This window comes from Lemur catta, chromosome 6 (assembly GCF_020740605.2).
Source record: "Lemur catta isolate mLemCat1 chromosome 6, mLemCat1.pri, whole genome shotgun sequence".
NCBI lineage: Eukaryota > Metazoa > Chordata > Mammalia > Primates > Lemuridae > Lemur > Lemur catta.
In genome coordinates, this window is record NC_059133.1 from 45,183,386 (window position 1) to 45,255,474 (window position 72,089).

General features: G+C 41.9%; 1 long non-coding RNA gene across 1 annotated transcript; it reads right to left on the reverse strand.

The window, feature by feature from the left end:
• Nucleotides 1–34,318: 34,318 nt before the first annotated feature.
• Nucleotides 34,319–46,631, reverse strand: LOC123640662. Its single transcript, XR_006736015.1, has 3 exons — nucleotides 46,613–46,631; nucleotides 36,367–36,481; nucleotides 34,319–34,435 (listed from the first exon to the last, which is right to left on the reverse strand). It is a non-coding gene; the product is annotated as an uncharacterized LOC123640662 (long non-coding RNA).
• Between the last annotated feature and the right edge of the window lie 25,458 nt (nucleotides 46,632–72,089).

Genomic DNA, 72,089 nt, shown 5'->3' on the forward strand with positions numbered 1-72,089 from the left:
GGTGTGAAACCCCAAGGGAGAGGGGGGAAAAGGAAGGTTGAGAGCCCTGCAGGCATTCTTTGACTATTTCTCAATTTTGTCTAAGACAAAGCAGGGTTTGCAGTGCCTAGGGAGGGAAACAGAGAGAGACTGAAGTCCAAAGCCCTGTGATAAAATTGAAAGACTGTCATCGATTCTGGCTGAGAAGGCAGCTGGGCAGATACAGGGACTGGGAGTTCTTAGGAGGTACAACAACACTCGTTGTTCTCAGTGAACTTTGTTTTTCACTTATCAGTGGCTACATGCCAAAATTACGCTGGTTTTTGCCCCAAACTGGGAAAGGAGGGGGAAAGAAACCACATCTCAAGCTGACTTGCCTTTCCCAAGGGCTAAGTCCTGAGAAGTCACAGCTGAAGGAGCCTCTCAGGAGTGTGGGCCAGTGAGCAAACGTAGACTTTTCTGATATATTAAGCATTATCTCCTCGAGTTCCTGACCCTAATCAACCAAGGTCATGAACAAACTAGTCCTTTTAAAATTTTTATGAAAGAAACTGCTGTGTGTTCTTCTCTCTGGGCTCTCTCACTTGGAATACAAATGTGGCTGGCTCCTCAAGGCTTCCCTCCCAGAGCCTCGAGGCTGAAGCAATGAGCTGAATTTTTGGTGGTTTGCTGCCTCCATCAGGATCAGTGAAGAATAATCTTAAAATAATTTCAATTCATGTAATCCTGAGAGGATGCAATGACTTTTAGCTCAATGTGGGGCAGAGAGGCCTATTAGAGATGGAGACGTTATTTTTGGGGGGAGGGGTACAAATTTTAATTCATTAAACTTTTTCCAAATTAAAAAAACACAGAGGAGTAAAGTAGAAATAGTTGCATCTTTGTGGTGAGGCAGATTTTAGATACAATCCCAGGTCTGCCACCAGCACTATGTGACTCAGGGCAAGTCACCTAACCCCTGAGCTCATTGGCCTTAGCTATAAAATGATTACAGTGCTACCTACTTCACAGGCTGGTGTAAAACCCATCATGATCTGGCCCTGACTTGATTTCTCCAGCCTCAGTTCTGGCCACTTCCTCTATAGTCATATCAGGCCACTCAGCGCTCCCTCTTGCCTCTGGGATCTCACCCAAATTGGGACGCCTCTGCCTGAAATAATCCTCTTACTCCATCTTCATTTTCCAGGCTTAGGACAATTCATCCTACAGGCTTCTTTTTAGATACCACTACCTCCAGGAAGTCTTCCTGGACACCACCTCCCCTGGTTAAAGTCCAGGTTGTGTGCCTTCCTCTGGGCCTAGAGCACCTGTGCATATCTGTGTGGTGACCTTGAGATCACTCCCCAGACTATGAATTGTTGGAGCAGAGATTATGCCCTTCTAACTGCGCAGTGTCTCCGGGGCTTAGTGCAAGGCCAGGCATGCACGAAGCATTCAATATACTCTTGTAAAATGAATGGAGACTGGTCAGTGTTACTGCCCTGTTGCTATTTATATGGTCCTCAGATGAAAGTTACTGCTTGAGAAGTCAGATATATTAAAGTGCTCTCTAGTCTGCTTTTCTCGGTTGTTCTGCCTGATTCTTGCAGTTGTCCTCACTGCCAGATTACCCTCTTGATTCCAGATTTCATTTTCCCTTGGAAGCTGAGACTGTTTGCTCTTCTTGCTGCCTACCTATGACACCCCTGCCAGGGCTCAAACAAAGCTTGTTGCCTGACTTTCTCCTGCCCTTGCCGACCCAGCAGGCCCCTCAATCCTGTTTATGCCAAATCCCATTCAACAGGGTACACAAAGTCCGTCTGACTTGCTGTCTTTGAAATCATGCAGGAGGTAACAGTCTATTTTTTTTTTTTTTTTTTTTTTGAGATAGAGTCTCACTCTGTTGCCCATGCTAGAGTGCCATGGCATCAGCCTAGCGCATAGCAACCTCAAACTCCTGGGCTCAAGCAATCCTTCTGCCTTAGCCTCCTGAGTAGCTGGGACTACAGGCATGTGCCACCATGCCCAGCTAATTTTTTCTACATATTTTTAGTTGGCCAGCTAATTTCTTTCTATTTTTAGTAGAGACAGGGTCTCGCTCTTACTCAGGCTGGTCTCGAACTCCTGAGCTCAAACGATCCTCCCGCCTCGGCCTCCCAGAGTGCTAGGATTACAGGCGTGAGCCACCACGCCCGGCCGAGGAAGTAACAATCTTATTGGTCTTTGGTGAAGAAAGACATAACCCAAGCATTCTCCTTTCTTCCTCCTCCCCAGATATTGGTCAGATTCGTTAAGAATATATTGGGAAGGGGAAGATCTATTTCTTATCACTTCTCTGAATTGAACTTGTTTCTGAGCACCCCATTCTCCTTTGTACTCTGCCACAGGCCTACCTGTTGCCCACTGCTGCCCATCCAGAGCTGCCAGGCAATCTCCCAGATGGCTGCTTCTCCCATCTCAGGGGCCCAGCAAGAGTAGATGTGGGGCTGACCACACTTCAATCAAGTGCCCAGGCCCTTCATTCTACAATAGCATCACCACAAAGGAGTAGAAGTGCATTAGTCTTGTCTGAACAACTGGGGTAATTCAAGGAACTAACAACACATAGTCCCTTCATGAAACTTAAATCTGTGCACATGGCCCAGGGGGAAATACCGGGAAAGGAAGACCTTCCTTGTGGGCATCATGGGCACAAACCTATTCCTAAACAGGCTTACGCTTCTCCAAAACAACGTGTTCTTCCCCCTCTGCAGAATAGTGTCAACAGGCTTTGGTCCCCAACCCACTACCCACGAGACTTGATCTTGACCCAGAAGCCGTCCCTCCCCAGGGGTGGAGGGATGGCTGCATCTGAATTATTCAGCTAAGGAAACTCAGAGGAGCCTCACCAGGAAGTCAGCAATGGGGGAACACCCTATTCCTCAATGCAGCCCTGCCCCCACGGTGGAAGAGTGCAGGGGTCACGAGCAGGGACTCTGAAGCCGGGCTCCTCCCACCTGTGTGACCTCGGTCATGTTTCTCAACCTCCCGGCACTTCAGCCTCCTTATTTGTGATGTATGATAAAACAGTGAAACTGTAAAGAGTTAAAACATGTATAGAGCAGAGCCTAGCGAAGAAGTGCTCAATAAATTTTAGCTACAGCTATATATGGTTTCCCACCCATGTAGACATGTCTATTCTTTTTCTATTTTTCTAGCAAGTAATTGTTGAAGCAGGCATATACACATGCACAGATATCTTCTGAGAGCAAAGTCTAATTTCCAGAGATAGTACAATGTGGAAATATTTTTCTAAATGACTCATGAGGAAGTCTCAAAGTGGAGTCGCCACAGAAAGTTCACTCCTTATGAACTTCCAACCTACAAATTTCCATTAGCTGCAATAGGACTTTTCCTGCTGTTTCTGAATGTTGGCTGGAGTCCCTAACGTGAAAACAGTAAGGAGTAAGCACCTTCCTCCCCAGTCCTACAGAGAACTGCTGGATACCAACCTTACCAAAAGGTACCCCAACTGGTCTTTCACCTCTGGAGTATATCAAAGACTTGAAAGTCCCTAAAAGAGCTCGTTGAAGGGAATTCCTAAGAACAGAGCTCATTTGGCTACTCTCCTCTCCCCATGGGAGAACCTGACATGTGTCTTTGAAGACTTGAGGACATAGTTGAGCGGAGACCACAGCCTGCCTCATGCTGAGACTATTTCGGAGGGCAGGAGCCTGCCTGGAGCTGCCCAAGACGACAGGCGAGGATAGAGGCAGCAGGTGAAGCAGCCTACATTTTCTTGGTGTGATGGAGCAGGAATGTAGGAGTTCCCAGGAGCCTGGTGAACACCTTGGAATCTACCTTCTATCGTCTTGGCAGGATCCCACTCCAGCGAGTGGCCTACCAAAGCAAAGGGCTATCAGCAGTAAGAGGCTGGAGATAAACCACCCAGCCAGGAGCTGGAGTAGAAGGAGGAAATTGGATCTCATGGGGTCAGCTGAAGATCCTATACCCATATCAGTAACCAGTACATCAGAAAAGGCCCGATGCACAGCGTGGAAAAGTGTACTGAAGGGCCCAGCACCTGGGCAATACCAGCCAAAGAGAGAGCCACAAAGAGTCCCAGCCACATAAAAAGACTGTTTGCCCCTCTTCTGTTTCCCTTCCTCCCCCACTCCCCAACCCTGGAGAAGCCAAAAGCGGCAAGGCAAACTGAGGAGGAGGAGTTGGGAAACTCCTGAACAAACAGACCATAAGGCAGACCCTCCTTCCCCATCTTGGGAACCCCAGCAAGGGTCAGGCCTGGGCTGTGGAAATGAGAGAAGATTTGAATTGGATTGGAGAGTGAATCCTTGACTTAGACTCTACTGGGTCTTTTAATACTCATAGAAGAGTCATAATCCTTAACATAAGAAAGACTCATTTTTGCTACTTGAACATGATCAGACTACAGAAACAGACAGAGAGGTGGGGTTGGGCAGAGTACATCTTCAAGCTGGTCGTGGCAGAGAAAATGAATGAGTTTTCTGTTTATAGCTATTGATTGGACTCCATATAGTCATGATACATTGGTTTTGCAAAAGCATATGCCAAAGCAGAATCTCATTAGCCCTATCCTCTACCAACAGAGAGCTCTGGGCTGTTGTTTGCATGAGCCTGGCATAAACTAACCTAATCCTCAGCAGAAGGTCTTTGTCCTTGAGATTGTTCTGAGGAACTCTGATAATTCCTTTCTTTTACCCCTTTTCCTCCAGCCTGCCAGGCAGAGGAGAAAATGCCCATCCATCAACCCGCAGGTCCACAAAGACCTACCCTAAGGATTGAGATCATTGCTCTTAATAGCATCATTAGATTGGGAGCAATGTCGTCTGTCTGCTCCGGTTTCCTTCTAGAGAGAGAGAGAGAGAGAGGCATTTTAATCCTTCTGGTCACAGAGACATTGGATATTTAATGTCGGGTAGAGAAGGAGAGGCCCAATTCAGTTGGGGAAGGAAGTAATTTAAGACCTTTCCCTAGAAATACAAAACTGTCTCTAGAAGCAAATTTAAACATTTGAGGGATCCCAAAGAGGACTCAGAAATGGAAAGGAATGATCTTCCCTTTCGAAAAAACAACAAAAATAGTAACTGTCATGGCCATGCCATGCCAGTAAGTTTCAAGAACTCAGCAAGAGGGTTGGGCATGCCCCTCTTCCTCCCTCCTTCCTCTTTTCCAGTCTCTTCTCTTAGTGCTGGGGCAAACTCAAGCCGTTTCTCGTCATTTATTCCACCTTATTGTCTGTTCCACCACCCTCTGTAAGCAAGCCGTGGGTCAGCCACGTGTTCTTTCACACAGACTCAGGGAAGCAAATGCAAATTCCACATGGAAACCACAGGACCAAGTGCAAAGTGCTGGCCATTTTCTTCTCATTTTCCACTCTCCTGAAACCTTATGGTTTGGTAGAAATTCTGAAATCCTCTTGAAGTAACTAGAAAAAAGCACAGCTGGAAGAGCAATATCTAAATAAAAACGCAGCTGACCTGCTAATATTAACTAGCCTAAAAATACCATGGAGCATGTGGTTTTCATTACAGCAACAAAGCCACTACAGTATGACAAGCAGAGCGCCTTCCAAGACTACCCTCATTTACATGATATTATATTACACGTGGAGTTGGACTCTCGGGTTCAAAGAAAAACAAGAGCTCCACAGCAAGAGGTGAAATGAAGATTCGGGCTGCCAGCCAATGGTTTGAGACTAGCCAGCAATGATGTCTGCTCACAGCCACGTGACTCTGCTGGGCTCAGCACTCCAGCTGCACGTCATTGAGTTCACGCCTTTGGAACTTCGCACACGTGGCTCTTAGCACAGGTAATTGTGTAGAAGATCAGGGCATTTCTTAATCAAAGCCACATCTGACACGGCACCTTCCTCACGGCCTTCAGCATCCATGGGGCTCATGGTCAGCAAGATGGTGTAGCAGGAGTACAGAGACAAGTTGCAAGCCCAGCCTCTGTCTTTATAAAGCTATTTAATCTTGGGCAAATGTTTCACTCCTCCGAGCCTTAGTTTGCTAATCTGTAAAAATTATTAGGAGGATTAGTACTGCTATCATATTCAGAGCTGATATTTAGGGCATGCTTACAGCATGCCAGGAACTGCATTTCATGTTATTGCATGCATTATTCTATTTCATGCCCAAAACAATCTGATGAAGAAAGTACTAATATTTTTTCCATTTATAGATGAGGATACTGAGGGTCAAAGAAGCTAAGTAACTTGCCAAAGGTACATGAGTAAGTGGCTGAGCTTGGATTGGAACCCGTTCTGACTCATGTCAGGGCCTGTGTTCTCACCCTTTAGAGTTTCAAGTCAACACCACAACATGACTATAACATGCAAATAGCAAAATGGCTGAAGGCAAGGACTCTGGTTCTACCATGTCCTCACTGGCTTCTCTCCGGACTTTAGTTTCCTCATCTGTAAAATGGGGATAATAACAGTTCCTACCTTGTCGTATAGCTGTAAGAATTAAATGACTTAATATCTATATGGCCTATAGAATACTCCCAGCACATAATATATTTATTACCAGAAAACAGCTAGTATACATAGACGATGAGAAAAGTCAGAGCTAGAATAAGAGGTAGAAAGAGCATGGCAAACCACAAAATGAGCAACTGCTCTGTGGACATTTATAAAACCCTTGTAGGAAACTTGTAGAGATGACCAGGGACAGTTTAGTGGTGCTGAGTTCCTGCTGATACAGATGGAGGGATCTCAGAGACATTAAGATTTTAGTAAATTTACTTGACTCTATTTTATATCCATAGCTGGTAAAACCAGGAAACATTTGGATAAGAATTATAATGCTTAGCAATGGCCCTGCTATTGAGGTCTGAAGAGTCAGGCTAGTACAGTTGCCCGGGGCTGTCCAGGCCATGCACCCCAGGAGGCACCCCTTTTGTCTTATGATGTCACTACATGAAGTCACATGGTGACCTTGAGGTAGACAAGCCAGTCGGTGCATAGTAATGGAGTTAACACGCTTTATTTTTCAATCCCATAAGATCATTTTCAGGTCATACTCATTTCAGAAGTCTGGAAGTGTACTTAGTAGTAGGCTTCCATGATCATCAGCCGGTGTATCAAAACTGACCTGTCTGAGAACTTCTCAGCAAACTTTGAAAAGGACATTCTCTTAGACATAGGATGTGAGGGAGGATTAAATGATCTAGTAGAAAATGCAAGCCACTTTCGAATAATTTATGGAATTGCTGTCAACATTAAAACCGCAGGGATTTACCCACTCTCATTTCCTAAGAGTTATAGTTTGTATGTGTGTCCCCTCCAAACCTCATGCTGGGATTTGATCCCCAATGTTGGCGGTTGGGCCTCTGGGAGGTGCTTAGGTCACTGGGGCAGATCCTTCATGAATGGCTTGTTGCCACGCTCTTGGCAGTGAGCGGGTTCTCTATTAGTTCCCACAAGAGTTCTTTGTTAAAAAAAAAAAAAAAAAAAGACTGGCACCCTCCACTATCCCCCAGGGACCCCCTGCCCTCTCTAACCATGCTATCTCTGCACACGCCAGCTCCCCTTCACCTTCCACTATGAGTGGAAGCTTCCTGAGGCTCTCATCGGAACCTGAGCTGATGCTGCTGTCATGTTTCTTGTACAGCCCACAGAGCTGTGAGCCAAATATACCTCTTTTCTTTATAAATTACCCAGCTTCAGGCATTCCTTTATAGCAACACAAAAATGAACTAAGACATCGAGTAAGAGCCAAAGGAAGAGTTTGGTAGTCTTGAGATGTGACAAGGGGACCAAAAATGAACATTTATGAAGCAAAGCCAGAAACAACTTTGTCTCAGACAGTGTTCCTGGGTTTTGTGTCCACGTGTGAATTTCTGGCTGCAGCAAAGATGATAAGCTAGTCAGCCGTCACTTCACCTCTTCCCAAATGCCCTACTTGTTTGCACATGTTACGTGCAACCTCAGGTTTATTATCTTAATTTTAATATCCATCTCCAGCTAACTTAACACTTCCTGGAAATGAAGGCCTCCTCTACCCACCCCCAAAAAAAAATTTTAATGAGGAGTATGATGAAGCTGCTTGTGGGAAAGGATCTCTTCCTTGGGAGGCAATATACAGAAGTTACCAAAAAAAGATGGAAAGAACGTGAATTTAAAATCTGGCCACGTTGAGTCTTATGTCTCCTTACTCAGTGATTTTCAAAATATAGCCTTATTTTGGCAATACTATAAAAGTAATGCTGATTAGTTACTAAAATCTGGATATGACATAGACTTTAACGTAGCAAGGAGGTGACAAAATTTTATTTTTAGAGCTATTGATGAACTTTCTCCTAAGAGGGAAGTGTCTCTTCCTTAGCAAAATGCCTCGAAGAGCCACTTGGTTGTAGAAAAAGTAAAATAAAATAGGTTCTGAGATATTGTTCAGAAGGAAGATTAGTAAAGCAAGGGAAAAAAATAAGTTTCCAAGGGAAGACTGGGAGGGTGGGGACAGGATAAGTTGGTGAAGGAAATAGGAAGGTAGAGAGAGGAGGCAGGAGGCTGGGGACCCAGGAGGTGAGAGCTCATCAAGAATAAGGGGACTTCTCATTAGTGGAAAGGAAAGGGACTCTGCACTTGGAAATTAATAGGGGTTTCCCACATTTAGGTTTAAAGAATTTTCTATGCTCTGCAGCAATGTAATCCCCCCTTTTTCTCAAACCCTTTGTAAAAATTGACTACACTCAAATGCTTTCTATAAGTGGTGCTTAGGGAAGATGAAGGAAAAAAAAGCAATTGTGTTTGAGTGTCAGAAAAGAAAACCACCTGGGCTAGATAGAAGTGAGATTAAGCATTTACTAAAAGCAGAAAGCTTAGGAGAAAATTAACATACTTCACCTTACCCCTACACCTGAGAATTTCCCCAGAAAATAGCAAAGTATTCTGAGTTTCTTTTTACATGTGCAACAGGATCTCATGCCTTTTTTTGGGGGGGTGGGGGGAGACAGGGTCTTGCTCTGTCACCCTGGCTAGAGTGCAGTGGCATCATCATAGCTCACTGCAGCCTCAAACTCCTGAGCTCAAGCTATCCTCCTGCCTCAGCCTCCTGAGTAGCTGGAACTACAGGCACATGCCACCATGCCCAGCGAATTTTTCTATTTTTTGTAGAGATGGGGGTCTCGCTCTTGGTCAGGCTGGTCTTGAACTCCTGACTTCAAATGATCCTCCAACCTCAGCCTCCCAAAGTGCTAGTTTAAGCACTGTATTACAGGCTTTAAAGTGCTGGATTACAGGCATGAGCCACGGCGCCTGGCCTCAAGCCATTTTTATTTGAATACTAAGGGTAGGGGAGATCAATAAGGCTGGCAGAATTGGGGAACACCCAGAGAGAAGACATCTGGATTATGTTAAATAAGTGTCATCTCCTCTGATGCAAAACTCTCCCCTCATTAAAGATTAGGTAGCATCACTACCTTTCCTGAAGCCATGCCATTATCAACATATTCTAATAATCATTAGGAAAACAGCTGGTGAAATTCAAATATAGCCTTTACAGCTAGAAAAACTAGTTCTATCTCAAAAGTGATTACTCAGGAATTCAGCTGCCAAAGCGTGATTTCCTCTTTTACACACGGAGAAAATTTTCCTATGAGCTTTTGTGGTGGCGATGGAAAGAGAAATGAATCTCCAAGTCCTGGAAGTCTGCGTGATTTTGACAATGACATGATTTCAAGGGAACGGCTGAGTTGCTCTTCATACCCACCTCGGTACTCTGGAAGTGATGCCCTTTGACATCAGTGGGTTGTGAAGATTCAGGAAACACTACTCAAGGCACCCGGCTGCAGGGCTGAGATTGCTGAGAATGTTGTTTCCTTAGGATTTCTGCACATGTGGTGGAGAAATTGTTACCCAAAGTCCTGACAGTAACTGTGTGTCCAACTGTTCAGCCACAGTCTCTTGTAGACAGTTGTAAAGAATTGCTTTTCAATATGCACCTGGGCCAAGTTCTGAGCCAGTCCTCCAGGAAGCCTTCCTTAACCCTCCCCAATAGGAAGTAGGGTCCCTCCTGTGCTTAAAATAATCCTGCAGATGACTGGATAAGAGGCTTGGTGAAACAAACCTCTCACACACACATCTCAGAAATTAGGATAGAACATGATAACCATAGGCGCTACAGTCTCAGCAGGGCCAATCTGGAAATTGGGAGAGGTTCCGTGGGCATGACTCTTAGGGTCCCCAATATCTCATGAGAGACCTACTCAGGTTGGTGCTGTTGGTGTTTGCCTGTCCAGGATGAGGTCTGTTAAAAGATAAACTTAGGCACATTAAAATTTAAAGAATTTACTTAACAGACAGCAATTCCTGAATCAGGCAGCTCCAAACCAGACGTGGTTCAGGGTTCACCCAAAGTGAGAGGGAAAAGGTTTTATAGGGTGAATGAAAAAGGGAGGCAAAGAAAATATTTGATTGGTGAAGATCAGATAGTTGCCTTATTTGGACTATCTCAGCGGAAAGCCCTGCTAGTATAACTAATGCCCAGTTGGCTTGTGATTGGCTGAGCTTAAGTTTCAATTTGTTTACACAGGAACCCAGGGCAACGGCACCATCTCAGCCTGACGGCCTCTCGTTAAGTAGTTTTACTGGTTCCCACAGGTGACGGTGAGATATGGGTGTGGCCCCACCAGCCTCTTCTAACCCCAACCACATCACCCTGAAAATCTGGCGTAGTTAATTTATGTTGTTCACAAAACAGCCTCCTGCATGTAACACCCTTGTTCCTGCAGCACGCCAGCGCCATCTTGGTGTGGCCTTGGTGTTGCAACCGGGGAATGGTGACCACTCTGGATATGCTGGGTCAGCTTTCTCTCCACTGTCATGGGAGCCGCGCTGCAGGCTGGCCAGGGGCGACGGCAGTGTTCCCACGGAATCCTAATTATTCTAAAGCGTGAGATACACACTAATCTATTATAGCATTTAGTCATAATGGCATGAGAGTTGCATTACTTTCATTTCTCGTCTACCACGCTGTAAGTTCCTTGAAAGCAGAAGCCGTGTTTCAGTCAACTTTGTATCTTAATGAATTTTGCTTGATAAGCAGCCAATAAACTTTCGGCGAAGGCATGAATGAAACTTAAAGGGGATCAGAATATGCCACCCCCAAATATGCCACTTTGGCATAGAGATTACTTTGAGCTGAAGATGTTTGAGATTCTACAGATGCAGAAAGAAGCCTTGCCAGAGCTTCCCTTATCTGACTAAAAACAGAAACTCCTGAGAAATGAGGACGGCTATAAATTCCCTCTCCCAGCCAAGTTTTAAGGCCATGAAGAAGACTGAAAGTCAACACCAAGATGGACCTAAACAAGCAAACCTTGCCAAGACAGCTTTTGTCTCCTACTAGTTTTCCCATTGCTACCCTTGGAAGCCCAAAACTCTCTTGTCTGGTAATATCTCCACAATTTATTGTTCTTTGTTGCAAACAGTATACAAGCTCTTGGACCTGTCTGCTTCTTTGGGGCTTCACTTCTTTTCTAGGAAAACTCCCAAGTCGTGTAAAAATTAAACTTGTATGCGTCTTCTCCTATGAATCTGTCTTTTGTCAGTCTAATTTGTAGGGCCCTAGTCAATGAACCTCAAAGGGTAGAGGCGATTTGCCAACAGAAGGATGCTAGGCAGACAGAAGAGTTGTTTATGCACTAAGAGCAGGATCTCTTCCACCACCCAGTCCATAAAGTCCCCATATATGGCCTAATCATATCTTTTTTCTGAAAGGCCCAAAAAATTTCCTCCTGGGACCAATTCAAAAATGAAACAAAATAAAGCCCAAAAGACAAAACCATTCATGGTTGGAGAAGCCATGAGGTTCCTGACGCTGTATTAAGCTAAAAGGCTTCTGAATGTCCAACTTCTAATGAATAACTCACTTAACCTCTATGCTTTGTTTCAGGAAAAAGCACCAGTCCTTAAAAACATATTTACCTCTTCAGCTGAGGTGGAAATTCTAACACAGTATAATTTAAGAGCAGGAAAGAGCCAAATAATGGTTTTCATCAAGAGAATGAAGTAGCATCAATTCTCTGGATTGGACACCACCCAAGAAAAGCCATTACCCATCGGTGACATATGAAATATCTGCTTTGATTTCATGTGGGAGACTATTTAGCAATGTTAAGACAAAACATGTCAATTCCCATTGGTTGTCAAAATGTCATTATAAGTATAACCCTGACAAAAACAAATCCACTCCCTTGCAAATGTCACCAAGCTCCTGATGGAAAATGGATACATTTGCTAGTTTAGGAGAATAAAGAAAAGGCTGGAAGAAAAGAAAATAAAGGAAGAAAAGAGAAGGAAAGGGAGGGAGAGAGAAAGAGAGAAGAGAAGGGAAAATGAGAGGGAAGGAAGGGAGAGTGATCTTTCAGCATCCCCGCCCCCCCCCCCCCGTGCCCCTTCAGAGTTACACTGAAAAGTGTACCAGTTGAGAATACAGGCTTTGGAATCAGGGAGATGTGAGACCAAGTCAGGCCCTGACACTTAGCAGTTGCCTACCCTTGGTTACTTAACCTGAGTCTCAGATTCTTCATCTGAAAAACAAGGCAAAAAATAATAGCACCACTAACACTGATTACAAGAAGCAGCACATGTACAGTGCTGGGCCTGGTGCTGGTGCCAGCCGGTAGTAAGTCCCCAGTAAATGAGATCTGGCATCACTATAGCCTTATGGAAAGTGTACCCTGGTGCTCCTTAAGAAACATTTCCTGCTTTTAAATTCATCAACTTAAATATACCTAGACAGAAATCATAAATAGGCTATGCCTCTTTATTTCACAGATGAATGGCAAACTTTGACTGCAAGTACACTCTTGTTTGACAAATGGAAAACAGGAAAAGGCACCTTAAGAATGTCAGCATTACTGAGTCTGAAATGTTGCGGAACACTAGAGGTCCCTCTTGGCACTGAATCTGCAGCCCTGATTCAGCAGCGCTCAGAGTGACAATTTTCTGCCTCAGCCCCACTAGATGTCTCCTGGATAAAGTTCTGAGATAATCAGCGCCCTGGCATTGATTCAGTGTCTGGGAATCATCACACGGAGAGGACACAGTTTTAAATAACCAAACGGTTTTCCTGAGAGTGCATACATTCCAGAAGCACCTTCCCCTGCCACACACGCAATGCTAACAGAAGATGTCTTTTGTTTTACGAAACAAATGCCTGGGATTAAGATAATATGGGGGGAGGAGGGAAAGGTGACAATGAAGCTATTTCAACTCATTATGAGCCAGAGATGGTACTTGGAAGCCATGGGGGTGTCAACGGAAAAGAAGCCAAACTCTGCAAAATAATTTTAAAGAGATTTATCCTGAGCCAAATTTGAGGACCATGACCTAGAGCTATGCCCAAGAAGCCTTGAGCAAGTGGACTCGGTGTGGTTGGTTTACACTTTGGTTTTATGCATTTCAGGGAGACAGGGGTTACAGGTAAAGTCATAAATCAATACATGGAGGGCATACATTGGTTTGGTCCAAAAAAAGTGGGCTATCTCGAAGGAGGGGGCAGGGCTTACAGGTTACAGGAGGGTTTAAAGAATCTTTGACATATAATTGGTTAAAGACAGCAAGATTTGTCTAAAGGCTCGGAATATTTTAAGATAAGGAGCTGTTTATCAGAGACAAGCCACCAGACATATATTTGTTGTGTAAATTGAGGACCTGCAGTTTGTCTTGCATACTCCTAGGCTTGTTAATGGGTTACAAAGGATAACTCCAAAAAGGGACAGGGGCATGATGAGGCATGTGTGACCTCCTTCCTCCTCCTCATGGCAGGCAATTTAGTTTTAGGATATCCCCTTGGCCAACAGTGGGTCCATTCAGTCAGCTGGTGGGGGGAAACTTAAGATTTTGTTTTAGTTCACAGGGGAGATGCTCTCTAAGAAATTAAAGATAAGGTTGCTTGCTCAGAGTTAAATCACCAAATCAACCGAGGCGTTAGAGATGTATGGTTATCCTAATGAAATAAAGCAGCTCGCAGGCTGGAGCAAGACTTGGCTCTGTGTTGTTGGGAGGAATTGATCCATCAACAGAAAAACACTGTTGCTGCTGGCAGCTGTCACTAGGGAGAGTGGGAGAAGGCAGAGTGACAAAGGCACACATGGGCGGTGCTCAGCCAGCAGAAAAAGGGCTTCCCCGCCCTGGTGCTGTGACAAATAGACCCGGAGCCAGGGGATCACACGAAGGGAACCTGAAGTGCCTGAGTGGTCACATCACCAGATTCCACCCTCACCAACAAGGCTTCTGAATGTCATTTGAGTTCCCAATGTCCATCTGCCAATAGAGAAGATGCTGCTTGAGGCACATGGGACAGAGTCCCAGGCCCTGTGACGGGTCCATTTCTCATTCTGTACTTTACAGCTCATGTTCTGGCATGTTCTTTAATCTCTTCTGAATTTTGTGGTGTGCGTCAGCCTCCCCCAGACTCATAACTCCAAGGCATTGTCAAGGTAGAGGTTCGCATCCTGGGTTGAAGCGTATTCACCAAAGCAATTCTATCTGCAAAATGTTTCTGTAGGCTGTGAGCTAGCCCTTGGGAATCCCTCTGGCAAATGCATGGCTTCTGTATTTTGGTTTCCAATTTACATAGAGTCATGTATCATGTTTTGCTGTTAAAGCGAATAGTTTCTCAGTGTAAGTAAACCTTGTACATTGTTGGGTGCTCAGCACTGCCCATGCATACCGTCCAGGACAGTGTTGACCAAGGAGATTTCCTAGAAAAAAGGCTAAAGAATTGTGTAAGATATGCATCCTTGGGGCCTTTCTTATTGACAGAGGATAATAACTCTAATAAACTCTTGGCTAGCACTAAGAGTTAAATAACAATGACCGGAAATGTATTCATTCATTCAGCAAACATTGAGCAAGCCCTTGCTCCCTGACAGATGTTGTTCCTGAGCTAGGCATGCAGTAGTGAATTAGAGAGGCCAAAATGTCTGTCTTCAGGGAGCCCACAGGAAGTAAACAAACACATAACTGAAGTGTAGAACGGGTCCCATGGTGGCAGGTGCAGTGGAGAAAAGCCATGCAGGGAAGGAGCCCCAGAATTGCAGGGCATTGGTGGGAGTGACCACTGGGAAGCTGCACTGCAGAGGTGACAGTTGGGTTAGCAGTGGCAAGAGGTGAGGGAGTCAGCCACATGGTTACCTTGGAGAAGACTGTTCCAGGCAGAGGGAACAGCAATGCCAGAGCCCTGAGGTGAAAGTATGTTTGGAGAGTTGGAAGAATACCAAGGAGTCCAGTGAGGCCAGAGTGGAACGAACAAGAGGGAGAAGTTAGTGTTACAGACATAAGGTTGGGAATTTGATCAAGATGGCATTTTGGAAATCTAAACTTAATTCTAAATAAAGAAGATACTAATCCTTTTTCTTACTTCACAATCAAGCCTAGGTTTGTCACATGTACACACACACACATTGAGCAAGTGTGTGGTTACCATGTTTCAATGGAATAGTCAAGACTGTCATCAGCCCACTGAGCAATGCCAGCGTGCACATGTCCGTGGTGACAGTCTCTTCTCTGTGGCTCCTCCCCCCTCAGCCCAGGCTGCTTCGCATCCATGGTGTGGCTCTCTTCACATGATCATTCAATGACTTGCCTGCTGGTCTGTCTCGCCCTTCACCTGAAAGCGCCTTTAGGGCAAGGACTTCACTCATTTTTGCAACTCCAGCTCAAGCACAGTGTAAGGCACAAAACAGAAACTCAGTAAACGTCTTCTCACTTTAAACTGAACTCAGTGGTTTTTTATATTTGGTCCAATATCTACACACTTCTTTCGGAGCACTTAGTATACCAAAAATTTCTTTTAGAAATTCTTTTTAATCTGTAACTACTCCTAGAAACAAAAGTATGCATAACACAATGAATCACTTAAACAAGCTCAAAACATGTTATTTTAAGGTGGTGATAATATATCACAAGGGGAGCAAACTTTGGATCAATGAACTGACCAAAATGTTGAAAACTGAAGTAGGAACACAGAGATACTATGACTGTATTTTAGGAGAGTCGATTACATTTGAAGACATTAGTTGATTTCCTTAGATTAACTACACATGCAAACATAATCAACAAAAAGCACTGCCCGCCAATTTTGCATGGACACTGTGGCCTTGTGACTAAGGACTTAAGGCTCACTGGAGTCAGACAGACCTGGGTTCCACTGCCAGCTCTATTATTTATTATCCAGGTGACCCTGGGCAAGTTACTTACCTTCTTTGAGCCTCAGTTTCCTCAACTATAAAAAGGGATAATAACAGAACCACCCTCATAGGCTCCTTGAGTGTGATAAATTACATAATTGATGGAAAGCGCCCTGCACGATTCCTCACAAAGCTCACCGCCAAGATGTCATCTGTTGTAATAGACAGAATAAGTCAGTATTACATATTTTATTACACTCTCCTCACTGTGCAACTTTGATACCCAACTTTCCCTTGGCTTTTTCAATTTTTGTAACTGTAACTGTTTTTTGAAAAGCTGTGTTACAGAGCACTACAGACTAAAAGCCACAGTAAAAGATACTTGAACAGATCCATAATGCCTTCTCTGCAGTTCCAAAAATACAGAAAGCCTTAAAAATGTCCAAGTTTTTTCACAACTCCTTTGCAAGTAAAACCCGACATGACCTAAATCTTGTGGCTGTCAACCCTAACCAGAACTCATGAGAAAATGTGTTTATTCTTTATTTATCCTATTTGATTATGACTATTCATAGTTTTGCTGCAGAAATATTAATGTATTTGATTAGGAGGCATAGCCCCACACTCGCCTGGGGTGTTGCATAGTACACAGTGTATGGTCTATATTGCTTTTCTAAAATCCAGGAACATGTGAGTCCTGAAACACATCTGGCCACAGAGTGTCAATAAGAACCCACAGGCCCGCAGTCTAGAAGCTCTGAGACGCAGGTACTGTGCACTGTGTGTGTATTAAGACTGACAAGAGCCTTCATTTATGCTGACAGTGGCTTCGATGGCCCAGATTCCAGTTTAGCAGGAGTCAGACATCTAACCTCTGAGCAACCAATTTCCTCAAAACATGAGGAGAGAGAATGCCTTTCTGACTGAAGGCAGTTTCTTTCAGTTGCATCGAACCAAAACTACATCGTCTTGCCACAGGCTGCTGCTTTCCGGGGGCACATTGAGTTCTGGGATGTCACTTGATTCTCACCAGCTACGGGAGCCACCTCCTTTGTTTTCTTGGAGTATTTCTTGACACAAACCAATTCAACAGCGTTGCTGCAGGTAGTTTAAAAGGTGATATTTTGTCCCATGTTTAACAAGCTTAAAAGCTCACAAGCCCACGTGGCATTTCTCAACAGCATTTATCCATTTGGCTGAATGGATGATGTATTGCCTCATGAGCACAATAACTAACTGTGGCTGTGTTGCTGGCATGGCAGTGTATTCTGCTGGGAAAATGAGGGAGCTGTGGACAGGAAAATTGCACAGCTTGGGAGGTCTCAACCTGCAAGGACATAGTAGCAGGTATGGGCGAGGCAGAGAGGAGCCGAGGGTGGCCACGTGTGTGTGACTACAACACAGGCTGGTACTGTGGGTTTACGACATTTCAGTTTAAATGTCTGCAGGCAGGACACTCACCCCAGGGAGCCACAACTCCCACCATAGCCCATTGTTTCCTATTGTCTTAGGCCCGGGCTCATTTGATAAACATCTGGCCCCTTCGGCCTGAGCCAGAACTTTTTTCAGGGAGCGCCTGCCCTAACGGAAAAGATTGGGACAATTAGAGATTTGAACAAGATCTGAAGATTAGATAACGTGATCGTCACAAGGTTAATGTGCTGACTTTAATAACTGTACTGTGATTAGGTAAGAGAATAGTCTTACTTTTAGGAAACAAACCCTGAAGTGTATAGGGGTAAAGGAGTAAAGATAAAAATAAATCCAGATGACTATGTCACATTCCAGATCTGCTAAATAAGAATCTCTAGAAGTGAGGCCCAGAATTGTGCATGTACCACGATCCCCCAGTGATTCCTGTGAGCCTGACCCTAACACCTGCTGAGGAATGACACCCAAATAAGACAAACGCTTCTCTTTGCTGCTCTCCGTGGTTGCCCTCAAGGCCAGGAAGAAGGGAGGATGGAGAGGGCAGCCTTGGCAGACGCAGCATCATTCATAGCCACCGCTGCTCCCCAGTCAGCTAAAGAGGCAAATTTACTGCTCTTATACTAGTGTCATGCAAACCCATCAGGGCAGTACTCCACGTTCTTCCCTCCCGATTTATGGTGTGGGTGAAACCTATTGCCCCCAGACCGACACACAGGATGCTGCCCCCAGACAGACCCCCAGAGCTGGCGCGACAGTTCCCACCACTGAGCTAGAACTGCGCGTTCAGTCAGCACAGGCGTGCCACTGCTGATTCCAAAAACCCACTTGGCCTTACAGTAAAAGCACGTTATGAAACAGAACTAGATTGTCCTATGGCCAGAAAACAAAACAACAACAACAACAACAACAAAAAACCCAAAAATCTATCCCTTCTTGCCTCAAAATATGTAAATAAGACACTAACTTTCAGTGCTGAGGACCTGGCTGCTGTGGTCAAGATGCTGCATCCTTTCCCGAAGAATGTGTCGTAGAACACTAGCCTACTGCGTGCTCCTGGCAAAAAGGACCCCAGGACTAAATAACTTTAGAAAATGCCGTATTTTTAATCTCCCCTCTTGGAAACTGAAGATGCACATTAACATATTAAATGCTCTGAGAAGTCCTGCATTGAAGAAGGAACAAGTGTCACTCTTATCTAGCCCAGTGTTTCCCTAATACATTCTCCGATGAGACTCCTTTCTCATCTAGTATTTATGAATATTTTCTAGAATAAGTTTTAAGGAAAAAAACTGAGGAATCACTATAGAGGAGAATTTATACCCAAAGGGAGAACTCATTTAGTTCCATAAATGGAAAGTTAACTGGAGAAAGAATGGAGGTGTGAAGTGCATCTAAAAATATTGGCAGAACCTTTGAAGGACTTGGAAAGTGGACTTCCATTCCCTACCAGGAAAATTCCTTAGGAATAAAGATTCCTTTGGTACTAAACTGAAAAGAAGCAATATTCTTTGTCTGCATGAGAATGGAATATTGGGATGATTAATAAGCTACCAAAAGAGTCATCTTTAATTTTTTCCATTTGGGAAAAAAATTGAACAATCCCCTGTCCACCCCACCAGAAACTCTACTCTCTCAATCTCCCCTTCTTACACGTCCACAGCCCCCACTCTGGGCTACTGTAATAGTCTATCTACTTGTTTCCCTACTTTGACTTTCGTTCTCCTACTATGCTCTGAATGTTTGTATCCCCATAAAATTCATATGTTGAAATCCTAACCCCCAAGGTGACAGCATTAGGAGGCGGGGCTTTGAGGTGATTAGATCATGAGGGTGGTACCCTCATGATTGGGATTAATGCCTTTATAAAAAAGGTCCCAAAGAGATCCCTTGAGGACTCAGCAAGAAGACGGCCATCGTATGAACCATGAAACGGGCTTTCACCAGACCTGGAATCTGCCCGTACCTTGATCTTGGACTTCATAACCTCCAGAACTGTGGGAAATATGCCCAGTATTTTGTCGTAGCAGCCCAGACAGACTGAGACACCCCCAATGCATTGTCCACAATGCAGCAAGGTAATCTTAACGCCTTCAATCTCATCAAACCACACTGTTCAAAGTGTCCCAAAAGCTGTCCCTTGTCATGGAGAAAATATGAAGATAACATACATAGGTCTGGCACTGCATTTCCCATCTAACTCATCTTGATTCATCTCCCACTCATTTGCACGCTCCAGCCGCACTGTCTTCTCCTGTATTCATTCATTCCTTCTGCCTGGAATTCTCCTTCCCATCTCGATTTTGCCTATTCATCCTTCAGGTCACTATGCAAAAATCATTTCCTCCAGGAAGGCTTTCTTGATTTGACAGTCTAGGCCAGAGCTACTCAAAGTGTCATCCGGAGCTCGGTGCCAAGCCACAAATTGCTCTCAATGTGGTAAGTGCTAAGATTGAGAAATAAGCATTTAGAAACATTTACAGTATTTTAATATTACCATGACACCCAAGCGCACGATCAGTAGACTCCTCTCATTGAACACGGTAAAGAGCAGTTCAGGTGTTGTCAGACTCACGTGGTTAGTCACACATAGCATGATCTGTATGCTAGTCCTGGTCCTCGGCAGGCGGACTGGGGGAGGGAAGCGGTCCTTCAAATTTGAGAAGCACTGGTCTAGGTCACATTGTCACCTTACACACACTCGCAGCACCATGTACCTTCTTTTCAAAGCATTTACCACAGTTGGTAATTTTATGTGTATTTTTGTGATTTTTTTTTCCTTACTGTCTGTCTCCCCCACAAGACTGCTCACTTTCTGACAGCAGGGCCAGGCTTGTGCTACTCACTGTCATATCCTCCTACTCCAGCACAGTACCTGGGACGCAGCTGGTACTCAATAAATGTGTCTAATTAATAAGTGAAAGAGCATATGCAGTGAGCCTTGTGTCAATTTCAGTACTGTGTCACCTCAACAGCATTCTTAGTGCGTAGCCACTCACCTGTGGCTTGTATGTGAGGATGGGGTGCATGCTGAGAGGGAGATGGGAGAATAATCGCTCTAGTTCATTAACTCAGCCAGACCCGTTCAGATCATGTTTCCATGGCATAATGGGTGTAAAATGAAAAGTGGACAATGTTTTTCTAAGGGTACAAAGGAACACTGTGTCTTTGGTAACACATATCTCTAACCTTCTATTGTCACACATCACTGGTGTTTTGTTTTGCTTGATGTTTATATTTGACTCTAATTAAGCAACATCATAAAACGTTATTGCCCTCACAGGCACAGAGCTCAGCACACGCCAGCTTTCCGCGGTGTTGTGTTTCCTCACCCAGCTCTACCCTCCAAGCCTTTGTTCCCAGCTGTTTTGCTGATAAAATAGAGAGAAAGAGAGCTGGTATTAAGCTGACAGCTTGCTTCTGGCAGCTGCTGGACCTCAGAGCATAATTTCCTCCCTGGTGGGTTATCAGAATCAAACACCCTCAACTAATCAGAATTTCAAAGGCAGCAGATATCCTGTTTAATTTAAGAGGATTATTCCGAAACAGCTCTGAGTAGGACATTTGGACTTTGGGCCCCCTAACTGTTGCTCAAACAGGCATCACAGGCAGCTGGAGTCTTGAATTTTTTCCAGGAAAGAGAAGAAATTTTAATATAGTAAAAAGAGCAACGGATGGTGTTAGAAAGTCATAGTCCCCGTTCTGAGAAAGGCACCTAACCTCCCTGGCTTGATTTTCTCATATGTTGAAAAGGAGGATTTGACCAGATGACCTCTTAGATCTCTTCTAGCTCTGAAATTATGGGACTGAATGATTCACTTTTCTCTAGGCCACAGGCTTCAAGAATACTAAGGAGCCTGGTACCTGTTCTCAAGCCTCGATTTGGTAGTGAAAGAGGTGGCAAAGGTTATGATACTTAGATAAAGGACTTTCTATTTGCTACTCATTGAGTTTAATCTTTCCTCTGAAAGAGTCTATAATACAGTGTTCACCTCATACCTACTGTTGTGAAAATGAATTTGTTTACAAAATCCCATGACTCAGGGATCTAACTCTAATTCCATAAACATGAGGTGTAAATACTAATATTATTCCCCAAAGCAACACATCTGGAACAAAAGTTCTAGGATCAAATAAATTTCTGAAATGTCAAATTCAGTATATTGTTATTAATGTTGCACTTTGTAGAAGAGCACATTAAGGCCTAAAAGTCATGCATTAAAGAAAACTTACTTAACTTTGCTTGCCCTAGCATTTCTCAACATTTAACCAAGAAGTCTTTTTTTTCTCTGAAATATTTATTACAACTTACTGAACTAGGGTTCCACCAAACAAACTTGGACAATGCTCTAACAGTGATCTGTGTGCCCACCTGCATCATCTGCTTGGTAGATGCTGGGAGTTCCTTAAAAAGGGCAAATTCTTCGGCCCCACGCCAGACTTGCTGAATCAGACTCTTTGCAAGTCAAGTCTGGAAATAATAGCTGTTTCAACAAGCCCTCCACAGTGGTGTGCTGGAGCCAGTAGCTACCAACTCCCAAGAACAAATTATTAAAACTCGAGGAATTTTAGGAATTTGTGAGCCAGGTGACTTCACATTGGTAGGCTAAAATTTGCTGTGATGGCCATATTTACACCATGAATACTGTCAAATGCTAGAATTCAGGGATTTTTGTTCTCTCCCAGGGAGTTGGTTATTAGACACTGCATCCAGGTGAAACTTGTGATGGTCAAGTTTGACAACCACTGAAAATGCAAGTATGTGATATTCTCAGAAGGTATTATTATATATTGTATATCAAAACTGTGTTAAAATTTTAATTACTAGTTTTTACCATGTTTTTTGATATTCTAAGAAAAAGATGTGCAGGAAAAATTGTGCATTTTCTTCTAAAAATTAGGTAGAAATTATCTAGTAATATATTAATAAATAATCAAGTAAGTGGAATCTCATTATGAAGAGAAAATTGTTGCCTTGTCAGATTTTGGTTGTTTTTGTTTTGTTTTTTATAATATATTTTTTATTTTAGGTGCAGGCAAAATTAGTTAATATTTTGTTTGGTTTGACAATTAAAACTTGTATATATTTAAGGTATACAACTTGATGATTTGAAATACATATACATTGTAAAATAACCACCACGATCAAGCTAATTAGTATATCCATCACCTTACACAGTTACCGTCTTTTGTGTGTGTGTGCGTAGTTAGGACATTTAAGACCTACCCTCTTGGCAAATTTCAAGTATACAATTCAGTATTCTTAACTATATGCACAGTGCTATACATTAGATCTCCAGAACTCACATCTCGTATAACTGAAACTTTATACCCCTTGACCAAAACCCCCCCATTTCCCCCTCTCCCCAGCCCCTGGAAACCACTATTCTACTCTCTGCTTCTGTAAGTTCCACTATTTTAGATTCCATACATCGGTGAGATTACACAGCATTTGTCTTTCTGCATCTGGCTTACTGCATTTAGCATAATGTCCTCCAGGCTCATCCATGTTGTCTCAAATGACAGATTTCCTTCTTTTTTAAGGCTGAATACATTATATACATACATAATATGCATAAAATATATAATATACATATATACATTATGTACATATATATTTATTCCATTATTTACATATATATGTACAAAAGAAAATAAAAATCCCTGGACCACCCCCCCACCTCCTTATGCAAAAAGGAAGGTGAAGGCCTCAGGCACCTGGGAAGAGCCGGCCCCACAGACCATTCATTAAGGAAATTCCTGGCTGGCCTCCCATAGGCAAGGACATGCAAATTATAACGTTAGGTCGGCAGGATATCCGTAGCTCCTAAAACTAAAGTCTGTTCAATTCCACACTAATCATGAATTGCAAGTTTATCTTCAGAGGTGCAGAACAGAGACAATACAGGATCAGATATTCTTCCACCTACCGAGAGACATCTGCATAATTGATGCTTCCTTCACTCCCCTTTTCTCTTCTAACACTTGCCTTATCTTATGTAAAATATAGATTTTTCTAGTTCTCATAAGAATGTAACCATTTTGTCTCACTTCCCACCCCACCCTTGCCTTTGTTCCTTTCTGTGTGCCCTGTCCCCCTTTAAAAACTGAAATTCCCAAGTTCCCTTTTAGAAAAACAGCCACAGACCTGTCTGTGGTTTGTGTTTTTCCAAGGCATGTCCTCAACTTTGGCTTAATAAATCTCCATTGGTTGAGATTTTTGCCTTAGTCACTTATTTTGGGTTGACTATATACCATATTTTCATTATTTACAGACTTAGTAAATTGAGATATATGTAAAGACCAGCTGGCAAGAATTTCATAATTTAGTTCCTGGGGATAAAAAGGAGGTGGATCCCATTTCCCTGTGCTGTAGCTGCCATTCAACTAGCACACGCCAGTATAGCCATGCTGGTTGTTCAATGCCAGCTGCCCTCGCGATAAGTGGTATCCCCAAATTCTGATTGTTAAGTATCTTGATTATCACTCCTGCCCGCACCTATGCTGCAATAGACTTTCAATAAAGTGAAATTGCTTAGAAATATTTTAGAATTCTGTTTTCTGTCTGCCTATGATGTGTGACCTCAATTTCTTTCACCTTGGATAGCAAGATGCAATGGAGTAAGTTTGCCCGCGGCCTGGAGGAACTTGCTCCCCAGGAGAGGGACTGACTTCACTCACTGTTCTCCTTTACCCCAGTCATGCTGGAATAATCAGAGCAGAAGCAGGCAGACAGAATGCAAATGGCAATGACATTGGGACTGTCGCAGACACTGAGAGGAAGCTGACCTCTGGCCACAGGTGCCAGTAGCAGGCAGGCAGGGAAGGGGCCAGAAGATGCCACAGAGGAAACAGACAGGATAAAGTGTAAAAATTACACTAGCAATGCACAGTGGACCACTGAGTCAACCTGTATTACCAAGAAAATCCAGGAGGCCAGGGCCTGCAGAACACAGAGGCCAAAGTGATGGTGCCCCTCACCCCAAAACACCTCCCCTGACCTCTGTCCTTTGCTCAAAATCCCACCACACAAATTCACTCTCTGTGTCTAAGGAAAGAAGCAAGCAGATGGACAGTAATCAAAGCTTATTTTATAATAGCAATATTTCCAAAAAACCTTCATGTCCAAACTTAGCCTCCTCTTACCAGCTAAATACGTTATGATGTGCCCACACAATGGGATACTGTGATTCCACTGAGCCAGGCGCTGTCACATGCCACCCCTACCTACAAGGGAGTCTAGGGATGCTGCTAGGGTTAGTTGAGAATATTGCTATCTTGAGCAAAATCCGAGTTCTCCTCATCAGAAAGAAGTAGGAGCAGAAATTTATAAGCAACTTTCTGCATCTACCACACAATTTCAATATCCTGCAATGATATGAGATCGGCTGAGTAAGGAATGGTACAACCACATGGTGGAATACTCTGCAGCTCTCTGTTGCTGTGAGGAAGAACAAGGTAAGAAACTGTACGGTAAATGTATGGTAGACATTCTAAATGAAAAAAGCAAGTTGAAAAAATGTAAATATAATCACGTGTGTGTGTGTGTGTGTGTGTGTGTGTGTGTGTGTGTGTGTGTGTGTATATCTCCTGGCACATGCATAGGAAATTGTGGAAGACTGTATAAGAAAGCATTATCCATAATTATTTCTGGAGGATGAGACTGAAAAGGAGCATTACATTTACTTTTCACTTAAATCCATAGTATGTCCTTTGTAATTGGAATCAGAGAATTTTTTGGTATGAAAATACTCAGTATGAAAATTGTTGATTTGTTTCCAGATAAGTCTAAATATAACAACATTCTGGACAAATCTGTCTCAATACTGTCCTCTGAGATCCTCAGTAAGTGTGCTGTTAACAATGACTCTCCTTTAGCAAAGAAGTAGCAGAAAGAAGCGTGCGTGCAGCCTGGACTCACCTCCAAGAGAAGCTGCCAAAGGTTTTGGAGGATAACTTACCATTGTTCTCTATGTTACTTTTTTTCCTCTAAGTTAAGAGATAGACTCCTAAATGTTTCTAAGCTCATTTTGCAAATCTGATTTATTTTTAATCACCTTCAATAAAAGTCCTTTTATGTATTTAAGTTAAAACTCTCCATGTAGCCTGTAATTTCTAGCTCTATCATGCTGGTAGCAAGTTGGTCACCATCCTCCCTATTGTAATTAAAAACTCAAATGCCTCCTGGTGGCTAAAGAAATTAAGCACATATATCTAGGACCCAGAAAGCTAAAACATAGCAGTTCAGACAAAAGCTTGAAATTTCTTTTAATTTCAGGTTTTAGATTAACAATTTGTAAGAATCTTGCACTCTGCTCCATGATATAGCTCTAACTGTTTCCCATTAAAAATAATCTCCTCCTCTCCCTCACCAATATTTGAATAAATTGATGCTCCAGGAGCATGTGTCTTGTTTTTGCAAAGACCATCCTGGACACTATATTCCCTGCGATTATACTTCCTTCTATGTGACCTCACCCCCTCAGGCTTCTCTAGTTTTAAGTCAAATACTTCCAATTTTCTAAACCCATAGACACAGGTCCCAATTTTTCCATCCTTTAAATTTCTCTGTCTTTTTCCTCCAAAGCCTATTCCAACTTCTCATTAACCCTGAAGTCATGTGCTTAAAATTCACTGCAGTACTGCAGTCAGATGCTGTTGGAAAAGGTCTGAATTTATGGCCCCATGTTCCCTCCCCTCTTACTTGTACGCCCACTACTTATTTGTGCCTCTGTACTTTCTGGAAGAAAGAACACATTTAATAGTCAAGTCAATTAGTATTACTGAGCCTTCCCACTAAAGACTCATATCTCATTGCAAAGCACACAGCAGGATTGATTAATATGCCAGGGTGAAGACACTGACAGAACAAACTAGAAAAATCCAAGGGAAGTCATAATAAAGTGTGTGAGCTGGAGAATAGAAAATGGGCTCAGGAGTCGTGAAGAGACATAGGAAATCATGCAAGTATGTGCCTGAAGGGAACAACCAAATGGTAAGCTTCACTTCATCTGACACCCAGTGTCTGTCCTGCTTTCAGGCCCTTACCTGCGAGCAGGCCAGCCTGCCCAGCGCTGCACGCAAGCCTCAGCGACAGGGCACAGCAAGCAGTCGGTTTGTTCCCTGCCCAATGCTGGGCTGCCCTGCGGGATGTGCCTCACATGCATTTTTCAGCCTGTTCTAATGACACCAGCCCTCAACTTCTCTTCCCAGCCCCTGTCTCTGCCTTTGCCCCGCTGTCCAATGCCTGATACTACTACATCTCTGCTACCAAAACTTGGTTCCCCGGAATTGCATTCACCCCACAAACTACATTTGCTTTTCGCTGCTCCAGAGAACACCCTGGTATAATCCAGCACATCCTCTGGAAAAAACCCAGGTTGGACCTAGGCAGTAAGAGTGCAGTTGCTGCAGGGGTGGGTCTCAGTCCCTGAAGAGGAAATCTACGTATCTATGCATACTGATATGACTGAAAAAATATTTTCTTTATTAACATGGGAAAAAAATGTCCCAAACACAGTCTGGGACAAATCACTTTGTAAGACTATTTACAACCTTTTTCTGGGAAACAGAAGATTATTTACAGCCTTCCTCTGGGAAAATTTCTATTCAGGAATGATAATACTCCTGAACAGAAATGCTTAAGCAATTTTAATGGTACACTTGAATTAGATTCAGACCTCTTCTGAGAAAGTACTTCCTATATCTTCAGCTGCTGGTTTGTCAGGAATCTAATGGTATTTAAGCAGACATCACTTTTTATTACATCTAGTCGAACAAAGATTATCTAACCACAGCTAACCGTTCTCTTTTCCTATAAAATGTCCTTACCAAAAGTAAATCTTTGAATTGTCCTGCAAGATCTATTTGCTTGCAGCAAGTGTGTGAAATAAAATTTTGACACAAGCTCTTAACAAAATTCCCTGAAAAAATTTTTATTAACTTGTTGAGTCTTTATAAAAACAATTTTGGGGTCACTGAGGAAGATTCCATTAGCCAAATGGCCATGACTTTGCTTTAGACTGGGTAACACAAATTGTTTGTTGCTTTGTTCAAAAAAACCCAATTCAGTTTGGGGGCTGCGGCCTTGGGCCTTCTGGATCCTTGGGCGCAGCCTTTTGGCTGAATCCAAATTTTATAGAATGAATCAATTTAAAAAAGGGATTTGTTCTGTGAAGTTCTGATTTGGTCGAGGGCCCACCCTCGGGGATCTGGAGGGCCACATGTGGCCTTGAGGCCCCTCTGTCATTTTAGAGCTGTCCAGAATCTTGTTCCTAGATCCTCTGAAATGATTCAGTGTTATGCTTAAAAATTCTGTTTGCCCACAGTTCTCTGCCTTAACCTTTGCCCACAGTTCTCTGCCTTAACCTACAGTGTGGTTTGGCATCTAATATAACTCACTTGCTTCTTCCAGAAAAATCCTTTCATATTTTTTTTTTATTTCTGGCATATTCCAAAACAACATCTTCTTTTGAAGAAAAGAACAACATTTTCTTTTACCAACTAATATATGTGCATGTTCATTCATTAGTTCAAATCTTTATTACTATCCACTACGTGCAAAATATTCTCTACATTTCCCATCTTCCAGAAATGCATGTTAGAAATGGAATAGGTAAAAGAAAAACAAGCTTAGTAATGCAACAAATCCAGACCACTTCATGTTTCAGAATTATGGTGCACATACATATACACACACCAGATGACATCAAAGAAAATTTTTAAATATGGAAAAGGAATTTATAAATGTACTGAAATATTTCAAAGAAGCACTTAACAGATACTGCATTGTATGTTTCAAAGTGGTTGTCCTAGGATCTTTTCTTCAATGCATCTGCTTCCTGCACATCTCTTTCCCTCCTATCCCAATGCCAGCAAGGAGTTGAACTTTTCTTTATCTCTCCCAACCCTCTTCCCTTAATCTAACATCCCAAACTAAACCTGATCTTTCAGGAGAGCTCCAGGCCCTTTCCAGCCATTCCAGCCTCTGCAGCTCTGTTACCGTGATCAGCACAAGCTCAGGCCAGGAAGCTGTTACCCAGCCAAGTGTTCTCTGCTTTATTAGGGGGCCAAGAGAAGGCAGTAAACTGTTTATACTCAGATAATAATAACTCTTTCTCTAGTATAGCTGAAACATACTGCAACATGGGATAAGGGCCATATAAAGTTTCAAGGTATCAAAGGCATCTGGAAGAGTGACAGCCCAATTCTATTTGGGAGGATTAGCCAAGTTTCATGGGCCAAGGGTGGAAATTAACTCCAAACTGATGCCTTAGTCATCTAGAGCACATCAAACCTGACTACCTTCTAGATGTAAGATGGGAAGATGCCACACCAGGCCTCCCTTCTGGAAACAGTCCACCCAAAGCCATTCTATCTGTACTCTTTGCCTTTCTCATCCTCAAATAATCTAAATTCTTTTCTGTCTCAGGACCTTTGCATATACTACCCACTCTGCCTGGAATGCTCTTTCCTGTCTCTTTTCATGGCTTATCCTTCAGGTCTCAGTTTATATGTAATTTCCTCAGAGACCTTCCTTGGCTACCACCAACTGAGTTATTATCTCTCACATCACATGTTTACTTACTCTCTGCCAATCTTTAGCCTATAATTGTCTTGTTTATTCACTTAAATACAATTAGGCTTAGACTTATCTGTCTTCTTCACACTATATCTCTAAAACTCATGACACAAAGAATTCAACCTGTATCTGTTAATAGATTTAATGAATGAATCCCTACATTCAGATTAAAATACCCAAGGGCCGAAGAGGTCATCCTTAGAAATCCATTTCAGCATCTCCCATTCTATTGGAAATCCATTTTACACCCAACAGAATTCCTTTTCAAAAAAAACCTCCTGTACTTTGTGCGTGCATGTGTCCTTTCAGCCCTAATTTTAGCAATTCTCATAAGATACTGCAAACATGTTAATCCCTTAGCAAACAGCTGGATGTAATTGACCTGAGCTCATGTTCATTGTGCAACCCAGGAATTGGTAATGATCTTGCTTGCTTACCAGAACTCAAATTCTGGTGAAGCAATACTCTGTCGACATATCTCAGAAAGCTTACTCCCTAGTGACTTTCTTCTCTTTGCATTTGTTTACAGAAGTTATAAAACAAATGCCTGGTGCTAAGAAATAAAAATGTCCAGTCTAGATTTTGAAAATCAATTGCTTTACAAAAATGCAAAATAATGTTGCCAAAATATGAAACAAAAAGAAGTCTGAATAGTCTTCCTAATGACTTCCTTTCTTCCAGTAGCTTTTGGATCATCCAAAGGACATGGATCTACATTCTGAAAACTGTCATTCTTAACTTCTGTCAAATGAAAACAGTGAAGAAGGTCAAAGACAAGGGCTTCCTCTAGAACACACTGACATTTAACTAATCCTTCATGATCAGCGTCCAAAGCAAGAAGACTTCAGTGAAGTACTTCAGCTCATCTGGCTATCTGGGATAGTGTGCGGATTTGCAAAGACAAAGGTGTATCATAGGGGTAGGAAGAAGCCTGATCTTGCCTTACATTTGGCTGTCAGGGACAGGAAGAAATCTGCTGGAGCAACTGCACTTTGTCTTGGACATGCTTGTCTTTGGCCTTAACCTGAACCACTCTGATCTTTCCGAGTTGCGTCTTCTGCCACTGCCCAGCATATACCTGAAGCTCACACCACATTGAAACCCTCACACTCACCTATGTATGCTGCTCCTGGACATCTCTTTACGCACAATTTTTCCTCTGTCTGTAATATACTTCCCCTTCCTTTTTATACCTAGAAAAAAACTACTCATTCTCCAAGAATCTGCTCAGATATCACTTCCTTAGTGAAGTCTTTTCATATTGCCCAGGAAACTAGTGACTCGGCCCCCTGTGTTCTTATGGCCCTTTCAGGAAACACGGTTATAGTACTCAGGATTTATATGTGAATTATTTGTTGGTATGCCTCTCTTCCTCCAGCCAGGATGTGAGTTCTTGAGGCAGCCAACTTTATCTTTGTATCTTTGTAACTTGATAGCTTCATAAATGCTGATCCACTGGCTGGAGAATCAGAATTGAGACTTCAGGCATTTGCCTCCAACTACTAACCTCTGGACTGTTAAGATAAAGAAAACTGAAGGTAATATATTGTCACATGCTGGATATTTTTCACTTACAGCATTCTAAAAGGTTTGTTACAAAGATTTCGAGGGAATTTTATACACCAAAGGAAGCATCAAGGATCTTCCATTAAATACAGACACGCTGTAAATTAAAATTTTCTTCCCTTCAAGGGTATGTGAGCTTGTATTCTAGAAATGAAATTCAGAACCCCACCCCTACTCCACTTCCTTCAGCCTCTGTGTTCTGGGAGGTCTCTACGCACCGTGGGAATGTTAATGCCCGAACCTTACGAAGAACGGCTGTGTAAAAATTAACTAAGAAACTCCACAGTCACAGCAATAGAATTATGGTATGTGTGCTGCTTATCTACATGAAGATTCACTATTTAACCTGAAAAGACATGCTGCCGTGTGACGGGAATTTATTTACAGTTCAAGCCTGACCTTCTCCCGCCCATGTTGAGAGAGATTGCATTACCCTGGGTGGCTTGGAGATTTATTGTCCCTGTTTAGCAGCAGTGACATTTCCTGACTATGGGCTACAGAGACCCTTCTAAACTCAAGCATAGAAAATCCTGACCCTGAGGTCCCTCCTCCACCTAGGTGCAGATTTCTTGGGGCAAAGTCTTAATAGGTTTAAAGGACAAGGCTTATTGGAAGAGAGTGAGAACACAGGGGACGGCATGATGACAAAAACACACAGACTGCCTTGTCACCTCCTATCGAAACCAAGACAGATAAATTCAAATAGACCTGAGACCCTAGAAACCCTGCAGTGTGAAAAGGCAGGTGGCAGATGCAAGAAGGTGAAACCACAGGGAAATGAAATAGGACACCCCTCTTCCCTGCCCCTTCCTTGTGTGTCCCTCTAGTTCATATCTAGGTCACAGCACCACTTTTCTCAAACTGGCTTCTGCAAACCACTCCAATATCAAGTAACCTTTGAGCATACACTGAATAAACCAGCTCTGAATATCCTGGGCATATCTTAATTTTTTTTTTTTTTTTGCTAAATATTTTTCTTTTTTTCCTTCACCTTCATTATTTCTATAAACTATGTTGTTTTCTTTCTAATATTTTTGTCTACAAATATCTACAAGGAAATTTAAAATTTCACAGATCAGACTAAGAGGACACTATGTATTGGTAATTGTGATCACCAAACCCAAATGTTCCCAATTAAATTAGATAGTGAAATCGATTTAAGATAGGGACATTTTAACTGCAAAACCTGTTTATATGCACCAAATTCAATATAAGTCACTTCAAGTGTAGCCTGTTTGGCTTCATTAGATTCACAGAGATATATATCATATACAGCAATTAGGCAAGAGAATGTCGATTTAACAATTAAATTACCTTCCCCCATCTGCTGCGTTCACCATTAATCATGAGCATATATAAAACCCCAGGACACAAATGGGCAAGAATTGCTACATTCTTCTTAAAGGCATTTATTTTTAAAATTGCACTAATTTTTAATTCATGTTGCAAATTCTATGGATTAAAATTATAAAATTAAAAGACTGGAAGGAAACCTAGATATCATCTTCGATAGAGTTTTTCCAATCTTTGTTTTTTTTAAAACAGAACCCCCCCCCTCAAAAAAAAAGAAACCCAATAAATAAATAAGAGCAGAGTTTCTCACTCACTGGGAGGTCCTAGAGACCCATTTCTTTGGAGCCTCCTTCCCTTGTTGCTCTTGTCCTGGCCACCAGCACAGGAGCTCCTGGGGCATCCAGTGGGATATGGAATTACTGAATCTGCACCTGGGACAGCTTGAAAGCCACTAATCTGGAAAGAACCTCTCATTTTATAGTTAAGAAAAATGAATCCAGGAGAGATTAAATTACTTCCTTAAATTTACACAATTAGCTAGTTGCTCACCTGACACTAGAATGCAAGTGTCTACAACACCAAGCTGCTTCCAATCAATGCCCAGAGCCCTTCCAGAGCAGAATGCTAGAAAGCAAGCCTGGATTAAAAAAAGATAGTCAGCTGCATGCATCTTTTATTGCCCAAGGTAGAAGTCACTTTTTATTACATAATTTGGTATAGCAGTTAATGAACATATGTTTCCTATCAAACACCACAATCATGGGGTTTCTGCTGTTCCAGACAGCACTGTTATTTTACAGAAGCTATAACCAAGTACAACATTTTGGTTGTCAAATTTATAACATGAACAATAATGATCACGAAGCATTTTAAAAATGTAAGATGCTGCATAATTTTTGAAAAAACAATAGAAAATTATTCTCTATAAATAACTCATGAATCCATGAGTCTTGCTGCCTAAACACCCTACACCTGTTTCTGCAACAGTCTGTCTCAGAACATCATTGATACAATGTCACAGGTGAAATAGGGTAGCGATGACACAAAAAAGATAACATGATCCAAAAGTGGCCCATTCAGAGGTTCAAGAGCAGCTGCTGGCTGCAGGTGCTCCTTGTTTGTTTTCTACAGGAAGCTTACTTTTCTCATCATTTACATCAACCCTGAATTTAAGTAACTATTTCCTGTTACTGTTAATTTTACTTTGTCCTAGGGAAAAGAGAAAAGAGAAAAGTTATTTTCAGTATAGCACAAAGTGATCCAGGCTAATGAAATGCAGTAAGAGCTAACTGATGGATTAGCCTTTCATTCCATTAGCCCACATGCACAAACCCAAGTCATAAACATTTACTAAGTTCTTTGTCATTTATTTTAATGCTTTTTAAATGTGCTAAGGAGAAAAAATTTATGATGTGTTGCTACAGCATTCTGGTTATGAAGGTTCTATTCATCAATAACTAATTTATTTCTATAATGGAATGCCAGTTTACAAAGAAAGCTTTACATAATAAACGTGAAGAATTAATGCAGAAGTCTCTAATTATTGAGTAATATAGGCAAGATGATAAGTAGTTACTAAAAAAAAAGTACTGAATCTGCAAAAAGCAATACAAGGAGAAAAGATGTTTTAGATATTTTAGGGAGAAAAAAATAAAAATAATCACATGGATTCAAAATTTACCATAAAGAAAAGAGTTCCAAAGCTCAGTTTACCACCCACTTATTAAAAACCTATATTCCAATCCAAAGAATCTAGCCCCACCCTCATCAAGTCCTACTGTAGTAGGACTTAAAGGATTGCTAAAATACAGCTATTATGTAAAAATAACTGACTAACATAGTTAGGCCTAATGTCCAATCACAGCTGTCACCACCTCCATGACCCTGGAAGCATCATTTAACCTCTCTAAGCTTCAGGTTCCTCATCTATCAGATAAGAATGAAATGAGGTAACATATTAAAGGACTTAGCATACCACCTGGCAAATACTAAATGCTCAACAAATTGTATTGTATATCACAGACTTTCTTTTCTGATTTAACCACAAGTTTCTGGTTCAAAAGACTGGCTTGAGCTTGCCACCCACTTGCCATGTTCTCTTTTGTTGTTGTTGTTGTTTTCCATATGGGCAAACATAAAGCACATGATTTTGGAAATGCTAGAGAACAACAGAGTTAAAGCAGAGATGAAGAAGAGCAAAGGCTGAAATGCAGGAGGCTCCTCTCCCTGTCCCGATCCACAGGAGGCCCTGCATCTCTCAACCAAAGCACCAGGCTCTAGAACACCTACTTTCATACACACCTGCACCCTCAGGTTTCTCTTGGGGGGTGACTTCAGAGCTCAAAAGGGAGCCAGATGTTACTGGTCTATGATAGACATCCCCTGTCATTAATCATCATTTTTGGAGGTTTCTTTTTTAAATTCAAGCCTTGATTATCAACACATTTTCTGTAATGAAAATTAAAATTAAGTATTAATATAATCTTTTTGGCATTTTCAAAAGCAATTAAAAAAACCAGTTATAATGCTGTGGATTGAACTACGCAGAGAGACCGTGTGGGAGGCGAGCTGAATAGTTTTGGTTACAGATTTTGCGTCCCGCCCTTTCCGACCTCACTCTTTTTGTCATAATTTCTTATGTCAATTGCCAAGGTTTAAAAGGAATTTTTTTAATATTTGTGGTGACAAGCTGCAATCTAACCTAAAAATGTCATGTTTTTCTTTTCTCTCTAGGTGTTTCTTTCTTATGCCTTTCTGAGGAAATGTCTTGACTATTTCATCAAATGTGAGAAAAAAAATTCCATAAATATGAGCATAGTTTTATTATAAACATCTTGATATGCAACTGTTATTGAATCCTTCAAATAGCAAGGTCCTCTGTGACTTTGGTTTTCACTATTACTCAAATCCTTTGTGACTTTGGTTTTCACAAGCCGTCTGTCCCCGATCCCTCCACAGGGGAAAAAACCTTTAGTTTCTCGAAGTCCCAGTGGCTGAATTCACAGGGTTTGAAGGTATAGAAGTATCTCTCATTTGTCTGCAACTGCTAGTTTCCTAAATAACTCTTTGATGATTACCTGATCCCACTGTCTTATAGTAACATTTCAGGGATATGTAGTATTTCTCATTCCTGCAACTTACTGTGTGCCTTGGGAAAATTACTTAACCTCTCTGAGTCTGTCTGCTCATCTGTCATAGGGAATAATAATATCTACTTTGTGGTCATTGTGGTGATGTATAATGATATATATAAAGTTCTTATCATACTACCCAGCACAGAGTAAGCCAATATATAACACCTATTATTATAATTATATGCTTTAAACTTATCTGTCTACCCTACTTAACTAAAGGAAAGAGGTGCTATTGCAATGAATGGTTAGACTGGAATGACCTGCTCCTTGGGCCTCCAGGTGAACTTGTCCTTTAGGCCCGAGTGGTGCAGCTGCCTCTGTGGGCAGCCTCTTCTCAGCTTCCTTAGTACCCGCAGGAATGACTCCCCAAGAGTGCTGGTGGGTACAGGCCTCTGTCAGAGGTAGTACATATTGGTGATCCCGTGATCACAGTATGGATTTGAGATTGAGACTTGAATGTCAGCTCTGACACTTATTAGCCATGTGACTATAACAGTGACAAATCATTCAACCTCAGTTTCCTCATCTGTAAACTGGAGATGGATTGTAACAGTATCTACTCCCTACGGTTATTTGGAGGGTTGAATATAACAGTGTAGTGAGGCACGTAGCAGAATTTAATGATTTCCCAATACGTAACTCGTAAGCCCCAGTCCAGGCGGTGGTCATATGGATCAGCAGGCATGGGATCTGCTCTCCTTCCATCCCCAGCAACTGCACCCACCCCTTAGGGTCAAGACTCCCCCACCATAGCTTTTTCCTGTTTTGAAAAATTCAAATATTTCTGTATTGAGTATACTTAAATTAGAATTCTTCTCTCCTTATTCTAACTGTTGTTTACTCACAAGTCTTTATAATACAAGCATCAAATGGATGGATTTGTATAATACTATTAATAATAATAGGGAAGACTTACCAAGACTACTCTCAATCGCTTGTCTTGCATTATATCATTTAATTTTCTCATCAACATTTTGAAGTACTATTCTCATTTACAGATAAGCAAACTGAAGCTCAGAGAGGTAACTTACTCAGGTTTACAAAGCGAATAAGTGGTGGAGCTTGCATTTGAACCTAGACAGTTTAAAACCAAAACTTGTAGTACAGTATACTTCCTGCAGAATGCTTCATGTTTCAAATAACATTAAAAACTTTACAGACATAACTTTGACCCATGTGACGACAGGCTTTTGGCTGGTGCTGTTGCCAGTTGCCTGCTGGTGCTTTGCGGTCACTGACACAGACCCCTGGGGACACAGCGTGGGCAGGACGAAGCCCTTCACACTGCCATCTGATTGTTCCGAATCTTTGCACTGGGCCAACTCAATGCTGTTTTTCATGAAACTCTTTCCATGGGATCCTGCAAAGAAAACAAAGAAGGAATGCTAAAAACCTGATACTAATCTAGAGTTTACATGCCATTTAGGGAATGGGGGCATTCTGTCAATCAAAGATTCTAGTTAAATCAGAGTTGTCTGTGTATGTATGGAACGTTAAACACCAGTTTTCAAAGAATCTGCGTATAATTCCTTACACCAAAACTGGACATATTTGTATCTTTCTTTGACAATTCAGAAGTCATGGGTTGTGTCCTGAGGTCATTATCAGGCATATCAATCACCACATTGTAAACTTCCAGTGAAGCAGAGAAGTGCAATTTAAACGGAACTTACAGGATTACAGAGAGTATATTGTATTTGTTTATGGACTGACTGAAAGAGTGTCCTAGACCTTTATTTCTATATTTCACGCTACTTAACCCAGAATCCATGAGAGTGCTTACCTAAGTGACAACCATGTAAATATTTATTTGTGCAGAATAATTTAGGCCAAGTTCATTTGCAAATGTGCTATTTTTTATTATGTTAGCCCTTGCAACCTTCCTACAGTTTGATATATGGAATAACTGTGGATTTGTACTGTAGATTCAAGGGCGAGAACTGTGAACATAGAGATGGGCAAATGGAAAAGTCACTGGGATCTGTCCAAAAATATAGCTCAGGAGTTCAAGTGAACGTCAGAGAAATTTCCTACCTCCCAGGGTCCTCCTTTCCTTTACCCTCTGCTAAGCCCAGAGAAGCTCTCCCACTCCCAGCCCTGGGAGTTTTTTCCACAATCCTTTTCCTTCACCTTCCTTGAGGTTGAACTTCAACTTGCCAGGAGACCTCAGGTCTGGGCCATCACTTTTTCAATCCCACGGCCCAGCATGAGGCCCTTGGTAAAGCCTTCTCCAGCTCTGTCTCTATCCCCAGTAGACTGTGCCCAATGAGGAAGTCAGTATTTTGAAAGCTAAGGCATACTGACCCTCTGGGACCTCAGGGGTACTGGCATGTACGGCAACATTGCAAAACAGAGACAGATTATCTTTGGGTCCTCCCATAACTCACATACCTAATGATTATGCAAACAGAAAAGTGATTCTTCGTGTCAGTAAATGTGTAAGTTTCCTTTGGTGACAGTATTGGAATCTGTGTCTATGTGCTGGCCATACAGCTTACTGATCATACAGTGGTCTTCTTTTCACAAACTAAAATATTAAGAGGCAGCAGCGATGTGAAATTCTGAATCAAACTTTGATGTCTACCCACCTCTAGCCAAAGAGTCCCTCATGGGTGGCCTCTGCCGTATTCATTTCCAAGGTAAACAGAATTCTAAAGATGTCCCTCTGAGATTATTCAACCAAATAGGAATCTAGGTACTGCCGTGGAGGGATTTTGCAGATGTAATTAATGTGACAGATCTTAAAATAGGGAGATTATCTTGGATTATCTGGCTGTGCACAATTTAATCATTTGAGCCTTTAAAGCAGAGGTATTTCCCTAGCTGCAGGCAGAGAGATGCAGCAGAAGGGAGAAAGGTGAGGCAGGAAGGAAAGGGGGTCAGGGTGGTGTGAGGTGAGCCGAGTAGAAGCCGTGAGAGGAGGATGCGGGTAGCCTCGAGGAACTGAGAACAGCGTCCTGTGGAGAGCCAGCAGGAAAATAAGGACCTCATTTCTACAACTAAAAGACACCAAATTCAGTCAACCTCCTGAATAAGCCCAGGGGTGGGGAGGATACCCCCCCAGGAACACAACCCTGCCCACGCCTTGATTTCATCCTCCTGAGCCCCTGAGCTGAGCCTGCCAGATTTCCAAACCTACAAAACTGGGAGAAAATAAATGGATATTGTTTTACACTGCTGTGATAGTAGTAATTTCTCATAGCAGCAATAGAAAAATTAATATAATTTTCCAAATAAAAATGTACTAATCTCCAATGAGAACTTATTTTTTTTCTAAATTCTGTGCCATATTTGACTTTCTTACCAAAATTATCTTTGATTCAATTTCTCACCTTTTCACTCCCCTTCACTGTGATGCAGAGATGAAACCAAAAAGTCCATATTTGCTCTAAAATAGAAATCAATATTTATCATAGGGTAAGGGTCACATTGAGCTTCTAAATTACGTGAAGTCTTTCTGCCATTTACACACTATTAGGGCACCAGAAAGTTATTGTGTAACAGAAATATCTGTTCATTTAACATGACGCCAGTCAGTTTTGTGAGGCACAAAAAAAAAAAAAAGTTTTAAAAACGTATCAAATGCATTTTACTCCCACATTAGGCCTAGCTTTCCTAGCCAAGAAACTCAGCTCTATCCATGACCTTAAGGTACCTCCGTGGAATGCTGGCAAGTCTCTAAGGCCTAGTAAAAGTCTCAGGAAGGGATGCAATATCATTTTTATAAAACCTTGTAGCAATAACTCAGTGAATTCAGTCAGAAATGCCAACCAACAGCTCTAGTAGACCTTAAGAAAGTCACTGTTTAATTTTCACAGCCATGGGGAACCATTTTTGGCAAGTTTAACGTCTGTTAAACTTGATTCCTCAGTGCAATCTGAAAGAGCTAACGCAACAGCGGCGCGACTCAACAGGGTTTGGTTTGCTGGAACTCGCGCCACCTCAGCTGCCTTTGCAGGGAGCAGCCAGCTGGAAGCCTGGGACAGCCCCAAGTGTGGCCCGACCTCCCTGGCAGGGAAGGGTAGGGGGACAGGTGCTGCTGTCGGGCCAAGACGAGCCGCCGAGGGGCAGAGCCCGGGGTCTGGGCGTTCTGCAGTTCCGTTCAACAGAATGGACTGTAAAGTAGCCAAATGCACAGTTTCCGTGACCAGTCTTAAAAAATAATCTCTATTGGCATATGTTTGACTTCAAATTCTATTTTCTGAAACAGTGAAAAGAAAAATGATTTCAAAGAAGCAAAATCAGCCAATCAGCTTTCAATGAGCGAAGACTCTAAAATCTGGATCCCATTTCTGGTTCTACCAATGAACTTGGAAGGTGAAAATGAACACGTTTGGGGGGCCTCAGTTTACGCTCTCCTTCTACCATAAAATGGCAGATGGAGAGCATGGTGCTTGAGGGCACAGACTCCCAAGTCAGACGGGCCCGGCGTCCAGTCCCAGCTCTGCCACTTAGTGGCTGCGTGCCTTTGCATTACTCACCCCCTCCAAATTTCAGTTTCTTTACCTTTAAAATGGGTATAACCATAGCTAGCTCATAAAGATAGTATAATAATTAAATAACATAATAAGTTAGCACAGTGCCTTGTACATAGTGAGCACTCACAAATTTTAACTCATTATTTTTACAACTGTTAAATGGGGCTAGCAGGTACCTTTGTGTAACATATGCAACAGAACTTTCTCAGGCATTTCCAATTTCACATGTATCTACAGGTTTACATCTTCAGAACCAAATGATTACTAAATACATTACTTTATGTAATCTAGTTCCAAAGAAGTAAACCTCATTGCCACACACATTCTACCTCCACAGCTCTGTATTCCTGACATGCCCTCACCTGTAAACCTGTCTCTCACTGCATAAATTCAAATAACACTGCTTTAAGAAGAAAAGAAAAGAGAGAGAAACAGTGACAATGTGAGACGGAAGCTATTAGTACAGGGCAAAGCCAACATGCAGAGGGCAAACCAACCACATTTGTCTTTGTCATCACCACCTGGCCCCCTTTCCAAAGCTTAAAGACCATTTTTGTACATTTAGTTTATTAATTGGGTTTCTGTCACCGACAAAGTCTACCATGGTTAGTCTGGAGCCAGGGTTGAGACCTGTAGTCTCAATGCTTACCCTAGGAGGAAGCTTTCTAAAAATCAATAGTAGGCACAACTAGGAAGGCTATACGGTGTCACTGCAAGGTGACAGTCCCTGCCAGTGCCCAGTGAAAGGAGGAATGACACCTATTCTCAAAGGACCAAGGCATTCTGTTTAACTCAGTCCCTAAGCTTTAGTTTTCAACTGAACTTATCAAACAAATGGAAATATTAAAGAAGTGGGATTATAGGCTGGGCGCGGTGGCTCATATCTCTAATCTCAGCACTTTGGGAGGCCAAGATGGGAGGATCAATTGAGGCCAGGAGTTGGAGACCAGCATGGGCAACAGAGCAAAATCATGTCTCTACAAAGAAAAATTAAAAGTTAGCATGGCATGGTAGCAGGCACCTGTAATCCCAGCTACTTGGGAGGCTGCAGCACGAGGATTTCCTGAGCCCAGGAGTTTGAGGCTACAGTGAGCTGAGACTGCACCACTGCACTCCAGCCTGGGTGACACAGCAAAATCCTATCTCAAAAACAAAAACAAACCATAGAGGGGTTACCACATCTGGGTTCATCACTGGTGAGTGTAATCTTACACTTATGTTGACAAAAGAGCGATGCACTAAATAAGAAACAAGATTTGTTTCTTTGCCCCATTCTATGACTACAAGAAGCTAGACATAAGGCTGGTCTATAATTACATGAATCTTTGACTCTGGCTCCTTGTGACTTTAGTCAATTAAACTGCCTTGAATTTCAGTTTCCTTATCTCTAAACTAATGATTAAATATATACACATATGCATATAACTGGACAGTGGCAAATAATTAGGTGAGCTATCCCATGGGAAAGCCCCTAGATTTAGCACGTTCTTAATAAATCTTCATGTCCTGCTGCATGTCCCTCCCTGCTCTCTACCAGCTCTTGATTCTTTTTCAGTTGATTTTATTGCTCAAGATCATTACACGGATCTTTTCTTTTTTCTCTCTCCCTCTTTCTTTTCTGCATTTCCACAGTTGCTAGGCTCTTCATTTAAGGTTACCCCTGACCAGAAGGTGAAACCAAACGGGGGCTTGTCAAGCATTCTTGCAGAATATTATGAAAGACAATTATTGGTACCACGCTTAAATAAAATTTGTGAATTTCATTGCTCTAGATTTCCTTGAACCCTATTAAAAGCCCACCCAAGTTTGCATTAGCAATATAGATAGAGGGCCAATATTATTCCTCTAAGAAGGAGTCACTTGGCATAAAAAGAGAAGAAAATTGGGATAGCATTTCAGTAGCAGAATCATTTTAAGTAACACCATTTAGGAATGATCATTTTTAAGAAATATTTTCATGAAATCTGAATTTCTTCTTTAACCTTTTTTAAAACATCATAATAACAAAATTTTCCTTCTACTTCTATGGCCTTGATAGTTACTCAATAACATTTTAGCTCACAGGAGAGAAGAAATTGGCTTCTTTCCAAGTGAGATATTATTCTAGTTAATTATTAGCATTAAAATTCCAGTTTAGTGTTGAGCACACTAATAGACAGGTGCTGTCACTGCTATGGGTCAATGCTTTCATAAAAGACAATCTCATAGTAGTCGGGTGTGAAATTACCTTGAAAGGTTGAATAAGCTAATGGCACCATGTGTGCTGTGAGCGCAGGCTCAGAACTCTTCACACAGAATCAGGCCCGCAGAGGCTGCTTGGGGGAAGTCTAGGACCTTAGAAAATGAAGTTCATGTACGTTCTTCAAATTGTTTCTATTGATGGCACTCATTGAACAAAATATAATAAAGGGTACTCTGGGGAATTTAAAAAGAGATAGAAGACCTCTGGGTTCAAGGAGGGCAGTCAGGGCACAGAAATATTAATCAAGTAGAGAACAGATTTACAGAGCAACATACCAACATGCCCAAGTTAAAACAGTTCCTTTGCATGCATAAGAATTTAGAAGGCTCCGGATAAAAAGAAGGAAACAGAGATCAGAGGACTCAAGCAGGAAAGTCTTTGAGGTTTGGGTAAAAACTGAGAGGGAGCATTTCAGAAGCAGTAGTGGCAATGTTTGAGTCAGGAGCCAGCAACTTGTGCGGAAGAAGGCAACTAAGTGACTCGCTGCTGTGGATGGTCCATGTGAGCGTAATAACAAAGGGTGGAAATACTTGAGGATATGTTCTATATCTTAACTGTGAGGATGGTTACCCAGGAATATACGCTTGTCAAAAGCTGATTGAAATATAAACATAAAATGCATGCAATTTTGTAAATGTAAGTTATACCTCAATAGATTGCTAAAAGATGAATAAAACTTTAAAAATTAAAGAAGCTAAATCAGCAGGAGATTAATTTCTTCAAGGTTTATCTTTTTCTTTTTCTTTCCTTCTTTTTTTTTTTCATTGAATTTGAAACCTAAAGAACATGCTTCCCAAACTTATATTTTTGAAATAAAGACACTCATAATAATTACACTTTTGGAATTGGACACAATTAGACTTAACTGTGTATACCTTTTGATGACCCCTAGTATACTGAATTTAGAATAGGATAATTTTTATTCTCAGCAACTGATTAAACAAGGAAGATGTCTTTATGTACATTCTTCAGTAACATTTAAATCCTAAATTCTCCACTATAAATTAATACAAAATTTATGGATTCATAGCAAGTCCATTGCTTTTTCTATTATAAATTGTAGCTCTAGGCCCAAGCATAGCGAAACCAGCAGACCCTTGGTGTTCACACAGATCTGGCAGATTGAAAACTAGAGGAGACCCAAATGCAAGACTGATTTTTACCATTGATAACTTGGTAAGTTCTGGGGCAGCCTGGGAGGCTGCGATGCCTGAGGATGCTGGACTAGACAAGCCAGGTGAAATCTCCCACAGATTCTTGTTGCCTTGAAGATAAAATCCTACTGGACAGAAAAGAACTGCAATAATGTGACTAATCTTTCCCTGAAGGCAGTTCCCAGATTTGAATTTTCATGGGGCAGGAAGTTTCTGAATCAGAACCTGGATGAACCATGGGTGAGGAATTATAACAAAAGTAGATTGATTTTTTTACTAAACCCTGTCTCTGCTCAGTCCCTGGGTGCAAGGACAAACCACAAGCCCATGGTAAAGAAGGGCAAAACTTGCTTGGTCTTTACAGATGTCCTAGGAGAAAGATATAATAATATCTCAATTATTTATCATATGTGTATTTATATGAGATAAGGAAACTGAGGTTGTAAATAAAGAGCCTCTGCATTTGGGGACATGTTTGTTACAGTGGCTAGTATTACCTAACATAGCAACCAAAATTGATATTCTGCTGCTGCTACTACGAATATAAAACTGTTCGGGCAAGCAGTTGGCATTTTATCTCTCACCATCATCCATCTTGCTCGGTATCACAGACCTAAATCCAAAGTTTGTACTTCACAAAGAAACAAATGCAATGAAAGATGAAAGTAAATATTAATGAAAGGAATCAAAGAGGTTACATGCATTAAATACTTCAGCTATTCATTCAATAAAGCTAGAACTACCTAAAATATACACAGTTTCAGAAAACAATGAGAATTGAATATGATGAGAATTGATGCTATTCATTTTAGAGATATACTACCAAAAAATGTCAACATTGAAAGGTGGGACATATAGAAGTGGTTAGAAAACAACAAGCAATAATACCCTTTGTGGCTATTTAAGGTCTGTTTCCAACTCCCCCCTTCCGTTTAAACTTAATCCCCACTTTTATGCCCAGCACATAGCATTGTATCTGGTATATATCCGGTTCTCAAAAGAATATCTTCTGAATAAATAGACTTGCCTAACTTGCAGTGCTGCCTTGGCACTGTCTCACTGCTGTTTCCGTATCTGTGTCATATCAGTTTCTCTGAGGACAACAAGGGCCTTGCCTGGTGCTACCCCTGATTCCCGAACAGCAAGTGTAACACCCACAAGCAAACGCTGTAATGATTTGGGAGGCTCAAGAGTTGGGACTTTGCTCTGTTTTCAGCATCTGTTATCATTGGTAATACCAAGGTAAAGCGAAAATCATCTTCAAAGAAAACTTTTCTTTCAAAGAACATATCTGACAACAACGATCACAATGCCCAGCATTCTACTAGGTGCTACACATATGCTATTTCTCATCCTCAAAACATCTTTCCAAAAAGACAAGCCACAGATTGGGAGAAAATATTTGTCACACATACATTTGACAAAAGACTTGTATCTAGAATATGTAAAGAACTCTGACACCTCTATAATAAGAAAACAACTCAATTTTTTAAGTGGGCAAAATATTTGAACACACATCTCACCAAAGAAGATATATAGGTAGTAAACAAACACATGGAAAAATATTCAGTACCATTAGTCATTAGGGAAATGCAAATTAAAACCACAGCAAAATACCACTACACTCCCACTAAAACGATTAAAATTTAAAAACTATCAACAAGTGTTGACGTGGAAATAGAGCAACTGGAACTCTTACATACTGCCAGTGGGAATATAAAATGGCACAATCGCTTTGAAAAACAGTTTAACAGTTTTTAAACTAAATAATACCTACCATGACCCAGCCATGCCACTCCTAGAGAGAAATAAAGCACGTGTCCACACAAGGCTTACACACAAATGTTCGTAGCAGTTTCATTTGTAATAGCTGAAAACTGGAACAAATGTTCATTGGAATAAGAAAAGATAAAACAGATTGTGATATATTTATATAATGAAATATACTTGGCAGTAAAAAGTATGAACCATTGATGCACACAACATGGATAAATCTCAAAATAATGACACTGAGTAGGAGAAGCCAGATAAAAAAATAGTACATACTGGACCATTCCATTTATGTAAAATTTTAAAATGTGGCATTATCGATAGTGACAGAAAGCAGAGCAGTGGTTGCCTGGGGTGGGTATGGGCGAGGAAGCAGGGACAGGGAGGGAGAGGTGGTAGGAATTACAAAGGGACAAGAGAAGACTTTGAGGGGTGCTGGAAATGAACTTTTGATTCTGTATTCTCAAACTCTTCCACAGCACCTGGCAGATAGCAGACAATCAATGTTTGCTGAATGAATAAATTACTAAATAAGCAAGTACAGGCTATTTTTTCCTGGAGGTTGGTTGAGAAGGTAAAGAGTCATAGGATAGTAAATAGAAGTAAATTTTTGTGTATGTGTGTGTGTGCACATGTCTCTGTGTGTGTTTAAAGATCGTAAATATTTCATAGGTTTCCAAATAATAGAGTAGGCAGAAGTAAAGAAGTTGAAAATAGAGAGAAGGGACAACAAATAGAATAAAACCTGTTTTGAATCCTGATTTGGAGACAGCCACAATAACAGAATATTTTTAGAAAAATGAGGAAATTTGAAGATGAACAAGATATTTGACGATATCAAGCAATCGTTATAAATTTTATTAGGTATGATAATAGCATTGTGACTAGATAAGACTATGTCCATTTTTTGAAAGATATAAAAACAAAAATATGTAAGATGAAAAGACATGAAACCTGAGGTTTACTTATAGATGAGGCCAAATATAGTAATGCTGAATCTGGATTATAGATACGTAAGTTCATTATTCTACTCTCTATATTTTTGTACATGTATGCACAGTTTTATAATAAAGAGTTTTAAAAAACACTATTAGTCATTCACATTTCACAATGAATAGATTCCAACAAAGAGATAGTAGAAGAAACAATGAGTGTAAAGTCACAAGAACAGGATTCAAGATTAAAATCTAGCACCTTAGAAAAATGAATCTCAACAATCTCACTTTCCTCATCTACACAGTAGAGATAAATAGTCCCTGACCCATCTAGTCATTTTCATATGAGATAATGTATCTAGGGGCATTTTGAAATAAAAGCTTCAAAGAACTATGTCACCGCAATAATGATTGAGGCCGAGCCACTGCCAGCTCCACGCTGTGCAGAACAAGGAGGGAGCCCCCCTCCAGGTGGGTGATGACTAAGCCCCCTGTGGACTAACACAGCCCCCACAGTGTGCTGGGTGGGCGCAGCGGGGCCTCTCAGCAAAGAAAAGGGCAGGGCATGGTGGGTGAGACTCGGCTGGGCTTCTGCTCACTCTCCCCAGGCTGGGTGCTTAGGGTCAGTCTGCAAACTCCCCAGCCTTCCTCTGTGGCTCTGGATGGAAAACAGTCTTTTCCTCCTCCCTAGGAGGAAGCAGCCAGAGTGAGTTTGAGCAAAGTGGAAGAGAGGAGGAGGGAGAGGAGACAGATTTTACAGTAGATTCCTTTCTGCGTGGGGTGCTCCAAAGAGCAGAGATTGGATTCCTTGAGCCCCCGCCCCCAATTGCCAAGCAGGTGAGAGGGAGGGAGCACCAGGAGGTGGGAGTGTAGCTCAGAAAGAGAAGAGAAGGGCTCAGCAATGTGACCTACCTCCTACCTTCAATCTTGCCTTGGGCTGGCTCAAGCTCTTACCCTGTTCTATGCAGAGCTGCCTGATACTTGAAAGGTACATAAACCATGTGACCTAACAGACCTGAACCAGAAACAAGAGAAACAGTCCTGGGTCAGCTTCTGTTTCCCATTCTAAATTAGCTTGCCCCAAATTACTAAACCAAAGACCATTATCTCAACATCATAAACCTTATTTCTAATTAAGATGATCTATGCCTCTCTCAGAATTCCACAGTCCAATTAGCAAGGAATAAAGTTATTCTTATTGTGCTCTGGCATGCTAAAATTATCATGAAAAAGTAAAAAATTACTTCAATTACACAAAAAGTATTAGTCTTCTGTCAGTCTTATTCTGAAATATGGGTTCTTCGTATTTCACTTAATGGAATTACAGCTTCATTAAATATATTTGCTTGGAAAATAATACATTCTTCAATATTTTAACAAAATGCCTCTCAGTGTTTTTAAATAGCAGCATGTATGTACATCAGCTGTGAGCTCTGCAATCTCTCACATCTCGTGTGCTTGCTATTTGCATCTAAAAAATTCTCCTGACCTTATTACAGAAGATAATTTTACCCAAGAGAGACACACGAGACCTGGCATCAGATTTTTCTTTGATATTTCCCCATCATGTAAATACTCAGTGCTTTTTTCAAAAAGCTGTGCTCTACAGAAAGATGATCCTGTTGGCCACAACATCAGCTCTCTTCTAAACACACAGACCAAATCAAAACTCAGAAACAGGGTATCTAAAGATACAGGGCTACGGAAGACGTGCAGAACTAGAATTGAATCCCAGGTCTGCCAAACCCCGCCTAGTGACTTCTGTTGAAAGAAAAACTTTAGACAAATTATTTGTAACAGAGTTTAAATGAGCAAAGAATGATTCCTGAATCAGGCAGTCCCCCAAACCAAAATAGGTTCAGAGTGGCTCTAGCACCCTGGCACTGGCAGGGACGATTTATAGACAGGAAAGGGAAAGTGACTTTCAGAAAACAGAAGTGAGGTACAGAAACAGCCCAATTGGTTACAGCTGGGCAGTTGCCTTATTTGAACACGGTTTAAACAGTTGGCTACCTGTGATTGGCTGAAACTGGGCGATTGGTAAAAGAGCAGGTTGCAGTCTATTTATGCATCGTGTTAGGCTACAGTTCACTATGTGGGAAGAAATCTTTAGGCTGAACTTAGAATATGTGAGGAGGCACCTTTAGGCTAACCTTAATTTAACACTTCTCTGGGCTTGGGTTTTATCACCTGAAAAACGGGTTGATGAGGAGATCAAGTAAAATAATGTACGAAACACTATGGCACATGATAGGTGCTCAGTAAATGCCAACAGCACCTTACTTAATATCTGGCCCGTGATAGTGGCTTAATAAATATTCATTCAATTAATTGGGCATGGCCTTCCAAAGATGTTTGTACTAGTTCTGTAAATGGAGGATAGTCATTCTAGAAATAGTTAAGATTCAATCAGCAACTGGGTAATTCTGGGCAAAATTTCCAGTAAGCCAGGTTGGCCCTGGTGCCTGCCTTGCTATTGCATGCTGCTTGCGTGTACATTGGCACAGTCCCCTGCCGCTCCATGGAGGCTCCAGATATGCTGCCCTTTGTAGTCATGCATTGTAATCGCCAAGAAGCCTTAGATTTACCAGAAAGCAATTTGGTTAAATCAATCCTCATTTGGCAATGACTGTCTAACTCACCCAGAGATATATTTGCATTTTAACAGGATGTTAATTCAAAAGAAGAACAAATTAGCAGAATTTCAGGCAGCAAAGCAAACAGAAGACATTCTTTTGTGTATGACAGGCAGCTAGGGGCAAGGACAGGTTTAGGATCAGGACCCCTTAAATTGTAGCATTTAGGCTGCATGTGGGGCCCTTGTTGGCCCAAGGAGCAAAGTGCTTGCTCCCTAGTGTGGCTTCGCCTGTGGGGAGGAAGGTTCCACACTCGGCCGCCCTTCCCTCTCCAGACCTTTGACTGTCCCTTTCTCTCCCCCAGCACCATCACTCTGACGCTAAGAAATGTCAGTCAAAACTGCCAAAATGAAAGTTTCATCTCACAGAAAAGTTTAAATAACTTGAATTATTTTTTTGTCCCAAAGTGGGAATTTGTGATAAAAGGACATTTTCCTTCAGATTAAAAAAATTATTGACTGATGGAAGTGATTGAATTTCCGGAACTGGGGATGGTTTGCATGATGACCACAGATGCTTAGTAATAGACGCTGGAGAGTAGGACAGGTCCAGGATAATGCAGGCCACAAGTAATCGCTGGATTTTACTTTCTGTCATCTTTTTCAACCTGTCTTGCCTCGAGTATTTTATCAAAGATGTTAATTATCAAGAAAACCAACCAATTTTACAGATACTATCACATAATACCCCCACCAAGTGCATTATTGTAGCACCAACGCTGGTGGAGAGGTTAATAAGGAAAGGAAAAGTATAGAGAAAGGGGGATATCAAAAGATCTAGCTAATCTGTTAACTGAATGATTTCTGAATAATTAATGGTTTATAATTTTTCCCTAAAATAAAATCCTTGACCTTGGCTCTTACAGTGCAGGAAACAGTATTCACATCAATGCTGTAAGAGACTCTATAACCATTTATAAAGCTATCATTTCCTTCTTTTCCTCTTGTCTCTAATGATTTTTTCCTTTTATTTCTTATTGCTCAAAGCAGAAAATAAAATGATGGAAAAGTTTCCCCCCAAAAGTACCAGAAGACCTTTGCTCAGACTTGTTGTCCCTTTAGATGAGGTTAGGTGAGGATGTCAGGGGAAACTAGAACCTTTTCTGACCATACAGCATTTCTTCTTGAACTGTCACTCCCAGAACAGAAGCATTAACTCCTCTGAAGCACAGTGAGAAATTTTCCTCAAAGCCTCTTTGCGCCCTGCCTCAATTACAGCTTCACTGATGCTCTGTGGGAAAAAGTGTTTTGAAAGACTGAGAATTGCCAACATTAACAGTGCCACTAGAAGTGCTAGTGCCAGACCCCCCAGGTGGTTTGAATGTCAAGAATGGCCTCCCAGAGAGCTCAGGCTCCTGGAAATGTAAATAAACACAGCTGGTTCTCCTTCACACCCGAGATAAGCCAGGAGGTCTGGGTCCAAGTCCTCACCCCTCTGGGGGTGGAGCCCACCTCAGGTGGCCACGCCCCTTGGCAGCTGTTCTCAAAGTGTTTTCCCTGGCTGCTGATATCACCCTGACTTGATAATGAGGTCGAACCTTACATTCACTCTCACTTCTTTTATCAAACTTCTTTATTCCCCAGCTACCTCCATTCTCTTTTGCATGCTGCATGCAGATCGGAGCTTTAGAGAAGTGCTGTGTCGTTGGGTTGAAACATGTTGCCTGTGGGGAGTGAGCGAAGCCCTAGGAGCGGTGGTGGCTTCCTGCCTTTATTAATCTCGGGGTTGCCTCACCTTTTCCCCTTTTCTCTCTTTCAACACCATAATAAATGCCCTCTACTGCCTGGCATGGTTCTCATTTTTGGACTAGACCATGAGGAATGCAAATAAGCCCCAGCAATGATTATATGCATATGCTCAACTCTTGCTGATGTTGAAGAATAGAAGTTCAGGACACACCTCCCCAAAATATGGCTGTGAAAGACCAGAATATACAACCCTGAAATGTGCCTCTTTAGCATATTGATTATTTTGAGCTGGTTATTTTGAGCAGCTGCAGACACAGAAGCTCTGAAAAGGTACTCCACCTTCCAGAGAGTGGAGAGGAGAGAGGGGCTGAAGATTGAGTTAATCACCAGTGGCCAATGATTTAATCAACTATTGGTGATTATCTGGATCTCTAGCTCCTCTTCTTTCTCAGGAAGTCAGGGGGTGAGGCTGAAAGTTTCAACCTTCTCATTGTCCTTGGTCTTTCTGGTAACCAGCCTCTCCTGAAACTTTCTAGGGGCCCCCGGCCACCAATCATCTCATTAGCATACAAAAAATATTCTTCTCTCTGGAGATTCTAAGGGTCTTAAAGCTCTTGTGTCAGGTACCTAGGACTAAGACCAAATATTGTAATAAAAGATGTTCCTAGCACCCCTATCGGTTGAGAAATTACAAGGATTTTAGGAGCTCTGTGCCAGAAACTGGGGATGAAGACCAAATATATATTTCTTACTATATCACACTGAGCTGACATCTGCTACTTCAGTCTGTGATCCCCAACCATTTGCCTCCATTTTTGACAGGTCCTCAAATTCTTCACTTATTTCTTCTGATCCCAAGCCCCTGCTGGTACTCTGACCTCTGAGAGTCTCCAAATCCTCTCACTGGGACACACAGGGACTCAGTGATCTCCTGCCAGTTGTGGTCGCCCACAACCTCAGGCCCATCTCTCTTTCCTTCTGTGTGTGTGTGTGTGTGTGTGTGTGTCGCTCTCTCCCTGCACCCCACTTTACCTCTTCCACTCCGTTGCCCTTTCACGTTTGGGGATATGATGCAAGTTTAAATGAGAATGTTTAGAAGCTTGCTGCCTTCCCTAGGCTATTGTAGGTATACGGATGAAATGAAAGCTTCCCCTTCACCATCGGAAGGTTCACTGAAAAATCAACTTGCAAAAGGCAGATTAATAGGAGGAAAGGCATACAAATTTATTTGATCATAGTTTTACATGACACAGGAGCCTTTGGAATGAAGACCCAACCTCCCAATAGGGTGCAGAAGCTTATATACCATTGTAAAAGAAAATAAAAATCTCAAGACACCCCCCACCAACTCCTATTGCAAAAGAGAAGGTCAAGTCTGGAGCCTGAGTCATGCAACACCTGCTTCCAAATGAATAGCTTTTACTAACATGATGCAACCCCCAGATCCCCACAGAAAGATAAAAGGCCTCAGGCATCTACAAGAACTGTCCCCACAGATCACTCATAAGGAAATTCCTTGCTAGCCTCCCATAACTGAGGACATGCAAATTGTAACTCTGGGTGTGCAGGCTAAGTCTAGCTCCTAAAACTAAACTCTGCTGGATTCCACACTAATAATGTTGATTAAAAGTTTATCTTCCCAGGTGTAGAACAGACACAAGATAAGATCATTTTTCCACCTACCCAGGGACATCTATATAATTGATGCTTCCTTCACTCCCTTTTTTCTCTTCTAGCATTCACTTTTATCTTATCTAAAATACAGATTTCCTGGGCCTCACAAAAATGTAACCATTTGCCTCATTGCCCACCCCCCTCCTCCTTTTTTCTTTCTATATGCCCTATCCCTTTTAAAAAGTGAGTTTCCAAATCCCGCTTTGGAAAAACAGTCACAGACGCATCTAGGGCTTGTGTTTGTCCAGGGCACATCCTCAAACCTTGGCTTAATAAACCTCCATTGACTGAGATCTTTCCCTCGGTCACTTATTTTGGGTCATCACCATCTTGAGGTTATAGAAAAAATGGGGACATAAGCATGGCCAAAAACAGGTTATAGCAGTAAATCAGGTTTTAGTGGCAGGACAGGTTACAGCAGGGGGGAGAAGAGGAGGCTTGGCTAACAAAGGTGGTCTTGTTCTGTCGATGAAACCTCACAGGTAGCCCTCAGAGAGAACTGATGATAAATGTCTCTTGCAGATCTTTAAAGGTGTCAGACTCTCAGTTAATCTTTCCTAGATCTGGGACAAGGGAAGGCCCTCAGAGAAAGCTTGGCTGCATCAACACAGACTTTTTCTGCAGAAACAAATCTCCCCCACAAAAGACAGCTTTGCAGGGCCACTTCTGTTTGCTGGCCCTCTGGTAGCCATCTCAAAACATGTCAAAGAAATATATTTGGGGGTAAAATGTTTTGATTTCCTTCATAGGGGAGAAGAAAACCTTTTTTGCCCTACACATCTTAGATTCTTTGGCTGGGGCCCTGCTCTGTAAATTAGTCTTGCAACAGATTAAGAGAGAAAAACAAACAGAAGTTTATTAATGTGTGCATGGTACATGTACACATGGAATCAGCCAGTGATGAGTAGCCCAAAGGGGTCGTTAGAACTTGCGCTTGTATAACGTCTTAGGCTTAACCAAGGAAAGGGGCCGGTAAGCTTCTGGATGAAGGAGGTAAGTTACGGGAAGGTGACCGGAAAAAGTCTGGTAACCAAGGGTTGTTTAGTAAGGTTTGTTATGAAGGTTTAAGTCTGTGCTTTCTCCACTGATAAGAGCTGTGAAAAGTCCTCGTCTTCCTACTATGGGAGAGGGAGACATGTTTTACAAATGAAAATTTACTTTACAAAAGGAAAACTCACACCCTGTTTTTAAAGTTTTTCCTGCATCTGCTGGCTCTCAGTTGTCTTTATCTCAAAATGATTCATATGCCAAAGGGGCATATTTTGGGGTGGCATATTCTGGTACCCTTTACTATGCTATGGAAGTAGGCCATTACCACCAGTTTCATTACTTTCCCTAATGGCTCACACCTGTCTCTATACCTCACCTTTCATCTTGGTTCAACCCTAAGAGAGTAGGAAAAAGAAAGGACATAGGCATCTCATTCTCCCCCATCCCTACTTCTCTCTCTCCCACCTGTCTATCCACCTCCTCCTCATATCAGAAGAATTTTCTTTTACCTTTTTACCCTTTTTGGCAGAGACTTGCCTCATATTATTTCCTTTTCTCCAAAGTGTTATCTATACTCAGCACTTTTCTGGGAGTCACACTGACAGAAGGGATGGAGGAAAACACAATTTCAAGTTAGGGTAAAGGGGAATGAAAAATACATGCATTTAACACTTTAACTTATTCCTCCCATTCTAAGATCCCTCTACTACATCTCTGTGTCCCTCAAAGGGCACTTATTCTTATCTAGGTCTCTTCTGTTCCTGAGAAAATTGCCACTGAACCAAACTGGGGTCTGCTCGCCTGCTGCAGCAAAGCCAGACACTGAAGCTGAGGTTGCAGCCGGAAGAAAAGGCTTTAATGCAGTGCCCCAAGCAAAGAGGACTGGCGGCTAAAGCTGAAGACCAGACTCCTCCATGGCTTAGAGGTCAGGGTTTTAAAAGGCAGAGGTACATTTCAGGAAGGCAAAATTGTAAACCAGTACATGGAGGTTATACATTGGCCTGGCCCAAAAAGGCAGGATATCTTGAAATTGGGGGGTGGTGGGTGAGGGGGGTGGGTAATAGGTCCTAGATGCATAGGTAGATTCAGAGATTCTTGGATTAGTGGAAAGGAATGTTAAGATGGGTATGATTCCCTCCAGGCCCCACAGGGGAAAATTGAGAACAAAGAATAGAGGTCAGGGTTCAACTCAAGAACATATGTGAAGATACCATCTTTTAGTCTCCATAGGGAACCAACACACCTTGGGACTCTGGTTCACTTGGAGGGCCATTGTTCTCATCAGGTTGTCCATTCACTGTTCAAGGCTAGCCAGGTGCCTAGAACTTCCACTGAAAGGACTCAATACTTTTCTTCATTTCCATGCTTACTTTGGGGGAAGAGGGGTCAGCAGGCCCCTAACAAGGATTCTCACTCCATTTCATGGTGAGAGCTACATCTCTATACTCCATTCATCCTCTAGGGCTCTGCTGTCCAGTGTGGTAGCAGAGTCACGTGTGACTATTGAGTCCTCGAAATGTGGCTTATCTGTTAAGATGCACTGTAAATGTATTACAATGCATACCAGATTTTGAAGACTTAGTATAAAAATAGAATGTAATATATTGCATTATTAATTTTTATATTAATTTTATGTTGAAGTGATAGATATATTGGGATAAATAAAATATATTATTAAAATTAATTTCACTGGTTTCTTTTTACTTTTTAATGTGGCTATTAAAAAACTTTAAATTACACATGTGTACACATATTTCTATTAGCCAGCTGCCAGCTTTGTTAGACCCAGGACAATTGCTGGCTATTAAGTATTGTACAAATGCTGTATCTAGTGCATTTGCACCAAGGTAGCCATAGCAGCTGTTTATGTTGTTGATATTGGTCAGTGCCCTGCTATCATGAATGACTAAATACTTTTCCGATCACCTGATTGTATTGCATTAGCTATGACACTGTCAGCACATAGCACTGGACGGATGGATGGATGGATGGATGGATGGATGAATTGATGGATGCAAACACAGAGGCTACTTCCTCAACATTTAAAATTTCCATGCAATTCTGACATGATAGATGATTACACAAATCTGTCACACTAACCAGATTTCCACTCCCTGTTCTGTGACCTGGAAGACTAAACTAGAGTGATCATCATATTAATGTCAAAGCACAAGAAATAAAAAAGCTTCCTGCCTGATCTCTTTTGTGGGAGACTTAATTTCCACTTTCACATGTGGTATCAGATGACTGACAAGATACACAAGCACAATCCATGTGAGTTTTCCTGTCTCCATTCCCAGCCTAAACTACAGTGACAGGGTCAACTCCACACAGGGATGAGCAACAGCTGTTATGATAAGGGAGCCCAAGGAGAAACTTCTATTCTTAAAATATCTTCCTTTCTTTTCTTCCTTGTAGAGCTCTTCCCTATTAGTTCCCTGTTATGGATTGAATTGTGTCCCTCCAAAATTGGTATGTTGAAGTCCTAATCCCCAGTACTTTAGAATGTAAACTTGTATGGAAATAGAGTTGTTGCAGATATAATTAGATGAGGTCTTGCCGGAGTAGGGTGGGCCTCTATTCCAACAGGACTGATGATGTCCTTATAAAAAGGGAAAATTTGGAGTCAGACATGCACACAGGAGAATGTCATGTGAAGATGAAGGCAGAGATCGGGGTGATGCAGCAAAAGCCACGGAACACCAAAGGCTGCCAGCAAACCCCAGAAGCTAGGAGGGAGGCACGGAACAGATTCTCTTTCACAGCCCTCGGGGGAACCCACCCTGCCAACATCTTTATCTCAGATATCTCGTCTCCAGAACTATGAGACAATAAATTTCTGTTGTTAAAGCCACCCAGCTCGAAGCACTTTGTTACAACGGTCCTTGCAAATTAGTATAGTCTCTCGATCTAAATTAGGTTCCTAGTTCTTCTTTCTCATACCACTTCCTTGTGCTACTTATCAAATTTGTAAATATTTTATCCTGTGTGTCTGCATAATGTCCCTGTCCCCATCTTTCTCCAAGCTCAAAGAGACATCAGTGTCTGTTTTGTCTACCACTGTCCACCCAACACCTAGAAATGAAGAGTCACTCCATAAGCACTTTTTGATGAATATCTGGGCTATCCTGCCATTACAACCAAAAATGCTCCTATTACCGGACCACGGGCGTCACTCCTCAGGAAGAAAAGTTGGAATGCCTGAGGGCACACACTAACAGGCTGTCTCAGCAGCCCTCCTTACACAAGGGAAAAGGTGAAGGTGATCCGTGACCTCTTTGGCACAAGCTAATCTATTGGGTTAGCTGGCTGGTATCAGGCAGAGCTCAGGAGCCCGAGGTAAGTTCTAGAAATAGAGCCCCACGGCTGTGGCGACAGCAGGCCTAGAGGAGGCATCACAGTGTTCACTCATTGTTGAAGAGTCAGAAGAGGAGGTTCCTTTAGGATCAGAGCAACAAGTAAACAGAGGGTGCCAAGCCCACGGCAGTGGAGGGAAACCGACTGAAGGGAGACAAGCCAGAATTTAAAACCAGGGATTTGCTGTTACGATACTTTCCCAGCTTTGCAGTCTTGCATACAGCTGCCCTTGATGACTTTCTTTCATGCTGTCCTTACTAAAAACTGAAAAACCCATGTGTTTCAGAAAGCATTATTTACCAGTGATTGGTTACCTACCCTCATCTTGAGATAGCAGGCCTGGGTCTTCTCAATGTTTGCATACCCCAACTTACCAGGTTTTGAATTCCTGCTTCTTAACACAGGACCCAGCAGACAGTAGGAGCTCAAACATGTCTGTGTTAGGAATGAATTCAATAAGCACTTGTTGATGTCCTTTAAAAGAAATCAATGTTAAAAACTTCATATCAGAGAAGGAACACTAACAAAAGCACTGGCCTACAACGAAGCATTTCTCCTTTCCACTTTTCAGTTATGAAGTACTGCAAAATAGTTTTATTTTTTGTGAATTAAAAAACATTCAGTGCCACCCTATGGAAAGTTTCATCCTTAGTTGCCAAGCTGCCCTTCTCTATTTCTTCATTATTTCTTTTCTAGCTTCTATGTTTAACTCTCCATGGGATTCCCTTTTGCATACCTATTCCAATTTTGCTTGGATCAGGAACTTTTTATTTTAATAAAACAGAAATTAGATCACTCTGAAAGGTAGCTAATCCTAGCAGCTGTTGGTGATAAACTTCAGAAGAACTTCCTCTCCCAGTTAATAAGGAAACGAGAAATCAGCTAGTAGCAAGACAGGCAGGATACCAAATTCCCATTCCCCAGCCAAGGGCCTGTGAAATTGTCCCTTAGCAAATGTCCTTTTGTTTCTTTTACTTGACCTCATCCTAAGAGGAGAAAAAACTGCCAAATACCAACTCGAAGAACACTATGCTAAATGCTAAACGCAGAGTGAGGAATATCAGGGAGTATTTTGAAAATCCGCCTCTAATAGAGCCTGCAGAATCTTCAAATTTCCAGAAAACAGCAGAGCTGCCATACTGGTTTACAGCAAAAGCAATAATTCCAGGTTCAAAAGCCCCACCTGCAACAGAGCTAGTCAATCCCAGCATCATTCAATTGGAGGCTGACCTATTTAATGTTTCCTGCACTCAACAGCACGAACTCAGAAAATGAGAAGCTAAGTGGAAAAACAAGTGAGCAGCTGAGCTGCAAGTACTTCTAGCCACTCTTCACCTGTGCCGTGTAAGTCAAATATTACAATGATAGAGCTCACCTGTGGCTCAAGTCCTGACAAGTAACATACACCTGAGCTACGTAATGGGAGGCTTTGAGGAACAAAACGCTTGCATGCTGTACTTTGATATTTATGATGTTCTATCGCCCCCTCCTGGAAGGAAAGACCAAGAACACAAAAAGGGGTGCTAGGATTTTAGGCTTCGAGTAAAGATAAATTTCTTTAATTCTCAAGAAATGTAAAGACATTCCGCAGCCACTGACGATACATACTTGCATCCCATTCCAGATGAATTAGCATAATGTTGGGCAAACAGAAAAGCTAAAAGACAAATGTTCAGGACTCTAGCGTCAGTTATTTGCGAGCAGAAGATAACATCAAACCTATGAGTAATGAGCCTTTAGAGTTGCCAATCCCCATAGAAGGCCTGAGTTCTCATTAGGAAAGAGATATGAGATCCCATTTTGCAAGAGTCAATAGCTCTGTAGGCACACAGAGAGATACTGTAAGAATAATTTCCACGCTAGGCTTTGAAAATAATCATCCTTATCTTTGCATTTTAAGTCTCAGAATTGGGCAAAAGAGTTGTAAGGATTTTAAAACATTAGTAACAAACTAAAAATTTTCTCATATTAACTCTTATTTCCCAGACTAGCTTATCGGAGCTGTTTACACATATGGCACAAACTCAAATGGAATATTTGACCTTCTCTACACTAGATCCCATCAGTCTTTTTTTCTCAAGGTTTGGTTTACATAACAACAAAGAAACAGAATGCAACACTTTAAAATATTATTTTAAAACACACTTTTATTTTGGCCATTATATCTTTTCCATCAGTATCTTCATGCAACAAATGAAAAGAAAAATCATAAAATTTTAGAGTAGGAAACATTTCGGTCCAGCCACTTCACAGACACAAATCACAAGCTAGTCACACAGAGGGGAACAAAAACTCTAAGGTCAACTCCCAGTAATCATCACCTGGGACAGTCTGAACCATCTGTCTGTCTGAACATTTTGCCCCCTCCTGACTTTCAAGTTTTACAGTTTATTCAACTCACCAACGTTCTGAAGTGGGCTGGGATTACAGATTTTCTTTTTGAATACCAATATGCTTACTCATAAAACACAGAACATAGAACATAGAATTTAGGATTTTAGAGCTGGAAGAGACTTTCCTTTTATAACGAATACAAGTGATTTGCTGCTGACACCAAATGGAAGGTTTGAACACACACTGAAATATGTCAGGCTTTTTTCTTTTCTCTCTCAACTTATTCAGCTTCTCTTGAAGGCCTACCCTGTAAACACACCATGAGGACCCCCTGAAATAAAATTCCCGTCCCTCAAAAGCCAACTATGTTGACTGAGTTAGGCTTCCCAAGCTAGGTGCAACTGAAAGCAAAAGCATGGTGGGCAAGTAATAAAGTTAATGTCTACACAGAAGGCTCTCTCTTCCCGGGCTCTGTTGTGTCTTTACAACGTAGCTCATGTAACACAATACTTAATAGAGCTTACTGGATAAGTCAGTCGCCACGTGGGAGCACTTTCCAGAGCTGACGGCCCAGAGGAGAGCTAACTTTTGTTACTGCCAGACCTCTTCTTGAGGCGAGAACTCTGCCCACACAATAGCAAAAACAATATTTCAGTGTCCCAACCTCCCCCTGAACCCACATTTGGGGTCAGAAGTTCAGTTTTCATAAACATCCAGAAAATTGAAGTGTTTCACTGGCCCACAACCAAACTCCAGCAAGCTTTCAAGTCTACCACCTCCTTTCCTTCATGCTCCTATTCCCTCACTGTGGAGACTTGCTGGCTTGACACTTTTGCAGTTTTAGACAACATCCTGTTGATCTTCCAGCCATCTACCAGCTGCATTGTCAATGCTAAATGATAAATCCATGCAGCTGAGACACCAGACAAAAATAGACGAGGTTTTGATACTATCAATTGAGCAATTGTCTTTAAACCTCCTGCAGTCTCTGATGCAAACAAGCTAGCCAGGTTTAACCTGTCAGTAAGACTTTTATGTATCGGTAGAAAATCAGTTTTCAGTGAGAGGTCATCTTTTATAAAATCCATTTCAAAAGTTTCAAAAATATATCCAAAATGCCACTAATCCTTTCCCTGTTGTATTCACCAGTCTCCAATGTGTTTATTTTAGGCGAATTTTTATCTCCCCCACTCCCAACACAAACTCAACTTCCAGCACACAGAACTACTTGGAAGTTTCCCTAAATGTACCAGGCTCCCTCAGTCGCCATGCTTCCCAGATGCTGTTGCTTCTACGTCAAATGCCTGCCCTTTGTCAATCTGGGGAATGCTTACTCGTCCTTAAACTTCAGCTTAGGAGTTGCCTTTTTTAGTCTCTTTCAAGCACTCTGTAGTCCCTTGCCTGTGTGCTCCTACAAGGCCCTGTTTATACCTCCATCCCAATGCTCATCGCATGCTAGTAAAATTGTTTGTTTCCCCCTCCCGCCAGACATAGGTTCATTCTGAGAGGGGATTAAGAGTTGGAGTCTGGGCTGGGCGCGGTGGCTCACGCCTGTAATCCTAGCACTCTGGGAGGCCGAGGCAGGAGGATCGCTCAAGGTCAGGAGTTCGAGACCAGCCTGAGCAAGAGTGAGACGCCCATCTCTACTAAAAATAGAAAGAAATTATCTGGACAACTAAAAATATGTATAGAAAAAATTAGTCGCACATGGTGGTGAATGCCTGTAGTCCCAGCTACTCGGGAGGCTGAGGCAGGAGGATTGCTTGAGCCCAGGAGTTTGAGGTTGCTGTGAGTTAGGCTGATGCCACGGCACTCCAGCCTGGGCAACAGAGTGAGACTCTGTCTCAAAAAAAAAAAAAGAAAAAGAAAAGAAAATGAGTTGCAGTCTGTAATCCCGGCTCTCACATGGCAAGCACACCACAAATGTTTGCCAGGTGGATGAGACATTAAGAAAGGAGCTATTTTCCAGTGGCACACAGCAGCCAGGGCTTCCTCGCCAGTTCAGAAGGGAAGAAACACATGCCCACTTAATTTCCTCCCTCCCTCTCTTAACATCTTTCCGGTGTTCTAGACAGACCTATTTCTCCATCAGCCAAAGTATTGGGCCCATCAAGAATGAACCTTTAATTGAAGCTTTAATTGAAATGTTTGATTCATCAAATAAATTACTTTTCAAGTCAACCTAAGTGGCCTACAATGGTATTAGACTTTTTTGTAAACAAATTGTCTAAATTTTGGTCACAATTTATTAACGAATATTGGCATTTTTAATCAAGGCATTCAATAAATGGAGGACTGAAAAACTTCAGCTTGCAAAGCTTTTTAGAGAATTAAGGTTATTGAAAACAAAATTTACAGAGAAGCAATGAAATTTGTCCCTACAAATTCAAGAAAGTGAACAAATGTAACAATAAAAATTTAAACAGTATACAGGGTTTAATTTTGAGATTCTATAATTGCACTTTGGAATATCTCGACTTGAGGAAAGTCTTTTGATGGAGTCCTATTTTTAATTGGATAAATTGGCATTCTGTTCCAGAATAGAATGGAACAGAGTTGAGAAGTCTATACTTTTGCAAAACCTAAATTTGGTGAAATGTTCCAAACAATCATAAATAAAGACAACATTTTTGAGAAGTTTTGTCTTATAAAAATGCACACCAAAGAAAGGTATTCTGTATTGAAACAAAAATATCTGGGCTAAAATTTTTACCCATTTTAATATATTAAAAAATAGAATTGTGGCCAGGTGCAGAGGCATGCGCCTGTAGTCCCAGCTACTTCGAAGCCTGGAAGGCGGAGGCAGGAGGATCACTTGAGCCCAAAAGTTCAAGGCTGCAGTGAGCTGTGATCCTGCCTGTGAATAGATGGTGCAGTGCACTCTAGCCTGGGCAACATAGAGAGACTTGTCTCTAAAAGAAAAATAATAATAATAGAATTGACAATATTGTCCATTTAGCACAATTTTCTCTGAGCTTACTAATCACTGTAGCTCTCACAGAATATATTTTCATTAAAAAATTTTTCAGAGAAAAATGAATTAAGTATGGAAAATTTTTCCAATTTATATATCATAAAACCTAATTTTGAAGATTACAGACAATTTTTTTAAAATTTTAGAATCATCCTGAAAAAAATACATTATTTACTCAAAGAAAAAGAAGGGAGGAGAAAGAGAATAAAAGGAGGAGGGAGGAGGAAGAGAAACAGTGTCATAGTCTTAGAGACAGATCCAACTAAGAAACTAATCGATATTTAATATAATAATGTTTCTATAATTATTATGCCTATATATTTATAAATTATCAATATATCCTGTTTAAAATTTTTAGAAAGACTACTTAAAACATAGTTTTTAATGTAACTGTTTTATATGCCCAACAATAATGTAAAACCAGGTTGTTGATCAATAAGTAAATATTTCAAAAAGCATATGATTTTAATTATTTGTAATAACTCTTCTTATTCTCAAAACTGTCCCACTTAGGTTAATAAATTAGATTCTCATCTAAGCTCAACATAAGCGCAAATCATGTGGCAACATATGGGTAGGAAGGAAATCTTTTAGGCCATGCTGAGGAGTTCTGATTATATCCTAATGGTCTGGAGGATGGGACAAGGTACAAGAGGAGAGGAGTAGGAAAAGCTGGACAGACAGTTGTCAAGCCCTCACCCACACTTTACCTAGAGCAGCACAGCTTATACCTGGTTTACATGTCAGTTCTAATTTGAAGAAATGGTTGTATGGTTAACAGTCAGCTTGAAAACACTGTTATGGACAATGAAGTGTTAGGGAAGAATTTTAAGCAGTGGAGTAACCTGATCAGGTTTGCATTTTTAAAAATCACTCTGACGACAGGAGGGAAGATGGACACTTATGAAAAATAAACACCTAGAATATGTGGATTTCATACCTGCATACAGGACTTCACTGCACTAAGATTTAATGTCATGCTTCCAAAGCCCCCTTTAAGGCTTTTAAGAAAGTCTAAAAATTGTTTTCAAGGTCCCTTGTACAAGGATCTGCACATTAAATTATGATTAGAATTCCATGGAACGTTCTGTTTCTTTAGATGACCTAATTTGATGTCAATTATGAATCAACAAGAACTATATTACATAATGGTGTTTCCTTTTTTGACAGAGCTGCCTAGATGCTCAGAATGAAATTCAATGTTTGCCTGTAGCGACTCATTTATTCTAGGTACTGACAATACAAATTTCTCCTCTATTTGGTTTCTTGTTTTGTTTTGCCTTTTTTTAAATTGCCATTTTGAATTTCTTGGAAGTACTGAATCTCAATCACAAATAATAGCTGTCATGATTAACATTATGTAGAGCTTACATGTGCCAGACAGTGTTCTAAACTCTTTGTATATATGAACTCATCTAATCCTCACCAAACTAAATATGGAACTGTCCCTGGCTTTGGGATTAGTGGATTTATTTATAAAACATAGGTGACATCAGAGGACATCTGTTTCTCTTTATCATCAGTATAAACTTACCTAACAATTTCTGTGCATAAAGCCCGTCAAGCATTGAAATGGCCAATGTCAAAAAATAGCTTTGCTCCAACCAACTAAAAGTCAAAGCACTAGAAGTTATCTCTCTAATCTTCCACTCCCTCCTATGTAAACTAAGTAAAAATAATAATAATGATACATAACAAGGTTGTAGGGGGTTCTAATGAGAAAGTGAATGTATAATAATGTTGCAATTTTTAAGGTAGTAAAGAAATATGAGTTATTGTTATTCTGAAAAGAGACAATAAGGAGTTCTTGTTACCATCTCACCCCTCTCGTGCAATCCATCTCGGTCAAGATCTCGGTCAATCTTCACAATATGCCCAGAATGTGACCACTGCTCAGCACCTCCACCTCAACTACCCTGGTCCAGGGCACTGTCCTCTTTCACCAGGACCATTGTCACAGTCTCCTCAAGGGTCTCCTGCTTCAAACTCTTCTCCTCCACACAGCAGGTGGAGTGATTCTTTTAAAATGCAATGCAAGCCCAGCACAGTGGCGCTCACCTGAAGTCCTAACTACTTAGGAGGCTGAGGCAGGAGGATCGCCTGAGCCCAGGAGTTCAAGGCTACAGTGAGCTATGATCGCACCACGGTACTCCAGCCTGGGCAACACAACAAGACCCCATCTCTAAAAAAAAATATGCAATGCAGATCATATCAGTTCTCTGCTCAAAATCCTCTGAGGTAAGCAAAATAATAACCCTTCAGAGATGTCCTAATGTTCTAATCTCTAACCTCTAACCCCCAAAACCTGTGGATATGTTGCCTCATGTGGTAAAAGAGTCTTTGCAGTGATTAAGTTAATGATCTTGAGGTGGGGAGATAATCTTTGATTGTCCAGGGATGGTAAGGAGGGTCCTTACAAGAGGGCGGCAGGAGAGTCAGAGTGGGAAGATGTGCCAGTGGAAGGAGCGGTCAGAGCAGTGCCATTGCTGGAAGAAACCATGACCCAAGGAATGTGGATCTTCTAGGAGATGGAAAAGGGAAAAGTTAAGGAACAGATTCTCCTCTAGAGACTCCAGAAGGGATGCAGACTTGGTATCACTTTGATTTTAACCCCATGTGTTCTGGATTGAATTGTGTCTCCCCCCAAAATATGTTGAAGTCCTAACTCCAGTACCTCAGAATGTCATCTTATTTGGCGATAGGGTCCTTACAGAGGTAATCAATCAAAATGAGGTCATTAGGGTGCACCCTAATCTAATATGACTGGTGTCCTTACAAAAAGGGGAGATTTGGACACAGACATGCACACAGGGAGAACATCATGTGAGAGTGAAGGCAGAGATCAGGGAGATGCTTCTGCAAACCAAGGAATGCCAAAGATCGCCAGCAAACCACCAGATGCTGGAAGATAAGTACAGAATGGATTATTCCTCACACCAGCCCTGCTGATGCCCTCCCTCATCTCAGACTCTCGCCTCTAGAAACAACTGGGAAACAATAAATTTCTGATGTTTAAGCCCCCCAGTTTGTACTCTGTTAATGGCGACCCCAGCAAACTAACACACCCTGTAAGGCTCATTTTGGATTTCTGACCTCCAGAAACTGTAAGATAATTATGTCGTTGTTACTGTAAGAATAGGAAACTGAAACATTCTCCAAAGGCCCCCCATCTGAAGTCCTCAAATCTGAAGTCCTCACCAGGACTTCCAACCTGACTTCTTCTCTGACTTAATCTCTCATTCCCTTGCTCTCATTCCCTCTGTTCCAGCACCCCCGTCCTTGCTGTTCCTTAAACACCCTTGCTCATTCTCACCCCAGGACCTTTGCACTTGCTGCTTCCTCTGACTGAAATGTTCTTCCTCCATGCGTGCTCCCTCACTTCCTTCAAGTCTCTGATCATCTGTCGTCTTATCAGAGAGGCTTTTCCTCAATATCCTGTATAAAACAGCACTCTCTATCTCCTCCTTCTGCTTTATTTTTCTTAGCATGTATCATCACTTGACAGGACATACACTTGTTAAGTTGCAATCATCATCTCCCCTTGTCCCCACTAGAACATAAGCTGCTAAACAGCAGGTTGTTGTTTGGTCCACTCCTGTGTCCCCACTGCCTGTGACGGTACCAGACACACTGGAAGGACTCAATACATCTTTGTTGGTTGAATAAATTATTCAAAATTGCTGCTATATTCTCCCTCTAAACCTCTTTCCACTTAAACTAATTTTTTTTTGTCTTTGAGCATATAAACAATGAAACCAGTAAGATCTGGGGTCATAAATCCAACAGGATCACTTCATGTGACCCTCAACAAAATAAATCGGAAGGAGGCAAACTCACCAGGGAGGTAGCAGCACAGATTTCCCTCAAATCTTCAAAACCTTTCGAACCAGAGAGTCAAGAACACATGAAGCACTAGTTCAGAGACAGACCATTCCTGACCAGAGAAACCAGTCGGAATGTAATGACAGCTCTGGAGTTACAATTAATCCCAAAAGGCTGGCTGGGCAATTATTCCTGGGTTTGGAACTAGACATTAACATGTTTTTAATGCACTCTCACTTGGAAGTAATAAAGGGAGGGCAGGCTTTGGCGGTTTATAAGGAATTCAAAATTAATCATAGTTTTCAAAAGCTCCCTCGTTTCTCACTTTAGAATTTAACTAATAGGGTGTGACTGTAGGTGACAATACAGGCAGCCTCACTGAAGAAATTATAAGGTAGACAGACTGAGGGGAGCAGCCTGAAACAAAACTGCCTCTCAAGCCTGTGCTCTTTCATGACTGTTTTTATTCAATTTAGAAGTCAGATCATGCTGCTTATCTAAATACCAGTAATGATATAAGGGCTTAGGGTTTTGGTTTTGTTTTAACCATAAATCATCATCCTTTATGTTGTATTATCACACCTACAGACTTAGAAGTTACAAAGTCAAATATGAGCAAAAGAAAGAATGGATGCGTCCATTCTAAAACAAACTACTCGTCACTGCTGGACATACATCAGTCTGATAAATAGTAAGAGTAGATTCACCTTACATCTTGGAAGATGCTTCCAGACTCCTTAAATCCCAAAATCTGTAATTGCCATTGTAAGAGGAAGAGCACTCACGTTCTTCTAGATACCCCGCCAGAGCAGGAAGAGCTAATCTGATTGGTTAGAATCCAAGGTAATCAATGAGACATGTTTATTAAGTTTGTATTATGTAGCCATTTTCTCTGTACAGATCTTTAGCTCCTGCTCCTTCTCTGAATATTCCCCGAGTTGGGGCTGCCTTGGGGGCCCTGCAGTCTCACTCTTTCTGAACACATGCCGGCACCTTGGTCACTGATGAAAGCTCCTCTACCAGGAGGCCAAGTGGAGGTGGTAAAAGATTCCAAGCTTTAGATGTAGGCTTGAGGGACCTAGAAGGTTTGATTTGGGCCTCAAACCTAAGCCAAGAGCCCCTTTCATTTATTCCACTAGGGTACTGGTCTGGTCAATCCAGTGATGATGTGGCCCTGTGTTTCCCATGTGCTTTTGGTCTAGCTCCTTCAGGCTTTCCTGGGTCCCTCTTGCCAAATGCTATTAATATTAAAACTCTTCTCTTTACTTCATGATACCATGTAACTTCTGCCCACAGTATAAAGAAAAACATGTAAATGCTTAAATCATCCCTACCAAGTACTGTTATTATCATTCCCTTTTTAGAGTCCAGGAAACAAAGTCCTAAAGAAATTTCTCAAGGTCACATACATTGTGAATGGTGGATCCAGAATTTTATCCCAGGCTGCCTAACTCCTCAAGCCTGTGCATTTAACAACAATGGAAAACTGCCTGCCAGAATCTACAAAATGTCAACATTATTGAAAATAAAACAATGGACCCTTAGCTTTCTTGCATTTTATATGTACAGTTTTGACTAGCCACAAGCAGCCCTGTAAGCTCATGTGACTTTGCGATAATGTAATTTCATGTCATTCAAACTTGAGAGAGTGGGGTCACCAGTGAGGGATCTCAGCCGACGGCCAGGAGGTTCTCAGCCCACTAAGGGAGTGAATGTAGATAAAGAGAAGATATCCAAGTCTTAGTCCAGGGGTACCCCAATGTTAGCAGGCCAAGGAAAACAGGGGCAACAAGAAAGAAGACCAAGAAGGGTGCTGATAATGTTTATTTTCTTGACCAGGGTGGTAATTACATAGTTACCCAAGTGGATTCATGTAACCAAGGTCAAGCTCATCCGATGTGTCCACAGGACAGCCAGTAATGTTGACCAATACATGGAGAGGCAAGGTGTTGGGGCAAGGAAAGCAACCTTTATTCAGAGAGCCTGCAAACCGAGAAGATGGTGGACTAATGTCCCAAAGAACCGTCTTAAGTAAGTATGAACTTTAGGCTCCTTTTTATCTAACAGAAAGAAGAATAAGAGAGGTTTGGGTTGAAAGACATAACCAAGGACCACAGACATCAGTGAGGGTCTGAGGAGGTTGTAAAACTTCTTTGCTCTTGGTCAGTTAACTTTGGAGGAGGAAGGTCAGGACGTTCCTACAAATCTTTAACATAGCATTGTTACACATATGTGTGCTTTCCTTATCTCCCTGGAAGCTAGTTTTGGGGAGGGGCTAGCTGTCACCTTTCTTCTATCCTATGTGCAGAACTAAGCAGAAGCTTTTAACCTGAAGAATATTATCACGGGGGGTCAGAAGCATAATGGAACTAGTCATGCTAAGCCTCCCTTCCACTGCTGCATTCACTTTTTGATAATTCATACAGTCATACACTTATGGCTGTGTTCTTTGCTCTGTATATGCTATTCTTGAATAATTTCTTTTAGCCCCCCTTCCTAGTCCCTTACTTTCTTGATATTTCTGCCTGGAATTATAAAGAAATTAACCTCTTCAGCAATTTTTTTGCCTTCTTTTCCTTTTAAAAAATATTTTTTCGCCAAAGCCTTTCCACTTCTGTACTCTTCAGCAAATTTTAACAAGGCTGCAGTTTCCTTCTTTTCAGTACTGAATCTTTTACCAAACTCATGGCATCTGATCAGGGGATTCAAGCATTTGAAATTTGTTTTAAATCAAATTAAGTCTCTCTCAGAACCCCATTATTCAAAGTTGCATAAAATTCAATCTTGGTCTTATTAATGAGGGTGGGACAGGCAAGAGTTCCAGGGACCAAGGATTAGGATAAGGGCTCTCTGTTCTTCACCACTGAGATGCTCATTGCCCAAGCCCATGTGGTCCATCCTCTTGAAGAGTTAAGAGTCTTTTTTCCAAGGTCTGTGAGCCATGGAATCCATAGAGAAGACAGCAATCCCATGCAAAATCCTGGGCACTGTGTAGGAACAGAGATATTTACCCACCAGTTGTGGATGTGCGCCCCAGTTCCATTTTCCCCAGTCACAAAGCATCTCATTCTTCTTTCCCCAATCCCTATCACCTTGGGTTTCCCTCGACATACTCCTATAGCCCGTCTCTTTTCTCTCTCATTTGCTAACATTCTCCTTCCAAACAGAAACTGAGTGTCATTTGTCTTCAGTGTCCATGGTAGTACCTGCTTTCAGCTATGAAACAAAACTTTATTAATGCTTGAGGTAAGAAAACTCAGATGCAGAACACGGAGACTCGGCTAACTTTGGAGGATGAGGAAGGCAAAAATTCTTAGTAACTATCACCAACGCTATGGAGAAAAGGTGGGGAATAGTAGAATCTGAACCAACATTAAGAAAGAGGTGCTTTTAAAAGAAATTTGATACAGGACACAGTGGCTCACGCCTGTAATCCTAGCACTGTGGGAAGCTGAGGCAGGAGGAAAGCTAGGAGTTTCAGACCAGCCCAGACAGGGCAACAGACAGAGACCCTGTCTCAACAAAAAAATAGAAAAATTATCTGGGCATGGTGGTGCACACCTGTAGCACCAGCTACTTGGGAGGCTGAGGCAGAAGGATCACTAAAGCCCAGGAGCTGGAGCTTGCAGTGAGCGATGACACCACTGCACTCTAGCCTGGACAACAGTGAGACTGTCTCAAAAAAAAGAAAGAAAGGAAGAAAGAAATTTGACTATATTTGTATGCTGGGGAATGGGGCCAGGTTCCAAGCATGGGAGTTGGCCCCTCTTCATCACTTAGCAGCAGAGACTTCCTGGAGATCTTGAGGCAGCCTACAAGATGAAAAGCAGCCAGCTAAGTAAAGAAAGAAAGAGAAAGAAAGAAAAGAAAGAAAGAGAAGGAAAGGAAAGGAAAGGAAAGGAAAGGAAAGGAAAGGAAAGGAAAGGAAGAAAGAGAGAGAGAGAAAGGAAGAAAGAAAGGAAGAAAGGAAGAAAGAAAGAAAGAGAAAGAAAGAAAGAAAGGAAAAGAAAGAAAGAAAAGAAAGAAAGAAAGCAAAAGAGAAGGCAAGACATTCTAGACAAAAGGCATAACTTGCACCTGAGCAAAGGTATGAAGGCAAGGAACACGGTGGCTGAGGGAAATATTTTATAGTTGTCAGAAAATGAAGGTCCATCCTAGGTGTGACAGATGCTGAGGCTAGTGGGGCAGACAGTAATCGTCTGGAGCTTGTCCTTATCCTGTCCTTATCCTGTAGGCAAAAGGGAGCCGTTGAAGGATGTAGTATAAAGGTGTGACATGGTCAGGACCATTGTTTTGAGAGCTGCATGGAGGAAGCACTTGGGAATGCACGCCTTCTGGGTATTCAAACACAGTGGGTGTCAAGGTGTGGTCTTGGGAGGCAGTCAGCATCTGGGAACTTACTAGAAATGCAAATTATTGGGTCTTACTACAACTTACTGAACCAGGACCTCTAGAGGTAGGGCCCAGCAATGTTTTAAGAAGGCTTTCAGGTGATTGTGATGCACACTTGTTTGAAAACCACTCTTCTCAGGAACACCTCATTTCTCAAGACATTTCATCTCCTACATGAATTGTTTCTGCCCCACTCATGCAAAATGGACCACACCCTCCATTGTGACCCCACCACTGTCCCCTATGTACACTTCTCATACAGGAGAATTTTATGGTGCTTCCTTATGTCAGTTTTCTCATGGTAACCAGAAAGCTTTATATCACATCAGGTACTGCCTCTTACCAGTCTTTGTAGCCCTGGCAGCACCATAAGTGCATAATAAATTAGCTAGCTGAATGAATGAAGAGAAAAATAATAGGGGGTATTTACAGCAGTCCAATCAAATCCAATCATAAGGAGGAAATTAGGTCTTGAACCACAGTAGTGGGGATGGATGTGAAAGACATTTAGGAAATAAAATGGGCAGAACACTAACAAGAGCTAACAATTATATTACACTTAGTATGTACCAGGTACTGTTTTAAGTGCTTTACAAATATTCCTATTTAATCTTCACAATAACCCCATGAGGCCCTACTATTTTTATTCTCATGTTATAGACAAAGAAACTGTGGTTAAGTAATTTACTCAAGTCAAACAGCTAATTGTCATCCAGGATTCATACTCATGTAATGTCTGGCAGGAGAGTTCTTGTTCTTTATCCTATTCTGCCTCCCAACTCATGTGAGTCTTTCAGATTCCCAGCTTGCGAGGTTGGGTAAATGGGGTGCCATCAGCGAAGAGACAGGAAAAACCCGGGGAAGATGGTGAGTTCAATTTTAGATATGCTGTGTTTGAGACACCTTTATGAGGTGTACAGCAGGTGGTTGGCGACAATGGCCTGAAATACAGGGGCATGGACTGGGCTATATGGGTCAACAACATGCACGACTGTAAGAATAGATGAGATGACCCAAAAGGACTGTATATAATGAGAAGACATGTGGGCCGAAAGACCTGGTGAACAATATTTAAGGGAAACTGAGGTGTACGTGGCCTCACAGGTATAATAAGCTGTGGGGAGCGCGGACGCCATTGCAAGATGGCGCCGATTTCCGGTGGCTTGGCTGAGGTAAACAAGTGTGGCGCATGCGTAGTACATCTGTAGGTCTGTTACATAAGTATGCATATGAGGTTTTCTGGCTTGGCCTATTGGTGACCGCTTGTGATTGATTGTGGCCTATCACTGTTACTTCCTGTTTCCCTGAGAGTATATTACTGTGTGAGAGCTTGTGCTCAGGGTCTTCCGCATCTTGAAGCTTAGAGGGATCCCCAATAAAGCACTGTAGAAGAACTCCTGTTGCCGCGTCTTCCTTGCTGGCGAGGCGGGCGCGACAAGTGGTGCCGAAACCCGGGAACTGTACCACCAGGGCACCAGCGGAGACGACCTCTTGTGAGGTGAGTTCAGAACTACAGTGTGGGACGGCCAACTTCCCCGCCCCCAAGAGAGACATGGGCAACATACCACTACGCAGGTTTCTGTGGCCTCTGAAAACCCTGCTTGCTGAAAATAAGATTCATGTTGACGATCATGACCTAAAGAGATTGTTGAGGGAGATGGACCGGGTATCCCCTTGGTTCCTAGCCTCCGGCTCGCTCACCATACCATCTTGGAGGAAGGTGGGCCATGATCTACGCGAGGCGTTAGATTTAAGGCCTGGCGTCTTGATACTTCATAGGTTAGTTATGGATTGCCTAAAGTGCGATCCGCAGGGTTCGCGGAGTGCAGCAGAACAGCTTGCGGAAGTGCAGTCTCAGCTCTCAGAAGGAGGGAGAGGGGAAGGAGTTGCAACGGTTAAGGACGATCAGTCATGTCAGGTAGAGAACCGGCGAACGGGTGACGACCCGCTGTTGCCAGAATTTGCAGATTTGCATTTGTCCGAGGCGGAAGGTGAATCGTCCGCCTCGGAGGGGGAAGAAGCTACCCCCTCTTTTCAGCAGTTGAGAAAGGAAATACGGGGACTTAAAAAACAGGATGTGGTCCAGCCGAGAAGGCAGGCCCCGCCCAGGCTCGATATAGAGACCTGGCCTCCCCCGTATTCCCTGCCCCCACCTACAGCGCCCCTCATTGGGCCCGCACCGGGGGGTGGAGCGTCTCTCCTCCCCCTAGAAGCGCGGAGAGAGCTAGGATTTGCTTTCCCTGTGTATGTGGACAACAATAATCAGAGATATTGGCAACCTGTGGACCATAAGCAATTAAAGGAATTTGCAGAGGCGGTCCGCAACTGGGGGCATAGCGCAGCCTACACTTTAGTACTGCTGGAGAGGCTTGCCGCTAGTGCCCTAACGCCCACGGATTGGCAGCAGGTGGTGCGCGCGGCGCTATCCACGGGCCAATATCTAGACTGGAAGTCCATGTATCATGACGGGTGTGCCGCGCAGGCCCGTGCGAATGCAGCCCAGGGAGGAGGCAGAGCAGCGT